Below are 60,948 nucleotides of genomic sequence, written 5' to 3' on the forward strand. Positions count from 1 at the left end.
GGGATTTTGGGGGGGGGGGGGGCACCGCAGTTAACAAAGAAGTGCACACCAGATGGTAGCGCCACTGCTGTTTCAGGGAGGATGAAGGAGAGAATCTAGGCCTACACATGGCAACTGGTTCTGCTCAGGCACTGCTGGAAATTGCCTCCCCTTGGGCAGAGGCTACCTCGCCTCAGAACCACGCGGCCCTGATCTTGGGGGCTCATTTTCAGAGTTACTGAGCTCCCTCCCCGCCCCCAGCTCCCATTGACCTCAACTGGTTGCAATTTTCAATCCGCAATACAGACACACAGCACTTCTGAAAAGCCAGGTCCTTAACACTGACCAACTATGAAAGGTAGGGAATGCGCCCATCATCAGCATGTGTCACGACGCCAGGAGAATCCTGATGCTGAGCAGACCATTGCCCAATGCCTCCTCACACATACAGTGAAAACTGATCCGATCCACGAGCATAGAACAAACCCACCTCGCCTCCCTCCCTCCACCCCATTCATTCCAGGATCTAGATCAGGACTACTCTCCTTGTTTTCAAATCCTCACAGACCTGGTTTCCTTCCCCTTCCTGCTCCTTCCAGTCTTCTAGTAGCTGTCTTTCCACCATCTTCCTTCTGCACCTCCCGCTGTCTGGGAAAGCCCTACAGATCCTTCTGCTCCATCACCATTCCAGGGCATTTCCACTATCAGCTGAAAAATCTCTCTTTGCCCTTGCCTCTTATTTTTTCTCCCAGTTTACTGCATAACCCCTCCAAGTGTTATAGGATCTGTGGTGTACCAAACAAAGTTGCATTATTGGAGCACATTGGGCAGTTCCAGCCTGTGCGTACAAAGGGTCTTCCAGGACTTCCTTCTGTTAGATGATGCACTGGTTTGGGCCCCTCTACTATATTTATATCCAAGCCACAGGATCCAATTTCAACAGTTTCATGCTGTAGTTTAGTCAGGACCTCATCCATATTCCTTAACTGGGCTAAACCTCTGGACATGTTCAAGGGTTCAGCGTAGCTTGGGGACACCATTTAAAACACTGTTCGTTCCACGCTAGACTACAAAATTGACAGGAGCAAACGAAGACAGTAGTGTAACCAGGCTTGGTTGTAATTGTCATGTTGAGGGAGAGCTCGAACATCTCTCTCTCTCACACACACACAAAATCTCTCTTCTCCCCACCAAGAAATCCATGCCTGAATCCTGCCAACAACTGGATTTAACCAGGGACGTGAACAGCACGGGTCTGATCCTAGCTAAGCAGGGCAGAACTGCCTTGCCAGCATCCCTACCCCATAAACAAATGGCTGCATGTGTTTGCTTTGCCTCCGTTGTGCCTCTGCCCAGGCTGCACTCGTGCGGGTGACAAATAGCTTGTCTCCATTCTTTTGGGATTACGTGTTTAAATAACCAATGAGAACTGGCAGCAAATTCACACGGTCGCCAGCAGCAGGACTCAGTGCACCTTCACCCTTCACCCCCTTACACTGTACTCTGCAGTCTAGCCTGCTTTGTTGCTACCGTTGGCTTATTTTACCCACAATACTCTAGAGCTGCTTCCCACTCTGAGCAGAGGGGAAACTTTTATGTGTTCTGATCTGTAGCCTGTCGCCTGGAGCTTCCCTTCGAGGTCTCCATGTAATTATTTCAACCCCTGATGCCTATAATTAAGTGAACATTTCCTTATGTTACTGAAGAGGCAAAGGAAAAATTGACTGCAGGGAATTTTCATCCATCCTGATTTATGCTCCCTAGGCATGGGTTCATTTATACAGTACTAACGAGGAATTGTCTAAGCGGACAGACGCAGGGGAAAGAATTATCTAATAGAGCCTGGCACTCACACAGCCACATGCAGACAGACACCTGGGGTGATATGGGGAGGAGGAGGGAGATGTTTTTCTCTTAACCTCATGAAAGCAAAGGTCTTAGATAACTGGCTAGAGTAAGGCAATGCTCAGGCAAATGGCATGCTGACTACCTGCCAGATCTGACAGTGGACCTCAATTCTGACCTGCCACTGTCCCAGAGCTCGGCCAGTGTACCTTAAACACAATCTGCAGCAGATAGTATTTCAGTCCTGGAGTCTCAAGCTGAAGCTCCATCAATGCACCTTGTTCCTGACCTGCAGCCTCCCGTTCTATTCCAGTCCAGGGGCTCCCCTGCTACACCTCATTCCTGTCCTGCATCACCCCCAATTATCCCAGACCTGAACCTCTCCTCAGCTGGGACTGCCAGTCATGAAAAACTATGCACTGGTTTTGCAATGTAGACTCACTGCAGACTCCTCATTCTTCACTTGTGACCTCTACACTAAGTAAGAATCCAGGTTTCCAGAGGCAGCTGACTAATGAGTTCACCCACTGACCCCCCACAACACCAGTTTCACTAGCCTAAGGATTCAGCTGGTACTAAGTTGTGCCCATCTCGGCGTCTCCTCCCATCCCCATACTATCTAGGTGCTGTTAGAGGGAAACAATCGGGAGAGTTCTAAGGACCAAACCCCTTTTTGTCGCTGTCAGCTGGAGGATCACTCTAAAGTTACAAAGCTGCATCTCAGCAGAGAGAGAGGCCCTTCCAGAAGTTGAAATGAAACTTGGAAGGTTTCGCCGGTCTATGCGTCTCCACCTGATATTGGTATGATGTAGCCCAACTCCTGTAGCTCCCAGACGTCGTTTAACGCCACCAACCAAGGGCCTGTCTGTGTAACTAACGTAGCTTTAAAATAATAATTGTGAAGTTAGTGTTGGTGAAAGTTGCTGGCTTTACAGCCCAAAAGACAGCTTCAATGCATAGACCAGTTACATCCTGGGAAGCAGCAGGGCAACCGTCCCACATACGTACTGCTCCACTCCAGGGACCTCCCCACCTCACCCCCCAAGGATGAGCGGGTCATTGTCTCCATCCTCATTCACTGCTGGGGTCTCCTGCAGATATGCACAACAGGGAGGTCCCAGCTGTGGTGGCTTTCTATGCTGTAGAGAACTTTTCACTAGGAGATGGGTTGAGACCTGATCCTGTAACAGTTGGATGACCCCAGTGGAAAGAGGGGTAGACACTGGATCCCTCCTCCTCCTAACAAAGACACACTCTGGTGGCATAATTTAAACCACATTTTGTTTCTGAGTTCCCCACCCCACCATTTAACCTCACTGGTGGGCCCCTCTTTCCCCGTTTTGCCCCACTATCATCTCACCAACTTGGGATGGGGACAAAAGGGTACATAATCACTTCTGGACCACCATGAGTATCGCTCCATAAACTGGGGTGGGCTGCATAGTCAGGCAACCAGCAAAGATTTACCCATTTACCCCTACCCCCACATCAGAGCTCTGCTGATTTAAGATGCTAAGAGTACTAGGGATACCGCTGAATCTCTGGTGGTGCAGGGCTCCACACTCACTCCGCGATGCACTCTGAGCTGTATTTGCAAATCAGAGTGCCAGCACACAGAGGTAAACAGCTGAATCAGAAATCAGAGACGCAGAAGAACTGTTAGGTTGCAGCTTGTCTATCTCCCTTCACACAGAGCGGGAAGGTTCCTTACAGCACAGTCTCATATGACTGGTGCAGCTTGGTTTGAAATGTATTAAGTGATGGGATGTCCACCCACTATGGGGGCAGGAAGAAACCACAAGTATTTGCAGTTGGGACACTACTGATGATTCAGCACCATGGTGGGAGTTGGTACTAGTCCCCTAAATAGGCCCTCTGATCCTTCCTGTCCTATAACTTCTTACCTCCTTATTATTTAAAAAAAAGATATTCTGTTATTGTAATGCCAAGAGACCTCAACCAGGGGTCCAGGACTCATTGTGCTAGGCACTGCACACAAAGAATCAAAAGACAGTTCCTGCCCCAAAGCACTTACAGTTGATACCTCTCCTTCGGCTGTTTTGGGGGTGTACCCTTGACTGACATCAGGAAGTGGGATATTACTGAGCCCGCAGTGCATCATCTAGTGCAAACGAGCTACCGTTTAATGAAACTGGCCCTTCATTACACTCAGGGAGAGATGCTCCCAGATCCAGCATAAGATGCCTTCAAACCTGGCTACTATCAAATGACCCCAGACAAAGAAGGCTTACACATCTAATGCTCCATTCCAAAGTTCTGTTTTCACAGCACTACCCCAAAATTCAAACTAATTTTCTTTTAAAAGGCAAAACTCTCTTTCCCAGAGTTCTTTGAGAGGGGCCCCTTGTTTGAAAACATCTCCAAGCAGATTATATAAAAATAGCAGCACAGACCTCATAACTAGTCTAAGTATAATTACTTATGTGCTTAATCGGCTTTAATTAATGCCCCACCCCTTCTCCAAATTTCAAGATTAGGATCTTTGGGGCCAGTGGACTTGTTTCTATTTAGTCCCCTCTTCCTTTTTATTTTGGTAACTTCACAGTAGTTGGTAAACTGAAAAAGCCCATAAAGAAAGCTGTTTTTTGTGCAGCACAAAATAGTGGCATCTCTACAGCCCCCTTGGGGAAAACAACAGCATGCAGGAATCCCAGCTCAAGGAATGGCATGCAGAAAGCATGCTACATTCAGAGCTATTTCCATCCTCTCCATAATAACACCACCTTGTTTACTTCAGTTGGACAAGTGCTTATTGTAGCATACACCTTCCCTGCCCAAAGACATTTTTAGCAGCCTTGACACACATTCTTCTTCCTAAAACATAAACTTTTAGAACATACAAGTAGCAAATGATTCCCCCCTCCCCAAAAATCCCCACTCTGCATAGTAATAATAAAATGATTCTTACAACTATCCTGGAGTGGACATGCACCCTTCATAAAATCAAATGAAGGAAAAAGTATAGAAGCGAAACTTGGGTCACAAAATCCAGACTTGAAAGGGTGAGCGTAATCTTATATCCCTAAAAATAATGGTTTAAGAAGGGAAGAAGCTGCCTAGCAAAGATCTCAAAGCTGCACAGAAGTAAAGAGCACACTGCGGTGAATATTCAGCACATAACTCAAACTCTAGGGAAACATACAGAAGAGGGGGGTTACTCACTAATAACAAGTCATGTTCCCTTCTGGGGAGCTACCTAGGTTGTTAGAGCTGAAGGACCGGCAGATCAGAGTGGTTTTGGTTTCTTTTCTCCCTGTATGTTCACATTCACACCCAGCGAGTTATTGTTTTATTTCATAATTACAGTAACAGAAGGGACAAGAGGGGAGGTGCCATTTACTTCGCCAGGTGCTGGGGACCAGAACCAGTTTGGTCCCTACGGTCTATTCCCCAAGACTTTGCTCCCTAGTGATAGAGAAATCCTATTTAGTCCACCCCACTGGTCCCCAGACAGGATCGACCCCACTAATCTATTCCCAGGGCTTTGTCCAAACTGCTTTAACTTAGCAACTCTTCTGCAACGGACAGAACTCTGCTGGGATTGTCAGCTTCTCCCCGCGATTTCATTAGCTCTCCCGCACACAAATCACTTTAAAATCAAAGCAACAAAGGCACTCACCCCAGGCCAGCAGCACCGCCAGGGCCTGGTGCAGCCGCAGCTTCATGGTGCTGTCCGTTGCACTTCTTCACTTGGCCCTGGATTCTGCAGCTGCCCACGGGGCTCTGCCCCTCCTGGACACAGCAACCACCTCTCTCCCCTGCAGGTCAGCCTCAGCCTGCATCTCCCCACCACCAGCAGCTGAGCTGCAACTTTCCCCCGACCCCCTCCTCCCGCTGGGCTCGACTTGCTACTGTCAGGCTCCCTAGGGTAGGGGATCTGGAGGGGGTGGGGTGGGGAGCTTCTCAATGGTCAATCAATGCACAAAGGGAGCCAGCCCAAAGCTGGGCGAGAGCCGCAGCCTCAGCATCCGCCCCGCCAGACGCAGCCCAGGTCTGATGCTTGCATAAAATCAGCCAAATCTCTCAAAGCCACGGCGTGCATCCTCCTTCCCGGGGCAAGGGGGGCTGGCCCGCGGAGCGTGCACAGGGGCTGCCTTGCTGCTAGTGGCCAGCTGCAGTGGCTTTGCTCTGTCTCCCGCAGCCTCTAAGGGCAAACCTCCACCCCGCCTCCATGGCTGCGGCGGCGGCGGCGGCGGCGGCTCGGGATGCCCCAGGTTCCCAAGAGGTGGGATTATAATTCATACATCTCATGCGTTGCGCAGGGGCTGCATTCCGGCCACTGCCCGGGATCAGCTTCCCCCGGGTCCTAGAGGGAGTCCCAGCCGGTGCCCTGCTGAGGGCGCTCACGAGCGACCAGCCTGCGGGCCAGGCGCTGTGGGAGGCAGGAGCTCTGGCTGGGGGGAGTTTACCCTCCCTCCCGGCTGTGTGTGTTACAATGAGAAGCTCTCCGGCAGAAGCGCCCCCAGACCACCGCTAAGAGGCTGCGTGCTGGGGAAAGCGTCTTGTCATTTGTGCACCCAAAAGGCTGTTTCTGGGAGAAGGGAGGTGCTATTAACAGCACAAGGCAGAGCTACAAATATCATCATCTAGCTCTTATATAGCACTTTTCACTGGCAGCGGGTACAAAAGCTGGCACACTCCAGAGCTGGAGTTTGAGCCACCCATTATAGAGACAGGGCCCTAGCTGCAGAGTTCAGATTCCCCCCAGTAAAACCATCAGATCTGGGCCCAGCGCTACATAGAAGCAGAGCTGGTGGAAAATTTCCAAAGGAGATATTTCCCCCAGTGAAACAAGAGCCTGTCCTCAAAGCACACATTATTCGCTTCCCCCACCCAAGAAAGCAACAGCTGTAGATAATATCAACCCAACATTTTTCACATGGGAACTCTTAGTCCAGAGGTTCTCAAACTGTGGTCCGTGACCTCCATTCAGGTGGTCCATGGATAGTTCCCTCTAAGGTGCACTCCTGCGCGGCCCCACACAAGAGAATGAAGGGCCACCCACCTAATTAGTGGAGCCATGCAGGCATGGCTCCATTAATTAGGTGCCTGGACCTGGAGGAGACGTACATGTAGGTTGAGCTGGTGGCCATGCGGGGAATAGGGGGTAGGTGGGAGGGGGCAGTGGGGTGAGAAGAGGGGGTGGGAGAATTTGGGATGTGCAGGGCTGTGGTGGCCAGAGAAAGTGGTGACTTTCCCCAGCTCCAGGACTGCTGCGGCAGGGGAGAGAGGGAAAGACCCCCGCCTTCTTCCCAGCCCCAGCTCGGGGGCTGCCGTGGCAGGGGAGAGAGGGCACATCCATTGCATTAGAAAGGTAAGACTACTGATATTAAAATATGAGTTGAGTGCTTTTATTTGTAGAACAAAAAATGTTAATTATTATTAAGGGGTTTTTTTATATAGCACTCTTATCCAAAGCGCTTTACAATAGTTAGCTAACGGTACAAACAACATTCGGAAAGATCATTAAGTGGTCCGCCGAGACTCTTAGCAATTTTCAAGTGGTCCGTGAAAAAAAAAGTTTGAGAACCACTGTCAGACATTTTTTGTTTACCTCAAATTCAAGGAACAATACTGGCCAGCCACTGTTTAGATAAAAATGTCTAGAGGAGACATGGTAAAAAGTGTCACCATGGGCAGGCCCCATTATGCACCCTGCAAACTTAAAATAATTTCAACATTTTTTTTCTTTAAGGGAAGGGATAGCTCAGTGGTTTGAGTATTGGCCTGCTAAACCCAGGGTTGCAAGTTCAATCCTTGAAAGGGCCATTTAGGGATCGGGGGCAAAAATCTGTCTGGGGGTTAGTCCTGCTTTGAGCAGGGGGTTGGACTAGATGACCTCCTGAGGTCCCTTCCAACCCTAATATCTATGATGAGCTTTTGTATTACTAGTTTGCCCTCCCAAAACACAGCTACTCCAGTTATCCTCTCTCACCACTAGGACGCCTCCTGCATCTTATCCTATTCCCTACTCACCCTGCCTGTTACCTTCAACTCCTCACCTTCACTCTTTCCTCCTGCCTGTCTCTCTGCTCTCACTTCCTACTGCGCTCCCCTCATTCCCTCTGGTCTGCTGTCATCTCTTGCTTTTACTGCACTTTTGGCCAAGAGTAAGGGATGGTGCCCTCTTATGCTTCCCCCTCCACCCCATCCTCTCTCTGCCCCCTTGAAATCTCTTAGTATCCACTACCCCAAGTAGCAATTTTCCAAAGCCTGCAACTGTGCTCTCTTACTAACACAGTCCCGGTACTGCTAATCCCAAGCATTCAAAAATGATGGGTCAGGCCACCAAATATCATGAGATTCATGATTTTTTTAAAGCCAGATTTTTTGCCTTCTGTTTTTGAGCCTTGAAGAGGCACTCAGCTCATGTTTTCAAGCTTTTCTCCACACCATGAAGCAGTGGTTCTCCACCAGGGGTACACGTACCCCTGGGGTTCACAGAGGTCTTCCAGGGGTACTCAACTCATCTAGATCTGTGTTTCTCCACCTCTGGGTTGCAGCACCCAGGGGAGTCACAGGACGGGTTTAGAGGGATCGCAAGTGTACGGCTGGCATTATGGGGTAGCAGGCAGGGCCCTACATCACAGGGGGCCCCTGCAAAGCTAAATTACAAGCTTCAGCCCCACCACCTGGGGCTCGGGCTTCAGACAAGGCTCACAAGTGAAAAACAGGCTCAAGTATCACATTGAAATATAAGTACAATATTTATATTCTAATCGAATATATTTTATAATTATATGGTAAAAATTAGAAAGTCAGCAATTTTTCAGTACTAGTGTGCTGTGACACTTTTGTATTTTTATGTCTGATTTTGTAAGCAAGTAGTTTTTAAGTGAGGTGAAGCTTGAGGTATGCAAGACAAATCAGATTCCTGAAAGGGGTATAGTAGTCTGGAATGGTTGAGAACCACTGCTATGAGGGATAGAAATGTACTTAAAAAAAATGAAAGTGGAGGTTCTTATAATCACATGACTCCAGGAGCTAAGACTTTACGAAATTAAAAAAATATATATCAATAGCATGAGATTAACAATAAAATCACAAGAGTTGGCAAATCTGCAGTCCCTTCACCATGGGGTGTACCATGCATGAAGGGATATTTGTGTGTCTGATTTCAAGTGTAAGCTCCTCAAGACAGGCATCAGGTCACTTATAAATAACTCTCTACAAACTATTCTCCATAATAAGTGAAATGCACTTTGAAGATTATGACAAGGGCTGCTGAGGCTTTTAATTACCTAGTTTATAGATGTAGAAAACTAGCACAAAAACAAGGAAAGTGACCTGGTGAGTCAGTGGTAGATCGGGGAATGGTACACACAAGGCCCAATTCCTTGTTCCTAATCCCATAATTTTGAGAATGAAGCCAACGAATTAAGTGCACAGCACAGATTTACAACTAGAGCTGATCAACATTTTCGATTACATTCTGTGATTTTTCAACCAAAGTTTAAAGCTAACAAACAAACAAAAAACGGTTCTCTGTTTTTCACTGGAAAAAACATCAGAAAAACATCCAAAAAATTGCAAACTTTTTTTTAAATGAAAACGTTTGGAATTTTTTTCACAAAACATACTTATCAGCTTTTGACATGCTCTGTTTAGAACAACCAAATGAGGCAATCTGATTTCATGTAGCAAAGCCTGCAGCGCTCACTGTTAGTCAGGGTCAAATAGTGAACCAAGGCATTTTTTAAAAACGGATAGCCTTATTATTAACCCAGGGTAATTCAGTTCCCCTCCTGTATGGGAAAATTACAAGAGTTAATGCAATCCTTCAAACTCCACATGCCTCCCCTCCCTCCAAGAGCCCCAAACTTTAGATATATGTTGGGTCCAGATTTTCATTCATTTCACTGACAGTGATAGAAGAAAGCCCATACATTCAGATCCAAGTCCTGATCTACATCTTTTTATGTTTTGGGGTCTCTGCCCTGGGCTTATAGAAATAACATGGGCAGAGGAAACTAATTGAGCAATGCACATGCCTATTTAAAATTTCTAGTGACATGATACTCCTGCCTCTGGATGGGCTGAAAATTGCCCCTTATTTTGGCACTTGTGTGCTGGTCTCAGACTGAGCTGTGTAAAGGCAGCATAAGCAGGAAAAACACATTTTAAAACAGAATGAAATGACTATGTCACCATTCATCACTAGCTTCAGGCAGCCAGGCCAATTCTGCCAATCTGGGGAAAAATAGCTGTCAGCGGTGGGCAAACGCCAAGTCCCAAGATAGCATGTAGAACTTATATTCAGCACCTGAGCCACACAACCGTAGACAAGTGTGGTTAACTGAACTTTGCTCTAAGAAGATTTAGACAATGCTACAGGTGAAGGTTTATATAATTTCTTATTTGATCTTTAGCTTCCTAGGTGGTTGATGTTCTCAAATGATGTTAATGGCTAGCAGTAGTGAAAGGAGTTTTGTGATTCAACTATAGTGTTGTGGATCCTTTGTTTTATGGCAAAGTGAACTCCAAAATTGTGATGAAAATTGTTAATGGGAGCATCCAAATGTCTCCCCCACCCCCACCCCCTTTTTTTTTATTAGTGTCTTTACCTGTCACTTCCTGCCCTTCACGTAGGTTGGAACACTAAAATTGGTCAGGTCAATTCCACTTTTGTTCCTACTTTCAAGTTCCTTCTAATGCAGGTGTGTTGAGGTACATCACTGCTGAGGAAAACTGAAGATATATATATATATATATATATATATTGGCATGCTTTAAGTTAAGTATACAGCCTTGTCCTTATGAGCATGCATAGCTTTACAATTCCAAATTTGGGGTCAAGTTTTGGCCCAAGATATTTGCATACAACTTCCCTGGCAGTAGATAGAAGTAATGGGTGAATAGCTGAGGGAAGAATTTCATGACTTAGATCTATTAAATAAAATATACTAAACAAAACAAATGTTACTTGTTTTAAAGCTTCAATTAAAAAAATAATTTAAAATATGCTGGTAAGAGATTTTTGGCCCAACAAAGCAGCATTGATCTAATCTGAGACCATGAAGGTGAAACCAGTCAGAAGCCAGATAATCAAACCAGTCTGTTACCATTGTCATGCTGAACAAAAAGTAAACTACTGCCATAGTGAAGAGTAGAGAGATGTTTTAATATTACTGCAGCGTTAACAATCAGAGGTGTTAACTAGTAACAGAACAAAGGATTTTATTAAAAAAAAACAAACAAACTACTTACTGTTTGTATTTCAGTAGCACCTAGAAGCACCGAGTGGACCTCATGCTAGGCACTAAACATACACTAGTAAGAGAGAGTTTCTGCCCCAAAGATTTTACCATCTAAGCAGGCCAGACAGAGAGTGGGAGAAAGAAACTTCCTTTTACAGTTGGAGAATGAAGAGATAGAGAGATTAAGTGACCTTGCCAAGGTCACACAGGAAAGTTGTGGCAGACCTGAGAATTCAACCCAGTGTCCTGCCGCACAGTCTATTTTTTTTTAAGCCACAAGACCATCCTTTTTCTCATAATAGGAAGTGTTGAGGATTTATTTCCCTTTTGTCCCAGCACTAACCCCTTCTCTAAAGGAAAAAGTTAATCTTGTGCTGTTGCAGCACACAGAAGTTTACTTGAGCATGTCTCTTTCCAAAGAAAGAGATTTATTTTGCTGACTTAGCCTTTTTAATGCTGGGATACTGTGAAACATTTTGTGACTTGTACTAAGCAGGGGCAGGTACTGGTTCTATTCTTACATCACTGTGGATGTGAGGTTTGCATCTACTTCCCACAGATGCAGCTTCAACACTTACTGGGGCTTGTGTGGAGGAGACACGTAATAACATAAAGACTTCAAGATAAGTAGCATAGAAGATGTTCTACATCTAGGCTGACTTCACTGTATAACACAGCCCTGAGAATTTCACCCCTTTACCCCTGTATTTGAGTCACAGGTGCTTGGCTTCCTCTAGGACAGCAAGATGACAGGTGGAGCGTCAGTGCAAGAGACAGTCAAAGCCACAGGTATCTAAGTGTGCTAAGGGGAGTTACACTGGGAAAAAACCTCTGCTGATTCACTGGAGCCCTGGGGAAATGCAGAGGGATGGGCAACCAACTTCTGCCCAGCTATAACCCAGGTTCACCATGGAAGATTTTGAATCAGTCAGGCCAGAGGCACTGTGTGTTCTAATCTTACCCTTACTTTGTGAAAGCCTTTGCATTACAGCTGTAGTTGCTAATGCTAGCTGTCATCTGTCATTTGACAAGCATGCTCAGACATGTCTACTATCCAGCATGCAATTAGCTTTGAGAAAGGTTGGGTGGTGGTGCTTTGGGGCCATGGTGAAAGCAGAAGCTAACACTGAACTGCTAAACCTTTCTGCATACAATGGGGTAACACTTCTAGTGGAGAGCTTACAGGACTGGAGTAGATACTGAGGTGCCATTAGTTTTATGGAACTATCCACAATACTTCTTCACCTATGAAAGGAGCTGGTTACTTACAGCCATCTGCTCACCCAGACCCAGAAAGCATTCTTTCTGCCTAGAGAGTCAAGTTCATCCAGGTCTCCTCCAGGTTGGGCACTTGTGCATTGTTCTCCAAGCGAGGCTGAGGCTAGATGGCTGTTTTATAAAGTGCATGCAGACGCATTGTTCCATCTCCAGGAGACTGAGCTTACACACAAGGGGGTCAGCTTGTACTGGATCAGAGTCTGGGCAAACCCTCCCCTTTTCACTCATTGTGTTTTGAAGTCACACTGGAGACCCTCCCAAAGCCGGCCTGACTCAGCATTCACAAGCAGCCAAAGGCCCAGCAGGGGACTTGGCAGACTGTAGTGACACCACCTTGCCTATGTATTTCTTAGAAGCAATATCGAAGTAATTCTGCATTTCAGTACAAATCCAAGCAGGGCAGTGGCCTCTCCCATCCTTTGCTACACGCAAGACCGGCAGGTTTTCAGAGGTGAACGCTCATGTAATGTTTTAACTATTACAGCTTGGAGCAGTGCGCCCAAACTTGGCTAACCCCAGGGACTTTCAGTGAAGCCTATTAGGGAAGACAGCAGCTCCCAGGGAAACACTCCGGAGAGGAGCGGAGTGCTTTCTACTGAGCCCTGCAGTGCCATCCTTGCTGCAGTCTACTGATATACGCTTCCCGGCAAGGCAGCTTCCGAGCAAAGCAGCATCAGTTTTCACCCAGTGCAGCGTCCCAGCTCAGACCAGCCACCTGATGTTTCTGAGGGCCCGAGTTCACTCCAGGGACCCTGGATGCTTGACAATCTTAAGAGGAGGAATATGCCTTCAGGCCAGTGTTAGCAAGGAGAGTCAGAGTGCCACAGGAACTGGAGAGGAACCCCCTTCCCTACACCCACACACTTCTATTCTGTTAGGGATGTCAAATATTAAACAGTTAACCAATATGTATTAGTCTTACCGTTAATATATTGCAGTTAACGTTTAGAACAAATTGGCAGCAGCCCCGACCCCCCTACAGTGTGGGGCTGGGCGGCAGCCCCAGACCCCCTTGTGCAGGGGCGGACAGCAGCCCCAGACCCCCATTGTGTTTACGATTAAACGGTTAACCAGTATAATTAATACACCTCTACTCTGATATAACGTGACCCGATATAACATGAATTTGGATATAACGCGGTAAAGCAGTGCTCCGGGGGGGGGGCGGGGCTGCGCACTCCGGCGGATCAAAGCAAGTTCGATATAACGAGGTTTCACCTATAACGCGGTAAGATTTTTTGGCTCCCGAGGACAGCGTTATTTCAAGGTAGAGGTGTAGTTTACACATGTACTTTTTAAAACAATACTTACATCCCTAGTACTGATACACCCACAGTGTGGATACTTCCCAAAGGGGGTAAAATGTGTGTTCCTGGCCTGTAGGGGTCTTCCACTAGTGACCCTCTGTCAGCTGTAGCAAGGGCCATAGATTCAAGAATTGTCCTGCACAGCTGGGCTGGACAATGCAACAAGGTGAGGGGTGAAGCCAAGTAGCTCATGGTATGTGTAGCATTGGGGGCAGGGCTAGCAACATCTCAAACTGAAGGTCCTTGACTCCTTGCCCTCTTCCAGTGGAGGCATCTCCTGCCTTGAGTGACAGAGAGGAACGAATGGCTGAGCCAGCCACAGAATTCCCAGCTGCTCTCCCAGGCCATTTGTCCCTCACTATGCCTTCCCCACCACCTCAGGCAGTAGCAGGTGAGGTGTTCAAAGCCCTGTACGCTAAAAATCAGAACAAGCTTTGGGTGCTACTGGGACGCTGTTCATGCTAAAAGGTTCAGTCCAGGTTACCGCCTTTAGCCATGATTATGAAAAGAGCTTTAAGCTCAGATCACCTCAGCTGGTTACAAGTTATAGGCTGTATTCACACCCCAGCTCTGCCATGACAACCACATGGGCACATCCACACCTAGCGTACTAGTTAATCATATTTATATCAGTACATTCTGGAGACAAAAATCCTCCAGCAAGGGAGAGGGTGCGAGGAAGACGTGCCCATGAGCCGCAATGGGAAGCCCTGCCACATAGAGCCCCAGGGGAAAGTCAAGCCAGTTATACTAACACCGGGTAGGAGTCTGGTTTACACTGCACAAAGGCAGCAAGAGTCATGTGCTAACCTAGATCACTGTTAGCTGCCCTGCTGCCAAGAGTTATAGCCAAGCTGTGTGGGGATGTGACCGATGGGTAAGGAGCCACCACCGCCAGTAACTGGAGACAAGTTCTGTGAAAGGCATCTAAACACCAAGGAGTTTGCCTGGACCCCACACGGCGGATACAGCCATTTCCAAGACACGTTCTAGAGTAGGTGGGGGCAGTCTAAACCCAGGTTTGAGGCTGTTCTACACCAGCCGGGCAAATTGCACTTAAAGCCAACTAGCTGAACTGCTCTTGGACATGGTCTAGGGCTGTGCCACAGTGAAATGGAAGTAGCAGCCACTCAGCCAAGACTGCAGATTGACATGGAGGCTGTATATTAAAAAGGAAGGGAACTGGGGTTACTGGGCTGCAGTTTAAGGCCACGGTCATAGTGCAGTTCACAGGAGAGGCAGGAGCCTACGGAGAGCCAGTGGAACACAACAGGGGGTTGAGTGGTTTAGAACAGTGGTCGGGCCTGGCCATCAGACCCACACACACTATAGGAACCAGAAAAAGTCCACAGACCCAGGTATCATTCAAAGGCCCAGCCACTACTGGCCTCAGGCAGAAATGGTAGCGCGTCCATCATTCTCCTTGCCCTGTGCAGCAGTCTCCTATTGTCTCATCACGGTGAGGAAATGCTGAATAGCCTAGAGAAAACTACTGCGTGCCCAGTCTGTTCCCCACCCGCCCATCCCCAGTGCTTCAATAGGTGCCCAGTCCATTCCCACCCCTCCTCACAGTGACAGTTACCTGGTAAGTGCAAGAAGTACAAAAGCAGGGCCAGGATATCAAACCCCAGGAGATAAAATGGCTCCTCCCTCTCGCTGTGAGCCTCCATTTTGAATGGTGGAGCAGACACATAGCAAGACAAAGGATGAGAGCAGGCAAGCCGCTCAGTCATGCTTATACTTCCTTACTGCAGTGGGGGAAATTTCCAGAGGAATATGAACACAGGCATATTCAAAACACATGTATTCAAACACACAGTAAAAGAGCACAAGACTCGCAGTCGAATATACAAAAAGCAGGTGTGACACAGGAACGTGTTCAGACTATCCGTCCCCCAACAGATTTCTTCCTGCATGTTGTCCTGCTGGGGTTCTCACCCCCACAGCTCTCACATCTGTGGCGTCTCAATTGACTTTGCCCTTAAGAACACTGGAACACTTTGCACTGAAGACAGGCTCGCCAGCCAGCCAGCGTTCTGTACAAGCTAGGTTGCTTTAGGACTGGCGGGGGAAGGGGGAGGGTGATGCTTCATTCCTAAGCCCACAATATAGCTTAGGTTCTGCTGCTTGTTCCAGTTCTGACCTGTACCCCTACGTAGGGCAGAATGTGCCACCCACCAAGGCATTTAACAACCCACTAGGGACTTTGGATCCTGCCCCATGCAAGATAGATGCAATACTGGCCCCCTCCTTTGCCAATAACCACTTAAAGAGCTCTAATGTTTGAAGTGTTTGTGTTCTATGTGCCATGTTAAAGTCTCACCAAGCCCCTCCTGCTGAGCCCAAGCACAAGGTTGGCCCATGAAGGGGCCTAGGGAAACGTCAACTGTCAGACCCAAGGGATTCAGCCTGGGAGGCCAGTTTCTCCCCATCTCCCAAGGAGTCCGTTTCAGATCTCCACACACCAGTCCTGATTGCTACCCATTAGGCAGTAACCAGAAACAGAAGGAGGCTGACGGCTATGATGATCTCACTGGAACGTATCTGCCAGCGAAGGAACGCCCTTCTGCTGGTACTGCTCCAGCCGTGCCATCAGGGGGAACCTCAAGTCGGAGCTCGGCATGGAGGAAGTGGGGAGGGTGTAAAACATCCAGCCCATGTCACAACCAGCAATTCTCACTTATCAGGTTCAGCTAAGAGTTACCAAAGCTGCTAACAAACAGACTTAGCTGGGCCTTTACCTATTTAACTCTATTTACAAGTCCTTCTGCAGCTCAGCACTCCTAAGGCACTCCCTTAATCCGTAAGGCACAAAGCAAGCAAGGGAATGGCTGAGTGCTCCGGTTCTCCTATTTCCGGTTGCATTCCTGGGTGGGACACATGCCGACTTCTCCTCTCCCTTGCACACAAGGCAGTCTCTGCCGCTGTCCTTAGAACTGCTGGACGATCACCTTCCGTTTCACGTCGCGGCTGAACTTGTTCATCTTGAACAGCTCGCTGTCGTAGAAGGCAGAGAGGGTGTGAATGTTGATCTGGCGAGCCTGGGAGAAGAGAACAGAGGGAGGCGTTAATGCTCATTTCAGAAAAAGTTTCCACTGCAGAGGGCTCACACCATTCATGAAAATGAGCAGTCTCTGCTCAGCAGAGGCCCAGGCTTGCAGCAGGTCAGGACTGAGGAGAGTGCATGGAGGATGCTAGCTCAGCACCTGCCTGCTTTCTGCCTGTCCTTGACTTCCATTGGATCTAAAATGCAACCATAACTAGAGAAAGCTGAGACTCATCATATGCAGCATGCACCGAGTTACCCTGGGATTTCTGATCTGCACAAGAGCCTTCTCTAATAAGAGGGGCTGAATTCGAAAACCACTCTGGTGGACCTGACATTTGAAAGAGGTACAGTTATTAGGCACGTTCCATGACAGTGACCAAGACGTAAAGAAGGAAGGAACGGGAAATTTGATACTCTCCTGGTGCCATGGACTGTTCAGAGACGTCCCCCGTGAGGGCCAACAGTTCAGTTTGGTTAAAAAAAAGCTTACAGGCAGACAGGGAAGCCGTAAACACTCAGTGACTGGGGCAGTGGAGGGGAGGGAGGACAGGAGTAGGTATGATCTTTACTGATCACTGCTTGTATAATCACTTGCTTTTCCCATCCTGAGAGCTCATTGTCCAATCAGACTAAACTCCATGGGGCAAGCACCAGCTACTCCCCGGGCTCTGCTGTCCAAATACTGCAGTACTAGACTAGCGCACGAGAACCAGAAAACAAAACTGATCAGGAATAAGTGAAAGCCACTATTCTATTACCCAGACAGGAGAAAAGTGAAGAGGCAAGAGACAGACTGAAAGCTAGACTTCATTTAAAATGGCTTATGTCTAATGCCACATTCTTCTGGTGCAGCAACTCAGGCAAGGAGGTTTTGAAAAACATTATTAGTCTGACAGTGTCCCTTTAAAGGCACCTATGACCCTCTGGCAGATTGACAGTGGTAATAGAGTACCCTAGAGAAGACTCTTCAAAATAGACATCCCAACTCACAGTCTGCTAGGGCTGGAACAGCTGGTTTCTTGCTCCTCTCTGGTATCACAAGCATCTCCTTTTACATACAGCAAGGAGAACTCTGGACCATTAGCACTGAAGGTTAAGGGGGAGCTCAAGGATCCAGGGGCAGGGAGCAGGGGAGGGTCAGGGAGCAGTCAGTCCCCCCTGGCAGAGTGCAGTGCATAGAACCTATCCCATACCTTATCCACCAGGTCTTTCTCTGGCACCTCGATGGTGTCCTGCTGGGCCCCATAGCGGTTCCTCTGATACATCACCTGTTCTGCCACAAGCTGTTTCAGAATAAACAGCAAGAGCTCGTTGTTGTCTCGTCTGAAAGCCAGGTAACGGGAAAAGGTCTGGGAAGCAAAGGAAGATCCCAAGAGGGTTAGAGTCAGAGGGCCACATAACCTATGACCGGCACGCAGGACACAAGTGTAACAGCTGGTCTACACTTAACAATTAGATTAACCTAGCTACATCCATCAGGGCTGTGAAAAATTTCTCTTCGAGGGCCAGGGTTAGGTCAACCTAATCTCTGGTGTAGGCAGGGCAAGGTAGAAGGAAGAATTCTTCTGTTGACCTATTTAATACCTCTTGGAGAGGTGGATTAAGTACATTGATGGAAACCCCCCTTCCGGCAACGTAGGAAATATCTACACTACAGTGGCATAGCTGCAGCTGTAGCACTTGTAGTGTAGACATACTGCGTGGGACGGTGAGGCTTAAGCTGTCAAGTAAAAAATGAAAACATTCATTTCCATTTCACACCCTCCTTCAGGGTTCTGACTAACCTTTGGAACACAGGCCTTTGCCAGCCATGTTAGTGGCTCAGGAGACATTTACAGAATCCATAGGGTGAACATATTTACTTTAACCAGGCTGAGGAACCTCCATCAGGTGCTCTCTGATCTTGCAATATAGGATATCCCCACAGGCTTAGGAACCAACCCTGATGCTCCCCGAAGGCTGGAAGACAGGGCTTTTGGGGGAGGGACCGCCCTTGGAAGAAAGGTCTATATAGCAGTATAGTCTATATATGGCCTGGAATTCTACAGATTTCACAGCGACCTCCCAAGCTTAAAACTTGCTGATCACAGCCCCCAGCCCAAGAAAGCGGCCAGGAGTCTCACAGACCCAAGCAGGAACTTGAGCTGCGCCAATTGAGCTGGCAGCCCAGGGTACCTTCCCATATGGATGGGTGTGTGTGTGTGTGTGTGTGTGTGTGTGTGTGTGTGTGTGTGTGTGTGTGTGTGTGTGTGTGTGTGTGTGTGTGTGTGTGTGTGTGTGAGTGAGTGAGTGAGTGAGTGAGTGAAAGTAACAAAGGAGATTGTACAATTGTCTACTTCTGTTTGGTCACCATTAAGCTTGTAGCAACAGGATCAGAGCCCAGTGCCAAAGCAGGAAGGGAGGAGACGGAAAGAGGAGAACGAGGCAGCACAATGCTCCTGGTACACAGAGGCTAGATCATACATGTCTCCTTTAAGGTAACTTTTTAACATTTCTCTAAATCTGGTTCCAACCTCGGCACAGTGTAAAACAGGCCAGGGGGTGCTCTAAATTACACCTGCTTGTAACAGCCTTCTATGGGCCATTTCACTAGCCCAGAATAGCCATAGAGCAGTGCACTCTGGCCATATCCTCTCTGTCCCCCAAGATGCCCTGTACATCAATGCTAAACCCCAAGATGGGTTTGTTCTGTGAAGGTGGTATAAGCTCCTTTACCTTACCAGAGCAGGCAGAAGGACTGCACCATAAAGCAGCCAAGCCCAAGCTGTAGCCAGCCCTTTGTTTTCAGTCACTGTGGCTTCCCCACATCCCTGCAGAGTAACACGGAGCTGCTCACTAAGGCCCTGCTCGCACTAGGGTCAGAGGTAAAGATCAGTGTTTTAGCCACTGTCCAAACCAAACTGGTTTCCAACCCGATCAGTTCAGATGGAGCCTTAATCTAGCTGGTTAAGTGACTCCAACCCATGAGCCCCTTCCCACACACCTTCCGCATGCTCCTCATGACGCTGAACTTCTGAGTGTCAATGAAGCTCTCCAGCATCACCCTGATGGCCATGTTGACGTCGTCCTCCACCACATAGTCCCGCAGGTGAATGCGGGCATGGGCCTCAGCCATGCGGATCATGGACTCGATGTGACGCACCGTGATGGGGATGCTGCCAGTGGCCTATGGAGCGAGGGGAGGGACAATATTACAAGGGCACACAGAACATGAGAGAGAGCAGACCAGGCTTTTTACACAGGCCCTTCTCAGCCCATGCATGTCTGATGGGATGCAAGGCTACCTACTGTAGGTGACTGGTCATGAACCCTCATGACCAAGAAGCTTCAGAAACCAAGGAAACCGCACCACCTGCTGGCAGGCATAGTGCAATATGGAGAAAGGCAATTGATACTTATGGGCCTAGACAGACAACACCATTAATTCACGTAAAGGTGAGCTATAAAGGTGCTTTTGCCCCTTATTTTGCTTTTTTTATGATGAGAGGCATGAAAGGGTTATTCCCCCCCACCCCCCACCAATTCTTAGTAGGGAATTTAAAAAAAACAGATTCAGCCAGACATTAAACTACATTTTCCCAAGGTCCATGAAACTCCTTGTGGCCCATCAGATTCAGTTGAGAAGAGGAAGCTCCAGGATCCCTCGGGAGGAGTCCATAGTCTCAATGGGAAAGCACTGCAGCCATAGCGCTTCCCTCAGCCCCGAGGGGTGAAGGTGGAGAATGTGGCCGCCTCAAAGGAAGTCCAAAGACGCAGCAGGAGCTTATGGGATTCCACAGCAGCAAAGCCAATATATTTAAGATATCTCCATCGATTCCTACCAGAGAGCGCAACGGAGCAGAACGTATAGCCTTGTGGCATACAAAACCTCACTACTAACCTATGTACCTTTACATTCAGATGAGGCAGAACCACTTATTTACCAGGTGTCTCTACAACATTGGACACAGTCCAGTCCTTTTGGCAAGGCGACCCAGAGCTTCATACCCAGATACTATGGTGAGGGACACAACATGAGCAAGTAGGAAGATCTTGGGGTAATCCACTCCTGATCCAGGTAGCTCCCCCCACTTAGCCCTTTATTTAAGTCTACTCACCATGGACTCCTTCCGGAGATCACTGTACATCCGGGCCACCTTGTCTTGGTCCATCTGGTTTAGCTTAGGGTGGACCTTCTCCTTGGCATAGATGATGTATTTCTTCAGGATCTCTTGGGGGATGGGATCCACGCCATAGGTGTTAGGGAGGATAATCTCCTGGGCATCTCCATTCACTACGTCTTTGCTGCCAGGGTGGTGTTTGATGTGGCTTCCCACGACAAATCGGGCTAGCATCTCGTCCTGCAGGACAATGGTAGGAGTAACAGGCATTGGAGCCATCGCTGCTTCTGCAGCTGAATTCAACCACGCAGCTGTGTGCTGCAGACAGACAGCTCAGTGGTTTGAGCATTGGCCTGCTAAACCCAGAGTTGTGAGTTCACTCCTTGAGGGGGCCATTTAAGGATCTGGGATTTCATGATTGGTCCTGCTTTGAGCACGGGGTTGGACTAGATGACCTCCTGAGGTCCCTTCTAACCCTGATATTCTATGACCTAGCAGAAGCTTGGGGATAGGTGCGCAGTCGGCCAATGGTTGTACTCAGACAAGGGGACTCAGACTGATTCCCAGTCCGTCACAGGCTGGCGAAGGCTTGAAGAGTCACACTCAGTCTTTGGAAAAGGGGAGCAGGGGCCTCATGGCATTCGACAGAGACCCCAGTGCATGTTGGAGCCATGTGCACTGGTTCCAAAAGGGAATCTCAGCCAGTTGCCGGGTGGAGACTGTGCTGCAATAGGGACAAGTCACATTTATAGAAGCAATGTCATTCTTTTTTGGGGCAGGGTGGAAATCCTCACTACGCTGAAGGGGAAGTGCCCCAGGAGGAGAAACAATTACAGGAGCTCTCACAGCATGAAGGATGGGGCTGTACACAGCCCTGATAGACACCTAGGTTTGAGTAAGGCTCTGGATGATGCTGGGAGATGTTGTGGCGTCTTTGCGGAGAATGGGGGGGATGAAGCGCTCTTGCCTTGAGGGAAGGAGTGTGGTGCAATCCTCTCTCCATGCCCTGAATGGCCAATTCAAGGAGTTAGTCACTCAACTGGCCACAGGGTGAAATGGAGACAGAGGCAGAGGCATTCAAGGAATTGGATGAAAGGAATGTGGCTGGAATGAGATAAGTCTTAGGGGTGGAGGTTGGGGCCCCCAAGCGGCCTGTAGTCAACGACCTGCTGAGGCTTGGGAGACTTCACTTGGCAAAAGCACCAAGGCAAGGGGTAGCTCTGCCCTATGCCCCTCTTCCCACCACTTCAGTGCTATCACAGCATGGTAGGCATCAGAACCCAACCAGCTCCCTGTCAGCATGGGCAGTGGCACCCCCACCACCGCATAAGCTGTGGGTCACATTTTGGCTTGTACCTGAACTGGGTCCACCGTGTCTCTCACCACACACAGGACATCGAATCGAGAGATGATGGGCTCCGTCAGATCCACGTTCTCTGAGAAAGTCAGCGACGGGTCATAGCGCCCACCTGCATCACAGACGGATTCCCTCATGGTCAAACAAGCTCATGTGCCCCCCCGAGAGACCCTGCATCCAGCATCATAACCTTGTTCCTGTGGGTTTGGTTTCTGTCTCCAGACGGCACATGTAGTAACAGAGTTAGAGGGTCTGGTGACCAGAGGTCCATAAAGAGGCAGTGCAGCAGTTCTGGTGACTGCAAAACTGATACCATGGGTCTGAGACAGGGACTCCCTGCACTCCTGGTCCCCAGGTACTTACCTATAGGGTTGGCAGCAGCAATAATTGTGCAGCGGGCCTGCAGAGAGGTGACTATGCCAGCCTTCGAGATGGAGATGCTTTGCTGCTCCATGGCTTCGTGGATGCTAGTCCTGTCCTGGTCGTTCATCTAGGAGAAAGCAAAGACTTTAACATACACTGGTGCCCACTATCCTGCAGGAGGCCAAGAGTGAAGGAACATGTTACACAGGGCCTCATGGTCCAACTTCCATGAGCCTACACTAGGTGCGTGCTGCCAGGGTTGCAGCGGGAAGGGAGGGAGGGGGGGGGGGGGGCGGAAATCACCAGTCCCTACCCACTTCACAAGAGCTTGCCATACAGAGCTGAGAAACTTGTTTTAACATTTCCCCGGGCAGGAGAGGATGTAGGGTGGATCCATGAGCCCTAGATTAGGGGGCACAGATATTTCAAGGACAGGAGGCATCTGCTTCCTTCACTGCTACAAACTGCCCTTAGATCCTCAGATTCATTCCTTACCTACCTGCTGCTGGACCTGTGGGGAGCTCAGCAGATGGCTCGGATTCAGGCCAGCCCCCTCTATCCAACTGTGGTGGCAAATCCTACTTTCACTTGCTCTTAGGAGACCCATTAAAATCTGGCCCAGCTCAGTAGCAAGTGATAGCTCACACCACCTGATGAGGTCTCAGTGGCCTATGGGAAACGGTGTCTCCATGCAGTTCCTAATGACACTGGCACCACACCACCAGAATGGGCACTCGTTAGCCCCAGAGACCAAAGAATGAATGGGAGACAATCTGAGCTCCCTTCATCCCTCCAGGTCAGGGATGAAGTGCTTCAGCGGGGGGCACTGCATGAAGGGTACTTTGATCAATTACCTGAGCATCACACACGCACGTGAACTGCATTGTGAGCCTAGCTGGAGCCTAAGAAAGGGCATCCACACCAGCCTGGGTCATTCTCTCCCACAAGCAACAGATAAAACATTGGTGCGGGGGGAAGTCATGAGCCACTGAACTCCTCAGCCAAGAGAGCCCCTAACCCACACCCCATTAGCTCTGCTTTACTGCGTAGATAAGTCGGTGCTCACCTTGTCAAACTCATCTATCAAGCAGACACCCCTGTCTGCCAGCACCAGTGCCCCTGCCTCCAGGGTCCACTCTCTGCTGACTGGGTGCCTCTGGACATAGGCAGTCAGACCAACAGCAGAAGCACCCTGGCCAGTGGTGAAGATGGCTCTGCTGGACACCTTCTCCACATACTTGAGGAACTGAGATTTGGCTGTGCCCGGATCTCCGCAAAGCAAGACATTGATATCACCACGGACTTTGTGTTTGCCACCTACAGCCAGGTCAGAAATAGGAGAGGACTTAGGGAAAAGTAGCTTTTATACACTAACAATGATACTGCCCTCTAATGGAGCAGTATGTAATCGAAAGGAAACAAGAGCACTAGGAAGGGGTGAGTGTTTGACAGGGAAACTTAAGAAATACAGCGTTGGGTGTTCAGGTTTTGTTAGAGTTTGGCAAGAACCATGAAATCTGATGGTTTCCCTCAGACCAGGAATGTGCAGGTGGGTCCATCAGCACTCAGAACACTACTTCCTGAGCAAAAGCCAGGAAGTCTTGTTTAAAGTTCAATTCCTTCTGCCTCCCTCTTCGTCTCCCACCCGCCGCCACCTTCAGCGTGAGTTTGAGTTGTGAACATTTTGAGGGGTTCCCAATTCACTCACCAATGGAGTTACGCAAGTGCAAAAATCCACCCAAATAGATCTGCAAGAGATCCAGGGTCACCGAGCTCTAGTACACATGGCTGGCCCAGGGGCTCTCAGCCCTCCCCTTGTGGAACCTGGTTCTTTTACATCTAGGTGTGCGATGTCGCATTTCTTCCCCCAGTTGAAATAAGACACTCCATACACAAGGAGGAAGCAGTGAGGGTTCCCCAGGCATCAGACCTGCACAAGGACACTAAACCCAGAATGCTTGGGGCAGAGGTATGTTAAACCCATGATGCTAGGGGCCTAAATTCTAGCTCTTCAGAGCCGGGACCTCGTCTTCACTATGTGTTTCTACTCCTGTAGAGTGGAACATATGTTCCTAGTTCTATTCACAGAGACGTCCCCTTACTCTACTACTCCTGATCTTCTTACCCAGAAGTCACATTACAAAGATAATTCCTAACTTCCTTCACTGCACCAGTAGAAATAGGTCTGGAATCACACACTGAATACAACTGACAACACACCTACCAGGGTTTTTGGGTTCACCACCAAACAGGGCAAGGGCCAGGCCTCTCTTGATGTCTTCATGCCCATAAATAGATGGAGCAATGCTGGCAAAGATCTGAAAGGAAAGGCAGAAGAGTTTTCAGTGGCCCATCGTATTCAACATTTAGCATGAAAAGCAGCAAGACTCATTAGCTACGCGGCTATTCTAATCAGTGGTTGAAGTCACCCTGCTGACATCAAGGATTCCTTTATTATATAGAGAGGAACATCGCATCAATGCAATAATACGACCGATATGCCACAAAGGTTCTATGATAGCCCGGTGTTGATGAGCAGGACACAATGTGCAATCCAGTGCAGGATTCGCTATTACCACTACATTCATACTTCACACTAAATACAGCGAAGAGACTGTATGTGTTACTTTGTGTTCTGAGTTAGAGATCCTGATTCTGGCTGAAGCCTGTTTAACTGATACATTAATATTTGACTATTATCAGCAGGAATAACTAAGATTGGTGATCTGCTGTGCAGATTAATGGCTGAAGACCAAGTATTTAGATTACAGGCAATTGTTTTTTTGCATGCCCAATTAAGGCAAGTTCTGTCAAAATGTTGGATATTGGTCACTTCTGATTTCAAACCTACTTTTTTTTGGACAAAGAACTGAAGTTTTATTTCCAAAACTCTGGCTTTATAGATGTATCAGCTCCACCCAGTGGAAGTAAAGTTACAAACATCAGACTCTGCAATTAAAGATAGGATAGAAATGACTGAGATCTCATCCTTGCTAAAGGATCTGAACCCACCACATTACGCTTCCTGCCCTACGGGTGCTTAATCTGGCTCTGCGTCCTTTAGTGTATCAACTCGGGTCTTGGCAGGTTACAGGGTTGCTAACTGAACAGTTTAAGCCAGTCTTATTCCTTGCCAACCTGAAATCACAACCCTCCTTTAAGAAGGCGCAGGGACAGAATGTTTTAAGGGGAAGATGCTTGTTTTAGGCACTTGCCCTTAGAGAGCAAGGCAAGAGAGACAGGAGATGAGACACAGAACATTGGAGCTAGATCTTCTTTCTGCTCTCTCCACTAGGCAGCCACTGCTTCAGGGAGACACCCATCAGCTGGCATCAATCTCATTTCAGAACTGCCCCTGGAGTCTCTGTCAAGTCTGGTGGCTTCCCCAGTCACCTTTTCCTATTTTATCCCTGTTGTGGTGTGAAAGGCTTGTACAAACAAGATGGGAATTGACTATCCAGGAGGAATGGTGAAGTTGCCCCTACACAAAGTGCTGACAAAAATTTACAAAGCAAACTAAGTGTTTCATCCACCTCTCTTCAGTTTCTCACTCTCGTTGACAGCCATCTTGGCACTACAGGGGGCAAGACATTTTCAGAGAGAAACTGATTTTTGAGCTGATGGTGTCCCTCTAACTTGACATGTCCCACTATAATATCACACAGTTTAACTTTGTTCTCTGATCTGGACTCATGCAAACAACTAGCTGCCAGGAGGAGAAATGTTTCAAGCAGACTCACTTTCTCCCCAATTTGCTCATCCTTAGACAGGCCTATGATAACCTTCATGTCCTCATCAGTCAGTTCCCCAACTGCCACCCTGTTGTCTTTCTTGGCAATGTGATTTGCCATGATCACTGTTGCAAATACTGGGAATCCATTGGCTGTGTTTAGTGAGCCATCGTAGTTGTTGTGATAGATCCCTGTTAGCTCCTAGAAGGCACAGAAAGGGACAAGGCAGGTTAATGTCTAGGTAGCAGGAAAGTACCAATTTACATGGCCCGAGACTGTCTCCTCCTCCCACTAATGCTCCATTCTCAAGACACTGGAAACACGACTTTCAAGCCCAATCTGACATGTCTTAGAGCTAAGACAGCCCCCAATATCACCCCTCCCCACATACACACACGGAAGTGACAGTCCAGGTTCTCACAATGCCCCCCACAGGGCTGAGAATAAGTTTAACTGCTCCACGCTCACCCCAACGGACTTACAATCTCATCCCCTGGTTTGCAGCTGTCGACCAAGTCAGCAAGGAGAATGGCATCCTTGGAGCGAGGCAGCCTGCCAGCTGCCACCTTCCCAGGGCTCTCCTGGATTTTGATGCGCTGGTAGTTCTGGTAGACGGTCTGGGATAACAAACGCGAGTTGCACAGTGAGTCAGACGCCCTCAAAGCCTGCACGGGTGCTTTTCAAAGGGCCTTTGCAGAAGAGGCCAGGGAGAGTGCTGGAGCAGTTAGTTTAGACTTTACTAGGCTCTGAGTAAAGAGCAGGGGCCAGGATTGGCTGGGGATTGATTAGAAGTAGCTTTAGGGCTAGAGGCCGTCCGCTGGATAGACAGCTCTGGAAATGGCAGAAGCTTCTGCCATGTTGCCCTGACCAAAGCATTTCACTCTCCAGCACCCACCTGCATGACAGAGAGGTTAGTTGTGTTTACCCATCCAGCTCCTGGCTCCATTGTTGAAACACTTGGGTAAAGACACCCAGCTTGTAGGGAAGAGCATGGTATAGTGGTTAGGTCAACAACTGGGAGCCAGGAGCTTTGAGTTAGTAGTTCTGCTATTATCTTGCAGTGACTCTGTGGCTCAGTTCCCCTAGCCATGCAATGAGGAGAGGAGGGTGGTTTGGAAGGCTCAGTGTTTGCAACCCTGCAGCACTTCAGGTATCTACATACCACAGGGATCAACATGGTATCAGACATGCCCTTACACCGGCCAAACAGATAAGGACTCTCAGGCCCAGAGACAACTGGATCTAGATCCAGGGACCAGACCTGTCATCAATCCAGTTCCTCATTGGACAGAGGTGGGAAGAAGGTGCCACTGCAGGAGATGTGTCAACATTGTATAAAGGGTTTAAATTTTACCTCTTCCATGTTGATTTCAAAGGGGCCAACCGACTGACACTCTGGGCAGGAACCGGGCTTCACCTCCTGGTTCTGGGACTGGAAGAAGGGTCCCAGGATGAAGCTGCACTTGCTACAGTTGTACTTGACCATACTGAGCTGAGGCAGGACCCCTGTGCAGCTTGTCACTACGCCGCTGGTTCGGATCAGCTGGTTCAAGTGCAGCTGCCTAAAGAGAGAAGGGAAGACATTGGCAGGCTCCAGGGAAGGCAGAAAGACCTGCCACAGCCTCCTTGCAGCAGGCACAGCAGATATGATACCCAATGGGGAACACTGATCAGTGAGCCTATTCTCACATGTCTGTGGTTTATCTTTTGGGGCATCAGAAACATTATCTTTGAGCAACTTTAATAAAAGAGCCCATCATCCTACTGGGACAGGCTGGATCCATTGGCATCCTTCCCCCAGCATAGCCCAGAGTTCCTATTTTCTCACATAGAACTTTAGTCAGTGTAGCTCCAGCAAGCCTCACCATCCCAAACACGTGGTCCAAAGGCCCTCATAGGACCGGCCATCATCAATACCAACTCCATTGCCTACCTGAGTGACCGCAGCTCTTCCACCAGAGGCAGATGCGAGATACGGACATGGATCTCCTGAGCAATCCGGTCGTATTTGGGGTACATGGCCAGCACCACTTCCTTGGCTGCTTCATCAAAGATCTTCAGCATTTCAGCCGGGGCCTCTGGCAGGAAGTAGGCAAGGACATGCTCCCGGGCAGCCAGATCTTCATAGTTCACCACCAGGCTCTCTCTGTTCTCTGTAGAGGGGACAAGTAGGGTGGATTTCATCTGTAGTCAGTGTTCTCCTCTAGCCAATGTTCTACTGCATCTCTCCTCACCGGTATCAGATTTCTGATCGCTGAGCTGACAAAGAACAGGGAAGCTTCCCAAAAAGCACAGAAGTCCAGTGCAATGTTTTCAAGACTGAATGGCCTTGCCACAATACCTGGTCATACAAGCACCTCCAAAAAACTAAATCAGCGACTACTAGCCCCTGGGATGTTGTGCTTGATGACGGACCCCCAAATCTGTGCCTCATGTAAGCTCTATGGGGCAGGGACTGATATTTTGCTTTTTCCCTGTGTTTGTACATCGCCTAGCACAATGGGGTTAAACTAATAACACCTACAGCTACATGAAAACATTCTTAGCAGATTCAACGAATTTTGCCTTTTCTATTGGCCAACTATTCTTTTTCTTCTTCAAGATCAATCAGCATTTGTGATGCTACTACAAATTCTAGGCTGCACTGCTGAGATGAGACTGTCTCCGAAGTCATATGGCACTGTTTCTGTTCCCTGTTTGAACCATCTGGTTCCTGGTGCAAATGATGCCAAGAAACAAATAAAAAATTCCTCTTCGTTTTGTATCAGAGCCTGTAAGCTTCCAGTCTGCACCCCTATGCAGCACTTCCTGCTGGCAGAATTCAGCTGCACAATGGAAAGTGAACACAAAAGGGGCATGAATTAAGAAGTTAGAGGAAAGTTTGCAGCAAAGTTCTGCATTATTCAGCCAGCTCCATCAAAAGCAACAAAGCCCCTAAAAAGCTGATTCAGCATTTGGGGTAGACAGGAGAGGAAGAGGACATATGGAACAGACAGCTGTAGAGTGCCACAGCCAAGGAGGAAGGGGGAAACGCCGTATCAGACACCCCAAAGTGTGTTCTACTGCAAAAAAACAACAAAGAACATCCAGGTGGGTCTGATCATCTGCCACTCCCACCCGCCCCACAGTCAGCCATACCTTTGCACATGTCACTGATCCTCTCCTTGAACACATTGTGCCCATGGTCATCCACATGGGTCTTCAGGAAGTTCTTGAAGCGGTGGTAGATCTCAAGCCGGGGAGCCGCCATAGACACCCACTCCCTTACTGAATGTCCCTTCATGTCTTCCAGATTCTCAATGCTCTCAATCATGTCTTCATCCTCCTCCTCTGCCCCATCTGCAGCCCGTTCCGCCAACCGCCTCTTCCGGGAAGGACGATCCTCATCTTCATCATCACTATCTGAAAGTTTAAAGAAAAAGAGGTGTCACTCAGAGCTGACATTCCTGCTGTCTACACCTCCCTGCCCCACTTCTATATATATAAAAATATATATAATGAATGGACCATAATGTCTTTGCAAGCGTGGTCAGAAGTTCCCAACACATAGCCAGACCAAACTAAGCTCTATTCTACCACCACAGAATCATAGAATTGTAGAACTGAAAGGGGCCCCAAAAGGTCTTCCCAGTCCCCTGCACTCAAGGCAGGACTAAGTATTATCTAGACCAGTGGTGGGCAACCTGTGGCCCGTCGGCCACCGCTGCAGCTCCCATTGGTCGGGAATGGCGAACCGCGGCCACTGGGAGCTGTGGGCAGCCGTGCCTGCGGACAGTCAATGTAAACCAACTGTCACGCAGCCTGCCAGCAGATTACCCTGATCTAGACCATCCCTGACAGGTGTTTGTCTAACCTGCTCTTAAAAATCTCCAATGACAGAGATTCCACAATTTTCCTAGGCAATTTATTCCAGTGCTTAACCACCCTGACAGTTAGGAAGTTTTTCCTAATGTCCAACCTAACCTGCCCTTGATGAGATTTAAGCCCATTGCGTGTTGTCCTATTCTCCGAAGTTAAAGAGAACAATTCTTCTCCCTCCTCTCTGTAACAATCTTTTATGTACTTGAAAACTTATGTTCCCCCCCGCCCCCCCAGTCTTCCCTTCTCCAGACTAAACTAGCCCAATTTTTTCAATCTTCTGTCATAGGTCATGTTTTTTAGACCTTTACTCATTTTTGTTGCTCTTCTCTGGATTCTACCCAATTCGTCCACATCTTTCCCGAAATGTGGCGCTCAGAACTGGACACAATACTCCAGTTGAGGCCTAATTGGAGTAGAGCAGAAGAATTACTTCTCGTGTCTTGCTTACAACACTCCTGCTAATACATCCCAGAATGATGTTTGCTTTTTTTTGCAACAATGTTACACTGTTTACTCAAATTGAGCTTGTGATCCACTATAACCCCCAGATCCTTTCTGCGGTACTCCTTCCTGGGCAGTCATTTCCCATTTTGTATGTGTGCAACTGATTGTTCCTTCCTACATTGAGTACTTTGGATTTGTCCTTATTGAATTTCATCCTATTTACTTCAGATCATTTCTCCAGTTTGTCCAGATCATTTTGAATTTTAATCCTATCCTCAGAAGCACTTGCAACCCCCCCAGCTTGGTATCGTCCGCAAACTTTATAAGTGTACTCTCTATGCCATTATCTAAGTCATTGATAAAGATATTGAACAGAACCAGACCTGATCCCTGCAGGACCCCACTTGATATGCCCTTCCAGCTTGACTGTGAACCGGATAACTACTCTCTGGGAACAGTTTTCCAACCAGTTATGCATCGACCTTATAGTAGCTCCATCTAAGTTGCATTTCCCTAGTTTATTTATGAGAAGGTCATGTGAGACAGTATCAAAAGCCTTACTAAAGTCAAGATCTACCACATCTACTGCTTCCCCCTATCCACAAGGCTCGTTATCCTGTCAAAGAAAGCTATTAGGTTGGTTCAATATGATTTGTTCTTGACAAATCCATGGTGACTGTTACTTATCACCTTGTTATCTTCTAGGTGTTTGCAAATTGATTGCTTAATTATTTGCTCCATTATCTTTCCAGGTACTGAAGTTAAGATGACTGATGGTTTGCAATTCGCCAGGTTGTCTTTATTCCCCATGCCAAGCCAAGCGCTGGTCTACAGAAGCCCCCAAGCTTTAGGTACCAAGAGCAAGTTACAGAGATATGGTTTAGACACTGGCTTTTCCGAGATTATGGAGGCAAAAGCAAGAGCCCCATGCGGACCCCAAAAACTGTACACAGAGGTTGACTCCAGAACCTGTGTCCAGAGAGAAAGAAGGGGGACTGGACTGGACATCAGGGTTAATAATTATCCTTCCTCTAAAGGGACCAGGGGACAGCCCATCAGAGACGGTTCATTGCTTGGTTTGAAGTCTCCATAAACAGGCGTGCAGCAGTCTGCCCAGCACTTACCGGGCATGAGCCCAAATCCTGATGTGGACCTGGGAGCCGTGGCTCAGCAGCAGCCACATCAAGTGCACCAGGCTAATATCGCTACTGCCAGAGCTCCCGAAGTGCCCATCACAAAGGGCTTGTGTATGGGGGGGATTCAGGTGAACCCACTGCTGCACAGGCCCCTCAACACCTAGCTATTTAGCAGGCTGTGGAGCTCCTACAGTGGTCAGGCTATTCAGGCTGAGCAAATAACTCTGCGCAGCGGGGGAGAGACTAGCTGCTCCTGAAAGGGCAGGTTACAAACAATCAATCACTTTTAAAATCTCATTGACACGTACCGTACAGCAGCCCCCTCCTCATGCGGCCCAGGCCACGGTCCAGCTCACGGTCCCTCTGCCTCATTGCCTGTTCCGCTGCCTCCCTCTGGCTGGCAGTCAGTTCCTCCACATCCTCATCATCCAAGGCCAGGCCCTCAGGTTCATAGACATCCAGCTCTGGAATCGGGCGGTAGTCCCTACACACACACAGATCTAGCTTAATCAGTTTTGCACTTCAGCCAAATTACAGTGTTTTTCCAGCCGCTTTACTGTTTGGGGCAAGGTGGTGTCAGAAGGAGCCACCAAAACAGAGAGGAATTTTACAATTCCACATTACCAATGGCAGAAGCTCCAATACTATGGTAATGAATACCAATATACAAACCCAGACTAACAGTCTCTGTACCACACAGCTCCCTGGTTTGTTATTAGACCTGGGGTAGAAGATGTTTCTTTTTAAATCCAGTTGCAAAGGTTCCAATATTTGTAGAATGAACAGTTTTGCTTAAGAAGTAGGGTTGTGAGTTTCATGCTCCCCTGCGTGAGGGGCTAATGCTGATCTGAGCCAGACACAGTCCAGGCAGGAACTGTACAAGTTCACCCCCCACAACTCACCCAACGCTCCTCACACCCCTGCTATCCTAGCCTTGAGTGCCTGTCCATACCCCTCACCAGTGCTATGCAGCCCCTCTGCTGTTCCCATCCCAGGCTTCTCTTCAGCAGACACATCCCATGGTGCTGATGATGCCTTTAGAAACACCTGCATAGTTTGAACATGCTGAACTACAAAGGGCTATTCTGAAGGGTGCACAAACGAGGACCAGGCTGAAGACAATGAGTTCTCTCCCTAATGCCCCTGAGAAGAATCTGAACCTGTGTCCAGAGGTGAAAGGCAAATGTACTGCCCCCTTTGCCAAGGCGCTGCCTGCACAGAACCACCCCAGGAGGCTTCTCACACGCACGCTCCCTACCTTTCCATCCCATCCCCAATCAGCTCTTCCCCATCCTCCTCCTCTTCGGGGAGCCCCTCGGTCCCCAGCAGCCCCTCCGACTCATCCTCAAAAGGAGGCAGGTCTCTGCCCGGACTGGAAGTGAAGGCATCTCGCCGAGAGCTACGGGCAGGACTGGTGGCCACGTTCTGGGACTCGGAGGAATCCTACAGGAAAGGCAGAGTCATGTTAGAGGCTGGCAGAAGAACAGACTGTCCCATAGAGCATGCACAGGTCTCCCCTCTCTCCCCAATGCAGGGGCCACAGAACTAGGTAAGGTGGAAGGGATGCTTAATGCCCCATGGGTCTACCCTCCCAACAGGCCACATAGTGCCAGGGCCCCCTCCCCCATGCAGAGCCCAGGGCACCCGGGTGTGTGTGTGGGGGGGGGGGTTCTGTGCCCCAGGGCCACCTCCTCCATGCAGAGCCCAGGGCACCTGGGGGGGTTCTGTGCCCCAGGGCCCCCTCCTCCATGCAGAGCCCAGGGCACCCGGGGGGGTTCTGTGCCCCAGGGCCCCCTCCCCCATGCAGAGCCCAGGGCACCCGGGGGTGGGAGGGGGGTTCTGTGCCCCAGGGCCCCCTCCCCCATGCAGAGCCCAGGGCACCCGGGGGGGAGGATTTCAAGGCCCCGGGAGTCACCCCCATCCAGACACCAGCTCCCAAGCGGTCATCCCCAGCCGGGCCCCGCCGCTCACCGCCATCCCCGCTACAGCTTCCTCTACCGGCCTGAATCCCGCGCGCGAAAAAATGATCCCACGTGGTCGGCAAAAGCCCGCGAAACCTCATGAATAATTAACGAGCCGCTCATGAATATTCATCAGAATGTCGTAGGCAAGAGACAGGCGGGATGCGGGAAGGACTCAGGGCGTTACGGGCGGGGGGAGGAAGAGGCTGGGCTGGGTGGAAGAAGATGGGGTGCGGGGACGGGGAAGGGAAGAGGGGTTGGTCTGGGTTGGAGGAGATGGGGGCTGGCCGAAGGGCTGGGGGAAAGAGGGGCTAGGCTGGACTGGGTGGAAGAAGATGGGGTGCGGGGACGGGGAAGGGAAGGGGCTTGGGCTGGGTTGGAGGAGATGGGGGCTGGGTGGAAGAAGATGGGGTGGGGGGAAGGGAAGAGCGCTTGGGCTAGGTGGTTGGAGATGGGGGCTGGGCTGGGTGGAAGAAGATGGGGTGGGTGGGAGGAGATGGGATGGGGGGACTGGGAAGGGAAGAGGCTTGGGCTGGGTTGGAGGAGATGGGGGCTGGGTGGAAGAAGATGGGGTGGGGGGAAGGGAAGAGGGGTTGGGCTGGGTGGGAGGAGATGGGGTGGGTGGGAGGAGATGGGATGGGGGGTTGGGCTGGGTTGGAGGAGATGGGGGCTGGCCGAAGGTCTGGGGGAAGGAGGGGCTGGGCTGGACTGGGTGGGAGGAGATGGGGTGGGGGGACTGGGAAGGGAAGGGGGGCTGGGGTGGGTGGGAGGAGATGGGGGCTGGCCAGGGAGGAGTGGGGGCTGGTCAGGGTGGGAGGAGATGGGTGCTAGGTATAGGGTGACCAGATGGCAAGTGTGATTTCTTTTCCCCCTGGGCGTGATGGATAAACAAGATAACCAGAGATCAAGGGAACTTAATGTTGTAGTGCGTTGGTCTCGCCACAAGGTGGCACCTTATTCCAGGCACAGGACAGCTGGATGGGGTAAGCAAGTGGCATTTCCCAAGGAGACAGACCGATGCCCGCACTTTTACAAGTGTCCACAAGTACCCAACACGTTTTTAAACATACCCAACTTCAGACACATTGTGCCTGATTTTCAGAGATGTCCTAATAAAATCCATGGGCTCATCCATGGGTGCTCAGCACCTCTGAAAATCAGGCCCTTAGGTGGCTCAGGTTGGGCAGCTAAAATCAGTGGCTAGTTTTGAAATGACCCAAGTGTTTGGATCCAGGTTTGTCCGCCCCTAGGTGAGACTATGTATTGGGAAGTTCCATGGGATTGAGAAGGGTAGGGGACCCTTCACACCCATCTGCTGGTCTGAATCCAGTTAAAGGCTGTTTTTTACCATCTGATAACTGCCTGGTGGCTTGAGTGAAATGAGTTTTGTGAAATCAGTCTAATTCCTAGTGCAGGGATTCTCAAACTGGGGATCAGTTCGGGACCCCTCAGGGGGTGGCGAGGTTATTACATGGGGGGTCGCGAGCTTTCAGCCTCCACCTCAAATCCTGCTTTGCCGCCAGCATTTATATGATGTTAAATATATTTAAAAGTGTTTTTAATTTATAAGGGGGGGTTGCACTCAGAGGCTTGCTATGTGAAAGGCGTCACCAGTACAAAAGTTTGAGAACCACTGTCCTAGTGGAATGGTGACCAACAAAATAACAATATCCACCACCACCAGGATTGCACTAACTGACCTCCATTTTTGGCAATCCCAGCAGATGGCAAGGATTGAATGAGCCAAGGAGACTGAACTCCCCTATCCAAGGCAAGGATGAGGCACATGGGTTGGTGAGAGCGAAGCTTGCCCTGCTGCATCTCATGCTGTCCCTGTCTTGTGGATATAGGGCTACAGTCTCCAGGGTCATCAAGTCAGCACCTTCCACCAACGCTAAAATAGTCCAATAAAATGAGATTTCCTAGAACCAAAGTAGAGTGAATTGGAACAATTGGAGATGCCATAGTGACAGCTCTGCCAGGGGTCCACCAGAAGCTAACAAGGTTATACAAAGGCTGCTAAATTTCTCATCCTCTCAGGCAAGTACCTGTTGTCTCACTTGATATTGTAAAATGCTTTGAGATTTATGGATGAAAACACTATTGTTATTGTTAATAATAATGCCTATGTTCTCATTAGAAAACCCAGGAAGCAAATTGAAAATGGTGATGACAACGTTGGAAAGATGAAGAGGTAGCACAGTGTCACACTTTTGAGTGTGCACCTATGTAAGCCGCAGACCTAGGTGCAGAGGTGTGGAGAGCTCAATACTTATTGATTCTAGACAGTATTTATTAAGACTTAGGCCAGAGGACCTGTGAGAACAATGCGGCAGTATGGGTCAGCATGGTAGGCAGTGCCCTCAATGCACCAGCAGTCTAACCATTGTCAAATTTTTGTAGGCTTCATGGCAGAGGAGAGTTTTAAGGAGCAATTTGAAGGAAGATAATGAGTTCGTTTTGCAGAGCTCCTCCCAAGTGTGAAGGCAGTATGGGAAAAGCATGACCGTGCTTGTTTGAAAATTTAACAAGTGGGCAATGGAGGCTGGTTGACATCTTGATAGTGAATGACAAGGTTAGGTGGAAGGGGATGGTGATGGGGATTGGTTGTCAAAGGTCTTGAAAGTGAAGACAAGTATCTTATGTTTGCTGTGGCCAATTTTTTTTTAAAGTAGTCAGTGAGTGGAGGGATTCAAAGAAAGGTGTGAAATTGTCAAATCAGCAGGGAACTTCTAAAGGTGTGGGTGCTAGCTCAACTGTATCCCGAGCCTCTGCCAACCTCAGGCTCAATATAGCGCTCAATTAAATCAATGAGAATTGAATTATACTTCCAGAAAGCAAGATATAAAGATCTGAAGACAGTAGACAGACATTCTGCAACTCTTTGGACTATATGAGCCTATTTAATAATTCTTATTATATTACTTGTATTGTGGCAGTGCCCAGAGACTCCAGTCAATATGATGGTCCCATTGACAGGGATCCAGCCCCGAAAAGCTTACAGTCCAAGAAGAAATGACAATGAATGGGTGGGGTGGGGGAAGAGGAATACCATCAAAAATAGATAAAATGTGTACATATGTTCTCTCTATATATGCAAATATTAGCTCAACTGCCTCCCAACTTAGTCACAGTAAGCTGGTTAAAGTCTTGTAGTGATCCCAGCAGAAGTGGGTGTTGATAGATGAAAGGGTAGTTGCCTCAGTTACGGCTTTTGCCTAATGACTGAGACTACAACACAAATTATTCAACACCGCGTTCCTCTGGCAGCTTCTATCTGGTGATCTCAAAGCATTTTACACATAACATCCTATGCAATCAAATTGTTTTACCCTGAAACTGCCCATGGCTCTCTCACATTAAGCAGTTTGGTTTAGTGTTGGGATCCATTATATTATCCTGACCTTTCCATCTGATTTCCAGTATTTTGCTTCTTTTCTTTTGCAGTCCTAACCCAGTTCTCTCCATTAGACCCTCGTGCAATAGATCTTTCAGTTTGTACCTGCCCTGCTTTGTACCTTCCATTCTCTCCCTAGATCCTCTGCTTTCTCTTTACCTTCCATATTCATTGTGGCCCAGATTCTGTCACCTTTGCTCACCCTAGCGCCTTACTCCGAGTTCCCCACGCACTCTGCCAATACCCCTCGGTGCTTGGCAGGAGAGGGGTGAATTGTGTCCCTGCACCTTTTAGACCCTGACATTCCTGCAGGTCAAGTCCCGCCTCCCAGGGAACTCCATTGGTTCCTGTGGCCGTTTTGTTTCTCTTTTTGGCGAGTCTCTTGACCTAGGCGCCTCGTGATTGGGCGAAGAACTCCGGCCCAGAGTTCCTCTGTAAATACCAATTCTAGGCCCAGACGAATAGGCCATTCCTTCCACCTCGCGGGAAGTTGAGTCCTCTCTGGCTTACATGGGCTCGTCGAGCCGCAGAAGACCCCACCCGGAGGGAAAGGGGGTGCCAGCGGAAGGGGGAGGGCTAGCTGACATGGGTAGGGTTGCGGCTCCCTTATGGTGTGGCTCTTTCGCGACGCTCCCCGGGCCCGCAGCCGGTGGAAGCGGTGGGGCCGGAGCCGCGGCTAGGGGATGGCCCGGCTGGGTTCCCGCGGGTGAGCAGCGCCTGGCAGCAGCAGGTAACGGGGGAGTGCGGCCGGGGCCCCGAGCCCGAGAAGGGGCTCCCCGTCGCCTGGCCGGCCCCGCCGGGAGAGGGAGCCCCGCAGCCGGCTGCCCGCCCGCCCGCGCCGGGCCCGGTGCCGACCCGGGAGGAGGGTTTCCCTGGGGCCAGCTCCGTGAAAGGGGGAGCCCTGCCCGGGAGCCCGGCGCCGGGCCTGAGGCTTGTGGGGCTGCAGGCTGGCACCGAACGAGGCTGCTGCGGGTTGCTGCCAGGCAGGCAGCCGTGGGGGGCGGGCCCCGCTGGTGTCCGAGGGGCCCTGTTTGGACGCGGCTTGTTTCCGTGTAACTCGTTCTAGGCGCGGCCTCGCAGGGAAATAAGGAAGGGGCGAGTCGCAGCGGAGCTGGTCATTTCGGTTCCGGGTGCTGTGTACCCAGGGCCCTGGGGACACCCTGGGCTTCAAACTCTTTTCTTACACGGAGGTCTCGAGCCTGGCTGGTCAGTGGGGGGCTGATAACAATATTCAGCTACGTTAAGGGCTGTTAGGACTGTGGACAATTGCTCTCTATGTCCACTGGAGGTAGGGCAAGAAGCAATGGGCTTGATCTGCAGGAAGGGAGATTTAGGTTAGATACTAGAAAAAACTCTCTAGCTATAAGGGTAGTTAAGCTCTGGAATAGGCTTTGGAGGGAGGTTGTGGAATCCAGGTCATTGCAGGTGTTTTAAGAACAGGTTGGACAAACTCCTGTCAGGTTTACTTTGTCCTGCCTCAGTGCAGGGCCCTGGACTTGATGACTTCTCAAGGTCCATTTCAGCCCTGCATTTCTGTGATTCATATCCCATCTCTTCAAGCCTTCCTGTGAGGAGGTACCCGCTAATATGAGAGCCATGAGCTTCTTAGGGGTTGGCTACATGCAGAAGTTGCATCTGTTTTTAAAATCACTTTTAAAAACTAAAATAATTATTGCAGACCCCCATGTGGACACACCTGTATCAGTTAAAAACAAGTTACATAGGTTTAGTTTGTGCCTATATATTTACTAATACAAGCTAAATTGATATAATCCAGGTTTAAACTGACACAAGGGTGTCCACACAAGGGTTTTTACGGGTTTAACTACATCGCTTTAAAACAAACCTTTATAGCGAGGTAACTTAGGGTGTGTTTGGATAGTTTTAACATGCTAGCGGGAAGCCTAGGACTCATCCTGATCAGCTAACACATGTTAAAACTATAATTTGTTCTGGCTTCATTAGGATTTTAATGTAACGTATTACAGTTTAACAATACACCGTTTTCCCTGGTCTAGGCAGGTTCTTTGTGTGTAGGCAGGCTTCAGTGGGAAATACTTGTTTATTCTGGGGATGTGTGTATGTTGGGGAGGTTGTTGCTGGTCTCAGGAGTTCTAAAGAAGATGAGAAATACTCTCTCTTTTTGCTAGTTGTGTTTTTTGAATGTACACTAGGTTTCATAAACCAGTAACTTCTAGCAGCACCTGCCTGGGTGCTGCTGACACTGGGAGCTTTCAGTGTTGTTTTTGAGAAACACTGAAATTGACTGCAAACCTCTTCCATGAGGAGTGAGTATTTCAAAATGGAAATCAAGCAAATCTCCTGGGCAGATGGAAGGCAGTGGCAGCTTGGCCCAGCTGTTGTTGGGAAGCACGAATAGCTAACTGCATCGTGTGTGAATTATAGCCATCATTGGGAGCCTTTATGTTAGCCTGCGTATTGAGGATCTGTCTAAGAATGTACAAATACTATTCTTTTAAAAGCCTTTACTAAGAGGGAGTGCAGCTTTACTGTATGAAGTGGGAGAAGTTTGGGAGAATTCTTTATGATGATTATTGAACCCCTATTTGAAAATCTTTGGCATACCCCTGTGTTCCCAAACAAAGCTATTGTTATGACTGCAAACAGGATTTGACAATGATCTCTAACTGGCCTTCAGACTTGGCCTCTTAACTTGGGAGCAAGTTTTACTTACAATTTAAATTTTAGGCCAGATTTTTCAAACTTGGGTGCCTCAAGTTCGATGTCTCTTTAGACACCTCATAGGTGGCCTGATTTTCAAACTCTTTTGGGAGTGGTGGTGGGTACTCAGTGCCTCAGAAAGTTAGGCTACTTGTTTAGGTGCCTAAGTATGGAATTAGCTGTTTAACATGAGGCATACACATTTTAAAATGTTGGCCTGAGTTTCTTTCTTAATGGTAGGGCTTTGATCCTACAGTGGGGCTCCATGCACACCCAGGACTCTGTTCACTCAGAGCTCATTGCAGGTTCAGGACCAAACTTAAGATTTCTCAAAAAATTCTTTTGGATTTTAATACTGTTTTAGGTTATTTTGAAGGCAATTGATGTGTTGGACTTTAAATCTGCCAAGGGTGCACAAGCAGTCTTTCTTATTGAAGCTTTTTATTGTGGTACTTAATATGATCACTCCACAATGCCGTTTGCAATGTAGTTGAGCTCCAGGTAATCATTGTGAATGAAAACTAAATTCTAAATATTCTATAACATATGATCAACTAAAAAATACTCATCGCTAACATGGAGCAAAAAATATGTGTGTGGTAATAAGGATGGGATACCCAGGAAAGAGAAATTGTTGAAACACATGGCAGTGGTAACACTTGTGTGTGAGAGTATGTTGCATCTATTGTTAACCCTCACATACATCAGAAAACACTAGCTTTTAAAAACTAGATTGTTTTCTAAACCAGTGGTTTTCAACCTTTTTTCATTTGCAGACCCCTAAAAAATTTCAAATGGAGGTGAGGACCCCTTTGGAAATCTTAGATGTAATTAGGGGTCTGCAGATCACAGGCTGAAAACCACTGTTCTAAACCAAGTCTGCTCTGGCATAGTCAAGTGAGCTCAAATGGCAGAATGCTAAGACCTTTCATCTCCAGTGTACGTAATATTTTGCAATTCTCTAGGTGTCTCTCATCAAAAGATCCTGAAGTACCTTACAGAATGTAATGAATTTAACCTTACAGCCCTATTGGAGAGGCAGATGAGGAATACCCCATTTTACAGATGGGGAAGCTGAAACATAGAGACGCTAAGTGCTTTGCCTGAGTTGTCACAGTGTTTGCATGACAGAACTGAGACTATAACCTGAGGTGCTATTCTCTTATGTGGTACGGTTCAGAACTTGCAGCTGAAGGGGGGTGACTAAGACAGCTTTAAGTTGTGCTCCAGGCCACCAGCATAACACAGGCATAGGGGCCTGAGTTACCTAGCCTTCTGGGGCTGCTCTATGGCTGCAGTGCTGTTTGGGACTAAGGGGGGTTGGTGAGGTGGTCCTTTGGAGGCATCCTTACTGCCTGCACCGGGGCAATTTTCTTGTGGCTGGAACCAGGGCTTCTAGGGCCCATTTATTCTGCTCTGGTACCTCTGATGCGTGATGTAAAGGGGCTGGAGTGGGGGGTGAGGATCTCCGGAGTCCTTCATTTGCTTTAAGCAGGTGGTCATCCTACCTTCCCTCCTCTCCTACATGGGGTATGTTGACTCTGTTTACTGCGAGTTTCTTTGCTACTCCTCTCACCCTTCCACGAGAAGGCAGCACTACCTTCCTGTCTGCTGTGGTAAGCTAAGGGATATTTATGAAGGACTCTGCTCATAACCTATGCTTCATTATATTGTGGGTTTGGGTCACTGTTGAGACTTCTGCTAATTATTTTTTTAGCATTGTGGTTTTCATTTCTTTCTTTTTAAAACTTGCTTCAAATTCTGATGTGAAATTGAAACTGGGAGTGGAGAGGGGAATTAAGTAAACATATTTCTGCCACTGGGTGGAAAAACCCATCTTGTGAGCTTGTCCCGTGGACAAAATGAGGATGCAGGAATTTTGAAGCAAACATTGATATGGTGACTCTTGAAAAGCTGTGTTTCAACCTTCCTCCCTCCACCACCAATTCACCCCCCCCCCCTTATTTTCACCTTTAAAGACCTTGCAATAACAGTTGCTTTTAAACGTGGTGTTTGTTAGCACAGTTTTCTATGATCAGGGCTGCTTGTATGTGGAAAAGGCCGCTTATCGTGCCATGTAATGGATAAACAGGGGTTTCTAACATGGTTCTCAGAAAGGAAGAAAAATATTCTTTCCTCACCAGTCTGGGAAACCAAGCTACAACTCTGTTAGCTGTGTAATTCAGCTGTAGAGGAGATGGGCCTTGAGAGATCAGACTGCTGTCCAGTAATTTCAGCCACAAACTTCATCTATCTTTGAAATTCTTAGAATGTCCTAATTCAAAATAAAATAATTTTTTTAAAAATCCACCTTTTTTTAGAGGGGGGGGGCAAAAATACCCACCATTTTTATGTCACACCAACAATAACATGAGTGATCCATGCTTACTCCGTGACTAGGGCTTCTACGCCTAGATCAATAATAATGGTAAGATCTAAATAGTCAGGCACACGTTCCTGTTGCTGTTGTCCCTTGTGAGTCTAGGGCTTGCTGGGCAGAGAAATTGATGCAGTTTAGGTCAGAATGGCTTCAGCTCTGTCCAAAATATGGGGAAGGAAGGGTGTGAATTGATTTGCTGTGTGACAAAGAAACACTTCCTGTAGGAGAAAGAAGAGGGACCTGGGCTATAGCACATTTTTTTTTTTTTTAACCTGGGTATAATATGATTTTGCCTCATCTACACAGCCTGGGCCAACCTAGGTCAGCCTCAACAGAGTTTAACAGCTGTGCAGCATGGTGGTGTTGGCAGTGTAGAAGGTCCTAATGAAACATCTCTCTTAATACATACAGCTGATTGTATTTCAGACTAGACTGGACAAAGCCCTGGGGAATATGCTGTTAAGGCGCAGTCCTGTGGTGGATGAAGGAGCTAAGACTATGTAGCCTAGAGACTGTTCCTGCTCCCATTGAAGTCAGTGGCAAAAATGCCCGGTGCTTCAATGAGAGCAGAGCAAAGGCACTTGATCAATTCACTATACTGATGTTCCTTACTATAACCCCTAACCACTATAAACAGTGCCACTTATCCTGGCTTGTTCCTCAGTGCTAGATGTCTTATTACTTTGCTTTTATATTGAGCGTCTTTGGAAGAAAAATAGGACAACTAGCATTTGCCCAGAACTAGTAGCCTGGTTGAGAGGCAGGCTCAGTATTGACTTGCCCTTCAAGGCTTTGTGACTGTAGGTCTTAGATCTGGCCAGCCCAGCTCTGCTTATCACCACTGTGTTGTATTTGCATGATACCGGTGATTTTTAAGGAGAGGATCTGGCGTCTCTGGGATGCCCTCTACAAGAAAGATGTTTGTTCTTTCCTATTTAACTCCCAGACAAACTGATTTCTACCCAGGCTCTTTCTGCTTGGGGAAGGCAGGTCAGATGCTGTGTCCCAGAGTGGATGTCATTGGGGTGTCATGGTTCACAGTTGTTTTCATGACTCTCTCTCCCGTCCCTGCACTCATGGTGCTGTTTCTCCTCCCTTCGGCATCCTATTTTAAAAAAAAAGTTAGGCAGAATCTCTGCTATGCGGGTAAGCATGATGGTATCCACCCTTTCCTACCCAATTCCTGCCCTTCCTAGAGTGAAGAGGTCTGTCACATGTGTTAGGCTAGACGGATAGAGCAAAGTAATTAGAGAAAATGCCTGCTCCAGTGACTTGTCTACGCTGATTAGGAATTGTGGGAAGTGGAGAAGGTGAAATGTACCTCTTGGGGGCAGGAGAAGGCGTCTCCATAATCCGAAGGTCACTCATTGGAACCTCTGCCAAACTAGGATTTCTGGCACAGAAATTGCCACCTCAGCACAAAGTTAATCTTCCCAAGAGTGTGTGTGTTTAATGTTATGTGCCTACGGCAGTGAAACATACAGTGATCATTAAAGAAATCCCCAACCCAACAAGTACCTGTTAGAATGTGGGGATGAAAAGTGGGTCTGTTAGCAGAGAGCTCCCCCACTTGCCTTGCCTTGTAAGCCCTGGAAAGGATCCCAGTTTTCCAGAAGAAAGAACAGCTCTGTGTATGAAAGTTTCAGGCAGAACCCTGGAAGGGTAAACCCTAAATGCTAAAGGTTCAGCAGATGACACAGAGCTGTGCAAGTGTCCATCTGCTGACTCCTGCTGCCAGCATGTGGCAAAAAACCCTACCTTCTTAAATCCACTCATCCTGTCTGCTCACTTTCACAGTGCTGGCTGTAGTTTGAAGCCACACGAAGGGGAATTTTGTTGAGATTAATCCTGGATTAGCTACAGCAAACTGGCTGCCAAAGCTTTATCTGTACGTCTACACTGCAAAAAAAACCACCCCAACCCCAATAACCCTGCAATGGCAAGTCTCTGAGCCTGGGTCAACTGATTCGTGCTCATGTTCCAGGGTTAAAAATAGCAGTGTAGACATTCCTGGTTTGGGCTGGAGCCCAGATTCTGAGACCCTCCTCCCCTGAGAACTTTCAGAGCCCAGGCTGCAGCCTGAGTCTACACTGCTATTTTTAGCCCAAGAGAGTGAGACCCACGAACCTGAGTCAGTTGAACCAGTGTCTGAGACTGGCTACTGTGAGTGGTGGGTTTTTTTCAGTGGACATACCCTACCAGTGTCATAGAATCATAGAATCAATCATAGAATATCAGGGTTGGAAGGGACCTCAGGAGATCATCTAGTCCAACCCCCTGCTCAAAGCAGGACCAATCCCCAGATCCCTAAATGGCCCCCTCAAGGATTGAACTCACAACCCCGGATTTAGCAGGCCAATGCTCAAACCACTGAGCTATCCCTCCCCTCTAGCCACTCCTTTCCCAGCCCCAATGACAAAAGCTTCATGCTCCAAATAGTGGAGCACTGGTGAGGAAATCAGTGTGCACAGGGTTGAATCAGCATGGGTTCACCCTACCATAATATCATACCATCACTAGCGACCAGGGGAAACTCTAGCAAGCTTTTTCTCCTAACTCTCATTCATTTTATTGTATGGCAAATGGGCACATGTCTGCACCCACTACCCAGGGACATGTGGCGTTGTGATGACAGTAGGCAGGTTTTCTTAATCTCCCTGTGCTCTGCAATGGCTCTGCTGGGGAGAGCTGGGTTCTAGAGAGAACAGGACTTTGCAGTTGTATTGCATCTTGTGTCTGTGAACTGTAAAGCACATTGCAAGGGTCGGGTTCTCATTCACACGGGGAAGCTGCTGTGTAGAGAGGGGATTGGCTCAAGGTCATGCATCACTTCAGCTGCTGGACTAGTGACGCAATCCAGGTCTCCCGTCTCCCAGTCTGCTTTAACCCCATGACACATTATGTCCCATGAAGCATAGCATGACGCTGCCTCCCAGGCTGCATTTCTCTGGTGGTGGACTGTATATAATTTGCATGTCTGTTTGTAAGTACTATGTGCATGAGCCCAGTTAGGACTGTGGTATGGTTGGGTTCTTAGAAGAAATCATGAAGCCAGTTTCTGCAACCCCACTGAAGTCAGTGGCCAGGACTTGGGATTTCGTGGATGTGAGTGCAGAATTTGGCCCAATAACATATGAATGACAACTAATAACCCAGCAGGAGCAGCCCCTGGTACCGGAGATAGGTCAGGCATATAGGCAAAGAGAGTGTGAGTATGCATTCAGGGAGGGCAGGTCATATGATAACTGCCCACTCCCCTGCTGAAACCAATCTCATCTTCCTTCAAACTGCTAGGGAGAGGGGGTGTGGTACAGTGGACAGAAGAGGTAACTGTGACCCTGGGCTCCAGGGTTCTACACTTGGCTGTCCCCCAATGTGATATTGGAGAAGTCACTGAATAACTGTTCTTCAGTTTCTACATTTATAAATTAGGGACAGTGATAGTAACCTATATCCGAGAAGCGGTGAGGGGTTTAGTTTGTTGATGACTGCTTGGAGATCCTTGGATGAAAAGGGCTGATGTTGGTAGTTGGCAGTAGTGAGTAGGATGCAGTTACATAGGGTCTAATGTCAGGGATGCTCTTTGCTGATCTTCCTGCTCAGTTGATTTAAGGTTGCTTTTTGCCTTCATCTTGGTTGTTCTGTGTTGTATCATGCTTGGTCTTAGCACCCATTGTGTGTGACTCTAACTCTCTGTCCCATGTCCAGAGCAGAGGCAGGATGTCCCAGTCCGTGACGTCTGTGGTGAGGTTCTCCACGTATGACAATATCACCCACTCTGTTGCCAATGCCCTGGTTATGGCCTCAGATAATGTGACGGCTCTGCCCCAAACAACAACATGGGCAATCAACGACACCAACATCACTGTGCCACACAAGTGCCTGCTCCTGCTATATGAAGACATCGGGAAGTCCAGGTGAGGTATAGGAGCTGGGGCTGGACCTTGTCCAGGAAATGATGGCTTTCCCTCTCAAGTGTGGGAGCAGGGGAAAGTGAGGCTGGCGCCTGTCTCTCGGGGGGCCGGGAGGGGGGAATCATGCAAATGCACTTTTAACTATTTTATTTTACTTTTTGCAGAGTCCGCTATTGGGACCTTATGCTTCTGGTTCCCAATGTGCTTTTCTTTGTCTTTCTTCTCTGGAAACTGCCCTCTGCCAGGGCCAAGATCCATGTCACCTCCAGCCCCATCTTTACTACCTTCTACATACTAGTGAGTACCAGCACTGCTCTCTGAATTGATTGGGGAGTGTTAAAGTGGTGTGTGTGTTTTTGTTTTTTGTCTGCCCTCACCTGCCTTCCCAGAACATTTATCGTTCGGGGAGAACCTGAGTCAGATCCCTTGGAGATAAAGCCCTTTGGCTCCTGCATAAACATATAGGTTTTCTTTTTAAATTAAGATTCACTGTTAGAAATGGGCACAGAGCTTCAGAGTTTGGATCCAGATCAGGATTCCACTTCTCTGAGACTTGGGGGACGTTTGGATCTGGGATTTTGGGTTGGGTCTTTCTCTACCATTAAGTGACTCGTTTTTAATCTAGCACATTTTTTTTTACTTCACCTTACTATCTAGTATCTTATATCTTCCCTGCTCATTGCCTCTCTTACCATATGTCACATTTAAAACAACACTAACTTTTCACTGAGATATAGTGGAAGCGAATCCCCTGAAAAATGAAATGCATGAAGCTGCCAGAAAGAGATTGCACATTAGTTAACCCTCTATAGAAAATCCTGATGTGATGGGTTCCAGTTGAGCTCCTGGAACCTAGAGATCCCCAGCCCGGGAATTCCTCTCTGAGGCAGTGGGAAAGGGGCTGCTTGTTCCAGTTGGATGGCCCAGCTTTGGTTTTGAGAGCGTTCTTATGGATTCTTGGTGATGTGAGGTTGGAGGGTGAAAACAGAACATGTGGATGAGAACAGTCCTAGTTCTCAAATACGTAGGATCTTCTTTCCCGTTCCACAGTTTAAAAAGTCACATGCAGCCTCTAATCAGGATAGGAAAGTCTCTGTAGTAGCTACTGTTTCTGTCAGCCGTGCTGCCATTGGTGCATGGTGTAAGTGCAGCTAGGGACCTGGCTGGATTAAGTGTGTGGATGAGATTCATGAAGCTACTATCACGGGTGTGCAGTAAGGCCCCTGCCTGCCTCAAAGCAGCATGCATATGTCTGTTGTCTGTCAGTGGGAGTAATGCGGCAGCAGTACAGTGCCCTGCTGGACAAAGTTCACCTTGGTAGAGAGAAATGCTTGTTTATACATGAGCAAGAGGAGAGGTGTCTTTCCTCAAACTAGGAATGAGTAGTAACAGACAAAAACCAGGAAGTGTGAAAAACTGAGGCCAAGATAATAGCAAACCTAGTCTCAATCTGTAATTGGAAGTTCTGAGCTGTGGAAAGGGGGTACAGTCAAGTAATGCCGGCCCAGAATGTCAGGGAGCGGCCGGTGGTGGTGGTGGTAGGAAATCTTAGAACAATCTAATAATTAGAAAAATGTCCAGGAATTTTTAAAAGCATTATCAATAGTTTAAAACTTGGATTTAAACCTTTCCCAGTGCAACTGGCTCAGCAGGGAGCAAGTGCCATGGAACAGAAAAGTGCAACTGACCAGAAACTGAAGGAAAGAAACAAAAGTGAAACTTGTCTAGACTGTTGGCTTTGGGAGGAGCAAAAAGGAACCCAGCAGCAGAGACAGTGAAAAGCATATCTCCATTTTATAATCTCGGGTATACTGGTAGGAAAAAGAGGATATAAAATGTTTCCTTTGAAATCAAGATTTGTAAATTGACAGTGTCCCTTCAGACAACTCTCTTTGTCTGGTTTCTAAAAAGCAAATGAAGGTTCTCCTCTCTCAGGGCATGGTGCAGACTGTTGGACTGGTGACAGGCTAAAGACAGCCTACATCTCCTCTTGCCTTGTTTCAAAACCCACCTGAAGAGTCACATTAGTACGATTTACTGCTTCCTTACTGAGCTGATGCAGTTTCTTTATACTTAAAAATAAGTATGGGCTTTGAGGAGAGGCCGGTCTTTTGCCCCTTAGAGCAGTAGCAAAGAAGATCCAGTTCCCATAAAGGGGGGGAAAATATGGCTGCTAAACTGGTGCCATGGAGCATTCAAAGATTTTACTTCTCAGAGCAACTTTTCCCCAAACCTTGCACTCTAATGAGTAGCAACACTGCCTTTTCTCCTGGGGTTGCACTCCTCCCCACACCTCACTGCAAGGGTGTCCTTCAGAGCAGCCACTGGGATGTAAAGCTGGAATGCTCAGGAAGGTGCTATGAAGATCTGTAGTAGGTGGTACGCTTCAAAACACCCATGCAGTATGCTTTATGATATAGTCCCCCCGGCTCACCGTCACTGTGGAAAGGCCAGTACAGCTTGTGAGCTGGTTAATCAGATTTGACCTTTTCCCCCTATTGGGATAGGTTTAGCCACTTCATATCCCTAGAGGATTAGCATAATTTAGCCCACAACGCTGGCAACTCTTCTTGGAAAGACTTGTTTTCAGAAACTCGAAAGCCCTTGGCCTCAGCTGATTTCCCATCGTCTGCATTCTTGAGGGCTGCCAGTGTTTAATGAATGGACTGTGGAGCTCTGCTTTATAACAGATCTGAGGTCTGTTAGCTGATATCCTGTGGTATCTGTTATCTGGTGAGCTCTGTATATTGAGTCACACTAGGCCCTTGCCCTCATCATTGGGAGTGGTATTTTTGCTGACTGACTCTTTACCTGGGCTGAGGTGGTGGGAATGGGAAAAAAAGAATTAGCTTCTTGGACCCTGGAGAGCCCCCCCCCCCCCCCCCCCCCCAAAGACTGGAAGAGGCTCCTTTCACTGGTTGTTGTGGGAAATTAGGCGTTCGTTCCTTCACAGGGTCTAAGCCTGCTGCCTATGCAATACTCACACCAAGTACGCCTGGGGAGAGGGAGACCAGCCCCAGGACTCTATCTTGGATCTCTGACTCAGAAGTCCCCGAGTATTAACTGTTAGGCTTCCAAGCTAAGGTGGAAACTGGTTCCTAGAGCAGAATTCCTGATTATCATCTTGGGCAATGTGCAGCATATGGGCACTAGCTCACCTTTGCTTTCTTTTCCTAGGTGTTTGTGGTGGCTTTAGTTGGGATTGCTCGTGCTGTTGTCTCCATGACAGTCAGTGCCTCTGATGCCGCCACAGTTGCCGATAAGGTGAGTACAGCACTGACCCTCGACACTTCTGCATTGCACAGTTATGGCCCTTGTGATTAGCAGCTTCCTGTTTACATGCATACTGGAAGAATGTTTTTATCTGCAACGTTCATGGCGTGTGGATACTGTGGAGTCTCATTTTGATAACCGTAGCCAAAGGATCACAGCATCCAGATCTGTGGAACAATGAACTTCCTAAATAACACATCAATAGTAGCGAAATCTCCATCTTGCAAGGAGAGAATGAATCAGCGAGGCATCTTGATGCTAAGCCAGGTCCTCCTACAATTGTCTAATGACTGGCAACACCCAGACTTTAATGTCCCTGGCTGCAGCCTTTTGAAAAATGTAGGGTACTTTCCTGTGTGCTGAGAACAAACAACATTGAAGTCCATTGTGATCCTAATAACTGAATGTTTCTGGATCAAGCAAAGGGCAAACAGGAAATGTCTTTGTAAAGTAAATTTTGTTCTAGAGAGTTAAATGATTACCACAAGAGGGCATCCCCTAAATCAAATGCTCTGTAGCTCTTGTGTTGTTGGAGGCAGAAGTCCAACCTAGAAAATATAACCTTCTCTAGTCAGAGTTCCCTGGGTGCCCTTGTAGTTTCTAGGTTTCCTTTCTCCCTGACGTTCCTTGTGGCAGATCACTGCTTTTTAACACACTACTTGTTGTGAGTGGCTAGCTAGATCACAGTAATCTTTTTCCTGAGCCTCTGCTGCATGCATCAGGGTCTGAACATTAAATAAGGGATGAGATTTCATGAGAGTAACTGTCTGTGCCTCTGTTCAGCTCTCTGCTGTTTGTGGTGCTGGGAAATCATGGAGGGACATAGATATCCTGTCCCGTACTCCCTACAGGGGATGTGCTGTTACGTGGCTTTGCAAGATGGGGTGCTATAACAGGAGGTGCATCTTTTTTTAAATAGGAATTGCTGTTGTGCGACTGGTTTCCGAAGTCTATGAGTATCTTCCCCACGGGATATACTGGCTACTCCTGAAACTCCTGGGTCCTAATCCCAGATATGCCGCTGCTTCACCGTAGGGGAAATCATTTCATCTCTTTGTGTCTTGGTTTCCCTGTCTGTGAAATGGAAATAATAATTACTGGCCCCTTAGGGAGCTTTAAGGGTTTATTATGCTTTGAGATCCCTGGATAGGCAGCCCCAGAGGAGGGCACTAGAATTTTTGCCAGCCATAGATTTGCTGCAGAATAGCCCCAATAGTCCTAGTTTCTAAGGTGATGAAGACACACGTTGTTTGGGTTGGAAGTGATTGGGAATGCAGCAGAGATGACACCCCCTGCCCCAGAGGGAGGGCTTTAACTATGCTGAAGTGGGGCCACTTTCTCAGTCCTACAGATGGTGTATCATTCATTCCCACTCAGTCCTTCTCTGCTGGGTGGGCAGTGTGTGCAGTGCTGGGCCTTGTGGCAAGGGGTATAATTGGGGGGATTAGTTCATTTTCGGCACCTTCCTCTGCAAAGGGTGAGGAAGGTATATGACAGGGGTGGCCAAACTGCAGCTTGTAAGCCATTTGTGGCTCTCTTATAATTACAGTGCGGCTTGCGGAGCCCCGCATTCTCCACCTGCCAGACTCGGGTGCGGAGGAGAGGTCAGGGCTTCTGCCCTGAAGTGGGGTGGTGGCGCTAGGGGCTTCTGCCCCATGGGGAGGGGATATAAGGGCTTCAGCCCCACAGGAGGCACCCGCTGGGGCTCAGGGCTTCAGCCCTGCTCTTGCTGAAGCCCCGAGCACTGGCAGGCACCTCCCAGGGGGCTGAAGCCCTGAGCCCCACCACCCTGCCGCAGGGCAGAAGCCCTGAGCAGGTGCGCTCAGCTCTCAGACTTCTGAAGATTATCATGTGTGGGTCGGAGGGTCAGTAAGTTTGGCCACCCCTGGTATATGGGAATGATTTGCTCCATCTGAAGTGTGTCTTCCCCCAGGACAAGGAGGTGGAGTATCGCTGTATAAACTTCCCCTTGGCTCCTGGTCCTCCTGACCCTGGTCTTTGTCTCTTAGATCCTGTGGGAGATCACAAGGTTCTTCCTCCTGGCCATTGAGCTGAGTGTGGTGATCCTAGGCCTTGCCTTCGGTAGGTGCCAGAAGGCTTCCTGCTTTCCAGTGCTCCGGATGTGTCTCTTCCCTTCTGTGAGGTGGTGTGTGCAGCCTGGCCTCTGCCTGCAGGGGAGCGGGGGTGGGGTAATCCTGTGAAGCGGGGCATCACTAGAATAAAGATGGGAGACAAGTAAGACTCTCGTTATTGGAAATTACCTGAAGTGTCATTTGTGCCATTTCCTGTGTGGCTCATGCAGTTGCCAGGATGGCACACGAATGTCGGAGTCACACATGCGCTTGTGGTGATGGTGCATGCAAATTGGGGGAAGGAGAGGATGCTGGTGCACAAGCGGACGTTTGAAAACGTCCCCTCCAGCATGCAAATTCTTCCCACAGGCTTCTGAAAGTCATCACTATATTTGCTTGAACTCCACCGTCTTTGGGAGGGAGATTCCTCCGGGGCCCTTCTATCCACCTCCTTTTGCTGCCTCTTCCCTGGCATGGGCAGGATGAAGCCTCCTCTGCAGCTTGTCAGAGGTGCTTTCATTCGAGCCCAGGGAGATGCTCCTTAGCGTTGAGTAGTCCTCAGGTGCATGTGTGTGCTCATAGATGTTCATGCTCATCACTGCAGTATCTAAACACTGGGCTCACAACCTCGATGCAGGTTCTCCCAGATGACGTTGGCCATGACTTGACTCCTCCTTTAGCTGTTCTGTGAAGAGAAAAGTTTCCAGCAGTTCTGTGTAGATAACATTGCTGCTTGCTCTGACTTGTAACCGTACTGGAAGTTGCTTTTCTGGGGTGGGAAGGAAGCAGAGTCAGTCTCCTGTTTTATAGATATGACATGCTGAGCCCTGTGAAAGGCTTAAGCAGTCTGGGCAATAATACAGCTGCTGTGAGTTAAATGAGCTGTAATCCTCCTACTGGGGGTGCAGGTGAACAAGGGCTTTCTAATGTGACAGCAGCTCCTGGAGACAGCTGATGTGGTGAGGGTGACTGAAGTATGATCTCTCCTTGCTCTTTTCAGGTCATCTCGAGAGCAATTCCAGTGTCAAGCCTGTACTGGTGATCGCCACAGTGTTGTCACTGGCTTACTCTGTTACCCAGGTGAGCACACTGGGGCCTGCAGGCTAGTGCTAGCGAAGGAGAGCACGCTGTTTGATGTTGAGCAGTGTTTGCCTGGGAAGAACTGGCCAGCTGTGTGGAGAAAGGGGCCTGTTGCTTTGGAGTCTGGGGAGGAAAGAAGCGTAGCTACGAGTAATCTCCATTCTGCAAGACTGGAGCCTTTCACCTCTAGTGCAGTGGACTGAAAGCAACCCAAGTCAAGGGGACTGGCTGGCTCAGTGGTGGGTCAGGGAATCAGATACCAGGTTAGGGCGGGGACTGGCTGGTTGAAGGGATTGAGGAGTGGGTGCTGGAGCTTTTCACATCTAGGGAATTACTTCCAAATCCAGTCTTTGGTTCCATCCTAACTCAAAGGAGAAACAGGACATGCTTATTGAACTAGAGCTGTCCAGTGGGCCCTCATAGCCTCAACTCTCCTGCCTCTTCCTGAGCTGAGAGCTGCCACTTTCCATCATGTTACCACTTGGTATATTAGCTGTGTCTCGCTCTCTCTAAACAATGTGCTGTGTGTCTGGGCATGTTCTCATCTTCACTAGTGGCAGTACCAGAGTAACAGGGCAGTCATTGTTCAGTGTTCGGACTCTCACATACAGAGGCAGTGAGCTGATTGTTACCACATGATACGCTGGAAGAGCCTCATTAAATACCAAGTGGCTGAGCTGTATCTGGATTCAGTAACTCCCTCTTTCTCTTCATTGTCTGTGCAATCAGATTTCTGTCTAGCCTGCTTTCAGATGGGCTCCAGGTATATGAGACTGGGTCTCCTTTCCCAGCTGTGCACAAGTGCAAGGGTTTTACAGATTGGATCTTACAATAGGAAGTGTCAGTTCTGGAGGAGGGAATACGGCACTTGCCATTCCCGGTCAGACCAGTGGACCTTTGAATCCAGTCTCCTGCTTCCCATCCGTTCTGTCTTCTGGGACATCACAGGAGCTGTTCTCCTCCAGACCCAAGCACTGTGGCTGGTCCCCTGGCTTGCTTGCTCCCCAGGCCCCAGAGGAGAAGTCTCTCCCATTGCAATAACATGCGATTGCACATACATTCAGATGGCTGCTTATCTATTGCTAAACAGACACCTACCCTTGCCACTTCCTCCCCCCTCCTTCTGCTCTGTTGGAGTCCTGTGGCTCCCCAGCTTCTCACCACATCTCATCCACTGTCTTCCTAGATGAGGCTGAATTGCCTGGGGGGGGGGAGGAATGTCTGAGCAATGCAAAGTGCAGGGTTCAGTGGAGCAGTTGTCTGAGCATGTGTAAATGCAAATATACTTTGTCCGGTGTCCTGTGGTGGTGTGTGTGTGAGAGACAGAGGGGTCTGTAATGCCTTTCTCTCTGTTAGGGGACACTGGAGATCCTCTACCCTGATGCTCACCTCTCAGCGGAAGACTTCAACATCTATGGCCATGGAGGAAGGCACTTCTGGCTCGCCAGCTCCTGTTTCTTCTTTCTGGTAAGGACAAAGCACGTTCTGACCCTCCCTGAGACACATGGAAAGACAGTTTGGAGAGGTATCAAATTGATACCTCTTCTCTGGTAAGTGTATCTATTATCTCTGCTTACCTAGCTGCTTGATGTCTTCTAAACAGCATAGTGAGACTTGGGTCCAAGTAGTCAAATGCAAAACCACAGGCACTAGACAGCTCCCGGCTCCCCAAAGGGACCTGTTCATTCTCTTGTAACTCCCTGCATGCAGTGCTGGAACTGGGAACACCTGGGAGTTGATGCCTCTCAGAGGGGTAGGGAGGGCAGATAAAGATTGGGTAGGAGGGGCTCCATTTCTGGCAGCAAAATTCTAGCTCTGCTTGATGCCTCTTCCCAGTGTTCCAAAGTGAAGAGCCCCTAAAGGCCTGAGCCAGCAAGGTGCTGAGCACCTATGGCTCCTACTGGCTTCAGTATCAATGGCTTTGGTTCCCTGTATCCCCTTCCTTTTCCCTGTGAATTCATATTTATATAGTGCCAATGGGGTCCCTGGCACTTTGCACACCCACCACTCTCTTGAGACTTTAGCAGTTTAACCCCAAGCCAGCGGTAGAACAGTTTGCAAGGGGCAAGGACCTAGCTGTCTCCTTCTACCTCAACAGGTCTATTCCTTGGTGGTGATTCTTCCAAAAACTCCCCTGAAAGACCGGATTTCTCTGCCATGTAAGTGGACACACCAGGCTTCATGTGGCATAGCCAGTCAATGCTGGGACAGAACCATGTATTGGGGGTGAGGGGTTGGTTTGCATTTTCCTTAGGTATCCCCTGTAACCAAATCTACAGCAAATACACACGCCCCTACTCAACTAGTGACTGGGACATTGGGTATGTGGCAGGGGATTGAGTAGAGGTTCGCTGCTCAGTGGGATCTCCATTTTCTGGGTGGTTTGGAGCTACTGTAGGTTTGGTGTAGCTGGTCAGTATTAGCCCTCCAGCTGCCAGCACTTTTTCATACTGGCAGACAAAAATGTCCTAGCACAATGGGATGTACGTAGGCATCCATGGTAAATGAGGGTTACTTTGGGGTTCTGTAAAGCACAAGTAGCTAATTCTTGAGTGGTGAAATCCCTGCACGGTGGCACGACTTGCATTTCAGTCTCTCCCTCCTGAGATGACAGAGGGTGAGAGGGCATGTTTGTGTCCTCGCTGTGACCATCAAGGCATTGAATGCAAACAATGGGGCTTTTCCATTATCGTGGGAGTGGGGAGAGGTGTAAGGTGTGGTGAATACCATAAGGAAGGGCTTGGCTTCTGAAAGGTAAAGCCCCTTGTGTAGCACATGAGGTTACATCATCTTGGCATACAGCTGCTGTCTGGCCACTTGGGAAGGAAAAACTCTAAGCTTTCCAGACTGACTGCTTGGGAGTTGCTAATCAGTCTTGTCTGGTTTGGCAACTCTGCCATTTTTGTTAGTGTGATACATCTGTAGCATCCTGAAATGGCTGCAGTATCTGAACTAGGGGATGGATGGTTCAGGTTATTGGAATACTTCCATTAGATTATTCATTCTTTAAATGAAAAAAAATTGTCAAGGTGATGCTCACCAAAGCAAGAGGGCATGCTGCAGGCAGGTGCCGGGCAGGCTTCGCCAGGCCACAGCTCTGCCGATGCACCTTGCTCCAGATCTGCAGTATCCCCTGCTATTCCAGTCTTTGCCTCTTTCAGTTCTGCTGATACCCTCACACCTGATGCAGAGTGTCCCTTGTCTGTCCTCCATGCAACTTTACTAATGCCCTTCATTCCTGACCCACAGCACCTCTTCCGGTTCAATCACAGGCCGTTGTGTCCAAGATTGCCACCTGTGCTACCCATTTGTTTGCCTTGTGACCAACACCGGGTCAATGTGCCCAGCTGTAACAGGCTTGCATGTGTTGCCTTGACACCACCCTTTTTAACTCCACCTTTTTCTTGATGATGCATGAGCCTGTGGTTTCATCCATTATACCCTATTAACCTCCTGGCACAAGATGTGGTCTGGGGAAGAAATATGGGACATGGACTTCCTGCATTCCAAGCATTCCATAGCGATTTCTCTTTAAATGTTTAACACACTTGCCTTCCACACGTGGGTTGTGTCGCTTCCATCAAGCAGTGTGTGTCTATCATGATCCAGTATTCAGTCAGTGCTGATGGGGTTAGATTTCATCCTTTTGTCCTTGTCTGTCTTACAGCTAGGAAGAGTTTTTATGTCTATGCTGGAATTCTCGCTCTGCTGAATCTGGTGCAGGGCTTGGGCAGCGCCCTTCTCTGTGTGGATATCATAGAAGGATTGTGGTATGTATGCAGGGGGCCCCAGCATCCTGCCTGCTACTGTAGATGGGTCCTTGGGTTGGCAGGAGGAAGAGACATCTGTAGCCCAATTAGGACTTATTTAATGAGTGCCTTGCATCACCTTCTCCCCCTGCCCTAGGCACAGTCCTGGGATAATGAGCTTCCTGACTGTCCTTAAAAAGAAATATAGCAGTTGGCATGAATTAAACAGTACTTCTGTTAAGATCTCCCTGTAGGAGACATCAGGAAAAAACAGTGCAGGAAGCTACTGGGAATGAGGGGTTTGTGGATTTGTTCCTTAGTTCTCTCCACACGGGCCTCTTGTGCTAGGGTGGGGCAGCACCTTGTTTCCATTGATGACTAGCCATTGGCTTCGTCTTGTCTGGGGTTTTCACAGTGGGCGAGACCATGTTCAGTAGATATTAATAGAAGACATGGAGACAGACAGTTTCCCCGAAGTAGAGTGGGGACACCGCTTGAGTTGTGCTTTGGAATTGGCAGGATCTGCTATGGGGTGCAATGCCCTGCTATTAAGGAGCTCCCCCAGAGTTTGAATTGTGATGTACTGGACTGAGACACTTGGGGCCTGCTGGTTCTGTCCTTGGGGGCCTGGGAGTGGTGAGGCTTTGGTGGCAGAACTTGTTCATTTGCACCAAGGTCATGTACTTGTTTCATAGAAGGTTCTTCCTGCTGTTCTCTCCTCTCCCCCCCCCCCCCCCCGCCCCGTATGTCTTTGACACTCTGGATAGAATGGGGTGGCATGGTTGTGTTCATTAGACAGCAGACGCTAAATGGCTGCTTGTTTCCTCTTGCCTCCAAAGCTGTGTCGACGTTACCACGTTCCTCTACTTCAGCTTCTTTGCACCTCTCATTTATGTGGCATTCCTGAAAGGCTTCTTTGGGTGAGTAGCCAAACCAACAGGGGGTTTTGATGTCAGTTGATCTTTGTGCCCAACTTGCCCCATTTGTAAAATAAAAGCAGTGGAAGGAGCAGTGGGTAAGGACTCAGGAGAACTGGGTTCTGTTCCTGGCTGTGGCGGTTGTTCCCTATGGGATCGTGGGTAAGTTACTTCCCCTCTCTGGGACTACGTTTCTCCATCTGTATAATGGGAATAATACTTAAACTACGCACAGGAATTTGTCAGGATTAAGCTGTTAATGTCTGCAAAGCACCAGTAAGAGCTAAATTGTTGGTCACTGAAATGCATAATCGATTGATTAGTGGGAGCCTGAGTCCCACAGCAGGATTAAGTCAGTATCTCGGCTCCTGGATTTTCTGATGGGTTTAGAGAAACGGTTTGTGGATTAGCTAGCACAGGGATTGGCAACCTTTGGCACGTGGCCCATCAGGGAAAGCCCCTGGTGGGCCGGGCCAGTTTGTTTACCTGCAGCGTCCGCAGGTTTGGCTAATCGCAGCTCTCACTGGCCACGGTTTGTCATCCCAGGCCAATGGGGGCTGCGGGAAGGGCGGCCAGCACATCCCTCGGCCCGTGCCGCTTCTTGCAGCCCCCGTTGGCCTGGAGCAGCAAACCGCGGCCAGTGGGAGCTGTGATCGGCCGAACCTGTGGACGCGGCAGGTAAACAAACCGGCCCAGCCCACCAGGGGCTTTCCCTGATGGGCTGTGTGCCAAAGGTTGCCAATCCCTGAGCTAGCATGATGGATATCCAAAACCAGAGGCTGGGAACTCCTTGCACATCCCTCTGCCCCTCACTAATGCTCTCTGAGTAACTGATTCTTGGGCTTGAGGTGCCACTGTGTGGCCAGATCAAGGAAGTGCAGTGTCTTCATCTTACCAATGTTTCAAGAACAGGACACAACAAAACACAGGCATGTTTGTGTGAATCTTGCCAGTGGGGGAGGAATAAGCAGATTCTTAACCCCATTTAAGGGCTTGAAGTACTCTCAGAACAAGTAAAACTGTCTCTGGGGCCTCATATGCAGTCTGGAGGGGGCTAAGTTTGGTTTGGAATTGGTTGTAGATGGAAACTGCTGGTTCTTCGTATAAAAATGCCTCCTTTCGGAGCATGTCTGAAATCCCCTGGAGGAACCTTGAGGGGCAAGCCTGGCCTCATTTAAGTCCGTGGGAAAACTCCCGTTGATTTCAGTGCCACCAGGATTTCACCAATGGTCTTTAGGAGCTAAATGTGCTGTGATGAGAGCATATTCCTCTACACGCCGCATTCCAACCATGGCTGTTCAATTGTAGCTCTGCCGATGTATCTCATTGCTGAGCTGCAGAGCCCCCTGCTGTTTCGATCATGGAACTCTCCCGTTGGTAGCACTATGGGGTAGTGTGCTCTGGCTGACTGTCCTTTAGGACACTGCAGGTTCCTTGTAGCTACTGTTGCGTCTCTTGTGATACTGCAGCACTTAACAAGGATCTTAATTCTTTTCCCTGACTCCAGGTCTGAGCCGAAGATCCTTTTCTCCTACAAATGCCAAGTGGACGAGCCTGAGGATGTAGATGTGCACCTCCCCAATGCCTACGCTGTGGCCAAGAAAGAGGGCGTGGATTCCAGCTTCTACTCCAGCACCCAGATCGACACCACAGCCTACCTGGATGACATCGCCTCAATGCCCTACCACGTGGGCAGTGTCAACAGCATTGACAGTGACCGCTGGAAAGCCATCAATGCCTAAATCAACCCAGACCCCCAGCACGATGCCACCCTCCCTGATCACACAGCTGCTAGGATGTGCATCACAGATGGTCCTCAGTCACTTGATGTGGCTTTTCCCTCTTCCCCTGGGCTTTAAAAAACCCATTGTGGAACAAAATGGCTCCAGCCCTCCCAGAAGGACCTTTTGTATCTTCATGTGATAACAGCCTAGACCAGCTTTGTTCATAAATATCTAAATGCTGAACCTTCCTGATCCTTGGTGTTCCAGATGTAGCTGTGACCCAGAAGATGGGCCTGGCTGGCACCCGTTCCTTTTCAGTGACTGAAAACACTTGTGTAACTGGGAGGGGAGTGGGATTTTGGGGTGGGCGAGTTGAGATTGGCTTCTCCAGGGTGCATATGTGCGAAGCATTCAGCACATGGAGCCAAAGGCACTTTCATGGGCTGTCTCAACAGGTCCCATTTCCCAAGTCATATTGCATTGTATTGTAGGAAGAGCGCTGTATGGAGAGAGGAAGTCTGGGAGAGCAGGGCTACTCCTCAATTCCAGCAGATACTGATGGAAATCATGAACTGTAGTAAAATGGGAATTACAAGGAGTGTTTTGGGAGTGTATGGGAGAAGGCTCACTGATGAGCGAACTGTTAAATGTGTCCTGTGACCATTACAGGGGCACTGTCTGGGATCTGGCAGATCAGCTATATCCTGGGTCAAGGAAAGAGACTTTTAAAGAGCCAGCATTGCTGTCTGTTGGAGAGACAGTGGCTATGGAAGGGTCTCTGAAGACCATGCTTATGCGCAACTGAACTCATACTGTGAACTTGCAGTGTCAAGCGGCTATGTATTTTACACTGAATTAGGGTTGAATTTTAAGAATAAAATTGGCCAAGTGTGAGTTTTTCAGATCTGCACTCTGCTTTACAATCCTGGCTGAATTCCAGAGCTCTAAGAGGGCTGTAGAGGAGGAAGCTTTTTGGCTCTGAAGATGAAGGCTCCAGAGGAGTTCAGCTGGTTGAGGCAGAGCAGAAGCCCCAGATGAGTCCTGGCTGCCAATGACCAATAACTGGTGAACTCTGGGAAGCCACCAGAGTGCTAGGATCAAGGTGACTAGTATTTTAGGTTGGGAGGTAGATGGGATGCAGTCAGAGAGGCAAACTGCTACTACTTCTGTGGCAGCTTCCCTCTCCTGACCTGTGGTGCATTACAGCTTGCAGCCTAGCACAGTCACACTGGCCTGAACAGATTTTATAGCTGGATGTATTGAAAATATTTCCTTGCACTTAGAACGTGGTTCTTTTAAAGACTATCCAGGACCTGCCATTAACCTTCTCACAGTGAAAGAACAACTTGCATCTCTCCAATCTGGCATGGCTTTCCTGGACCTCATCATGGTCCAAACACGTGGCTGTTCCACTGAAAGCTGCAGCAGCCAGTCTTGTGGCACCTCTGTGGTTGGTTTGTATTCACTGTTGGCAAACAGGTTTATGCCTGTAGCACTGAGGGGGTGCGATTCCAACTGGGAGCTCTGGGGAGGTGGAGGCTCTGACATAAGAGATGGCTGCATTCCATTAGAGATGGCAGGGTGAGAATGTATAAACATTTGAGGATTTTGTGTGTCTCTCTCTCCTATGACTGCTTCTTGTGCCTGGCAGCCAAAGAAAGTGAAGGAGGTGAAGATTTTAGGAAATGCTCATCCTGTGGTGTGGTGGTGGTTTGAATTGTGAGTAGGAGGGGGGCAAAGGTGTAGTACAGCCAGCTTCCGGAAGTGCCCAATGTGGGGTAGGGGAAACACCAGGAGTGAGAACTGGAAGCTAGTGCAGGTCTTTGAAGCCATGTAGACACCTGGTTTCTCTCCTCTTGTTAACGAGCAGCGCAGCCTCTCTATGGCCAGGAAGTTCTGCCTTTGGGATTCTGCCCTGCTGATCTGCAGGCAGTGCTGTGACATGAAGGAAAAGATCCTTTTGTTTATTTTTAAAATTTTTATCTACTTTTTAAAGAAAAACTTTTCTGATTGCTCCTGTTGAACTGTTCATGTAGCTCCTCAAAGCCTTTTAAATCCGCACTGCCTGCAATGACACAAACAGGAGGAGGCTGAGACTGGTCTTCCTTTCTGTCAAGCTACTTGGCCAGGT

General features: G+C 48.6%; 2 protein-coding genes across 2 annotated transcripts; one reads left to right on the forward strand and one right to left on the reverse strand.

The window, feature by feature from the left end:
• Positions 1-16,557: 16,557 nt before the first annotated feature.
• Positions 16,558-33,645, reverse strand: MCM2 (minichromosome maintenance complex component 2). Its single transcript, XM_065408259.1, has 16 exons — positions 33,640-33,645; positions 32,927-33,111; positions 31,977-32,152; positions 29,366-29,629; positions 28,161-28,380; positions 27,582-27,789; positions 26,710-26,844; positions 26,237-26,428; positions 24,721-24,814; positions 23,563-23,813; positions 22,497-22,623; positions 22,133-22,245; positions 20,774-21,016; positions 19,660-19,842; positions 17,870-18,025; positions 16,558-16,668 (listed from the first exon to the last, which is right to left on the reverse strand). The coding sequence occupies exons 1-16, from the start codon at positions 33,643-33,645 to the stop codon at positions 16,558-16,560; spliced, it is 2,664 nt and encodes an 887-aa protein (XP_065264331.1).
• A 4,056-nt stretch (positions 33,646-37,701) lies between these two features.
• Positions 37,702-59,719, forward strand: TPRA1 (transmembrane protein adipocyte associated 1). Its single transcript, XM_065407751.1, has 11 exons — positions 37,702-37,756; positions 45,797-46,005; positions 46,167-46,299; positions 49,180-49,266; positions 51,285-51,357; positions 52,348-52,427; positions 53,784-53,894; positions 54,526-54,586; positions 56,095-56,197; positions 57,016-57,096; positions 58,601-59,719. Exons 2-11 carry the CDS (start codon positions 45,809-45,811, stop codon positions 58,833-58,835), a joined length of 1,161 nt encoding a protein of 386 aa, XP_065263823.1. The 5' UTR covers positions 37,702-37,756; positions 45,797-45,808; the 3' UTR covers positions 58,836-59,719.
• The last annotated feature ends 1,229 nt before the right edge of the window (positions 59,720-60,948 follow it).

Source organism: Emys orbicularis, chromosome 7, assembly GCF_028017835.1.
Source record: "Emys orbicularis isolate rEmyOrb1 chromosome 7, rEmyOrb1.hap1, whole genome shotgun sequence".
Lineage (NCBI taxonomy): Eukaryota > Metazoa > Chordata > Testudines > Emydidae > Emys > Emys orbicularis.

What these genes read in the sequence shown, in the direction of transcription:
- MCM2 (XM_065408259.1), bottom strand. An exon ending in ATTGGGGATGGGATGGAAAG is followed by an intron (nt 32,153 to 32,926) that starts GTAGGGAGCGTG and finishes GTGTGTGTGTAG; the next exon opens with GGACTACCGCCCGATTCCAG. An exon ending in TGCTGCTGCCAACCCTATAG is followed by an intron (nt 22,246 to 22,496) that starts GTAAGTACCTGG and finishes TCTGTGATGCAG; the next exon opens with GTGGGCGCTATGACCCGTCG.
- TPRA1 (XM_065407751.1), top strand. Translation starts at nt 45,809, where the DNA reads ATGTCCCAGTCCGTGACGTCTGTGGTGAGGTTCTCCACGTATGACAAT. An exon ending in GATCCTAGGCCTTGCCTTCG is followed by an intron (nt 51,358 to 52,347) that starts GTAGGTGCCAGA and finishes TGCTCTTTTCAG; the next exon opens with GTCATCTCGAGAGCAATTCC. An exon ending in AGACCGGATTTCTCTGCCAT is followed by an intron (nt 54,587 to 56,094) that starts GTAAGTGGACAC and finishes TCTGTCTTACAG; the next exon opens with CTAGGAAGAGTTTTTATGTC.